Source organism: Anastrepha ludens, chromosome 3 (genome assembly GCF_028408465.1).
Source record: "Anastrepha ludens isolate Willacy chromosome 3, idAnaLude1.1, whole genome shotgun sequence".
In the NCBI taxonomy this organism is placed as follows: Eukaryota; Metazoa; Arthropoda; class Insecta; order Diptera; family Tephritidae; genus Anastrepha; species Anastrepha ludens.
The window spans coordinates 7,346,072-7,418,160 of record NC_071499.1 but is presented as its reverse complement, the minus strand read 5'-3'; positions in this window follow the sequence as shown (position 1 = coordinate 7,418,160).

The window sequence follows — 72,089 nt, the reverse complement described above, 5'->3', positions numbered from 1 at the left end:
TTTTGCTATTTTAAAATCATTATTTTTAGTATCAATAAATTCATCTTTATCCATTTCAAAAATATTTAAAATTTATTTTAATTAAATAACAATGATATCAGATAAAGTTTTAAAAGAATATATTAAAACACAAAAAGACTTAAAAAATAAACTTCAACAATTTAATTTAAACAAAGTAATAAAACAAGAAAAAATTAATGAAGATCTTCAAGCAATTATTCAACCATTAAATCAATCAGTTATTAATGTTCACAATTTAAATGATAGCTTTAAAAATTTAATAGTAGATTTAAATCAATCAAATCAATCATATAAAAAAACAATAGATAGACATTCACAAAGTGAACATGTTTCAACGGAGTCGAAACCGTTTGACAATAATATGAATTTACAAACTAATGAATTTAACGAAAAGCAACTATCACCAATTAGAAAAACAAACAAACAAAAATTAGTTGAAAGTACACCAACAACTAGCACAGGTTCACGAAGCGAACAGTTGACTCCATCAACATCAAAAGACGCTCTTTTGCGTAGTGCAAATGAAACGTTATCTACACCAGTACAATTTATTTCCGAAAAAATTGGAAATATGGCAATGAAATATTTAAATTTAAATAATTCTGATATGAAATTATGTGACAATATTTTTGGTCTAAGATCTGAAGATGGAAAAGATTTATGGATTGGTAATACTGAAGTAAAAATTAGTAATAATGATATTATTTTAAATAATAAAACTTATAATGGAACAAAAGGGTTATGGGAATTAATAACTTTAAAAGAACCATCAACAGCTGTAACAAATAATGATTTACAAACTTATGAAGAAATTATATTATCAACATATGCTTACATGCAAAATAATGACAAAAGTTCTAAACGTATTAAATCTAGCGTTGGAAATAAATATATGAATTTTATTAGACCAATATTGATTAAAAATAAAATTATAAAAGAAAAAGTAGGATCTGGTTTAAATTCAAAAAATAATCTTTCAAAATCATTAAAAAATTTTAAAATTAAAACTAGTTTACCTACTGAATATGTTCGTTTTGCGAATCGTTCACAATGTGAACGTGTTTATTGGAATGATATTAATGAATTAAAAGATAGATTAAATTTGTTGATAGGCGAGTATAATGCAGGAAATGATAGTCCAGAAATACATAATGAAATTATGAATATTATTGAGGAACTAAGAGAAGAAAATATGTTGACTCTCTCCGAAGGAAACGTATTAACTGTTTAATTAAATTACATATAAATTTAAATAAATTAAAAAATTTTTTTCTAATAAATGGGAATTGATAAGTTTGGACAAAAATCTTTTTCAGAAATAAATTCATCTAATGAATATTCTCTTAATAGAATAATATCATTAGAAAATGAAGTTGAAGAAATTCGTTCAAATAGTGATCAAATGAAAGATATTATTAGTAAATTAATGGAATTAAATCAACTACTTCAAAAAGAAGTTGAAAAACAAGAAAAAGATAATGTGGTAGCTTTTGGTGTTGTATATAAAGAAATAGAACAATTAGAAAATAATTTAAATCAAGATATTATTAACATAACTAAACAAGTAGATTTTATAGAAACAAATATTGAAAATTTTAAAAACAGTTTAGAAAAACAATTGGATAGTTATTCGGAAAAACAAATTTTAATTGATAATTATCTTAAAGATTTAGTTTTACAAAATAAAGACAATATTAATCAAAATAATATTACTAAACAAAATGATGAAACTAATAATAAGATTGATAAAAGTATTCAAGTAGATGAATATATAAAACAATTAAATATTGAAGAAAGTGAAACAGATATTCAAGAAAGTAAACTACAAATTGAAACAAATATAATTCAAAAATAATTTAAAAAATTCATACATATATAAATGATAAACAAAAATAATAAATCAAAATAAAAATTCAAATATTCAACATCGTTGAAATATGTTCACATCATATTTCATTTGAAATTAAAAAAAAAAACTTAATCTAATATAATTAATAATTTAATGTATAGTAAATAGGAGGGGTTCGTTTTAGTTACCTACATTTCCTATTTCATAATGTCCCCAGGGTAATTTGTAAGTCTTATTTAACTTATCGTTATCATTATTATTCAACTTTTTATTGAAATAAAACTTATCATCATAGGGTGACAATCCTATTTTATTCTCTTCTGTAGTATATAGTTTATTATCATATGATCTAATATTATGAACAGTTTCATTTTTATTTTTTAAATTAATTAAACAATTCTTATAATCTTCAATTGTTAACTTTTTAATATTATTTTTCTTTATTCCTTTACAAACTTTTTTATCACAAACATCGGTCTTAAATGCATACATTTTACTTCTAAGTCCACAAAATTCTCTAATTGGTATTCCATTATATTCATCTTTAAATTTTCCTGGTACTTTTTTATTAATATTAGATTTTAAATCTTCAATTGGAAAATTATCTATATAATCACTGGTATCATAATTATCTAGATCATCTTTCATTTCAGAATAAATATCAAAATCATCATCAATATGTTTACCTTCAAAATAAAGAATAAATGAATCAGTATCTGTTCCTAATAATTTCATTCTATTACCATATTTAGTTTTAAGTTGTACATACATTTTAAACATTAATAATTTTGATAAATCTAAAATATTTTGACCTCCAAAGATAGGTTTATTTAATTTAATATTTGTATTTTTACCAAACACTACACACATATTATGATCTATTATTTTTCTTGATTGATATGTATTTCTACTTATTAGTTTTCTCATAATTTTTTCAGTTTTAACTATTCTAACATTAAGTCTATTTCTAACATTTTCCATTTGCTTACCATATACACTATTATTCATAAGTTTGAAAAAATCTTTTTCAAAATCGTTTTTAGCTTCTTTTCTAAGTGTTGTATTTTTTTCAATATAATTTTTTAACCATGCTTCTTGTCTACATTTAATACCTCTATGAATTTTAGTTAAAATTACACCATTATTTAAATATTCTTTTAATAATCTTATATCAATTATATAATTTTTCTTTGGTAACAACGTACACATTAATTTTTTAATTTTATCATTTGGTTTACTACCAATCCCTTTATTAATTAAGTCTGTTTGATTTGGTGATAAATCTTCAAATTGTGGAACATAATGATGAGGTGCTGGAGCATAATCATTATAAAAGTTGTGTAATTCCGGAGGAATACTTATATCAACTTCTAATGTATATCCAATATTATTATCATCAAAATTATTATTTAAAATATTATTAACATTACAAAAGTATTTAATTTCATCTTCATTTAACCATTCATGATTACCAACACTTAATTTTTGTGACATAGCCCATCCATATAAGTTATTTGCATCTAAATATAAAATATAACTTGTTAATTTTTTAGAATCGTATATACCTTTAAGAGAAGCTTCCTCTTTACTTAATTTATAAACTTGTTCTACAATATCAGCATGTTCACTCTGTGAACCGTTGACATAGTCAACATGTTCCTTTCGGTAACCGTTGACAGAGTCAATATGTTCACTCTGTGAACCGTTTCCTTCGGAAATGTAATAATAACAATTATTAGCTTTAGCATAGTTATGCGCAATTTGTGATATTCCACCTCTAGTTCCACTTTCATAAAATTCATACATATCTTGATCTGTTAATAATTCTAATTTTTGTTTGGTTAATTTTAAAGCAGATGAATTACTTAAATGTGGTGAACTTATATAATGTATAGGATCTAAATTATAATTTTTAAAACATTCTTTTCTAAAATTATCAAATACATCACTTAAAAGTATAACATCTAATTTCAAATACCAGTTATGATAGTCTCTAAATGTTTTACAATTAAAATGTTTCCAAAATTTATTTGCAAATTTATAATCGTTAATATTAATATTTCCATTTAATGATGAATTAAAATTTTCAAGATTTGGAAATTCTGTTATACTTAATTTTTTATAATCATCAATAAATTCATATGGATATACACCTTTTCTAAGTAAATAACATTTATTTTTTAATGATAGATTTTTAAAAATATTATTAAAGTTTTCTAAATGATCAAAATTAATAGGTTTTATATTTTTAGTATTACAAACTGAACAAATACTACAAGCATATATTTTATTCTCAGTATTTTTACTAACTTTATAAGATACATAATCCATTTTTCTTATTTTCTTACATGTTACACAATATATATCATTAACATCTAATAAATTTTTAACAGCTTTATCTAATGAAGTATTTATAAATTCCATTGAATCTATAAATCTTAATTCTATTTTTTCGACAACTGTATATAATTCTAAATCTGTTGAATTACAATTACGACAAGTGTTTCTTGTCTTTAAATTATATTGATATTTACATTTTTCATTTTTACATTTTAAATATTTAGTTTCACCTACAATAACTGGTTTTTTAATTTGTTTAAATTTTTCAGTGCTCGTTGCTAGAACACTAGTTTCAGTTTCAGGATGAAATTCATCTAAATATTTTAGAAATAATTTTGAATCATAACCTTTTAAATTATGAATAATAATTGGTAAAAATTTTGGCATCTTTAACTTTAGATTACATTTATTACATAAAGCCATTCTATATTTACCAGTTGTATGGTCATGATCCCAACATTTTTTATTTTCTTCAGAAAATGGAATATCACAAATTTCACAATTGTTAGTATTATCAAACTTTAATATCGATTCTTTATCCTGAATTATATTATTCAATTTTCTTACTTCATAATAATCTTTAGCATATTTTATTAAATTATCTAAGAATGATTTCAATAGCACTTTTCTATTAGAAGTATTCTTTGAAATATATTGTTTGTTATAAGTGTTATAAATACCATAACTATTTGGAATGTGTTCATGAAGTAATATTGTATTTTTACATTTGTCAGATTTTTTTTTATTAATTTTTTCCAAAGTACATTCAAAATCAGCATATAAAGTATATGGATGAAATAATTCTGCACCATTAGATTTATATTTTAAAATATTTTCACCCTCTTTAGGTAACTTTATATTTTGTATTATATTATTATCATCTTTTAATAAATAACATGTTTTTATATGTTCTTCTAATTCATCAGATTTTTCAAAATGTTTAAAACATTTATTACAAATATGTAGATGTTCATGCTGATGATGAATTTTACCACTTAAAAATCCAGATAAATTTTTAAGTAGTACAAAGTGAGATTTGTATGTTTCTTCTGTAATATTTTCTTCTATATATATAATATTAACATGTTTTTTTGGCAAACCATTAACGAAATTACGAAAAGAGTTACTTTTATACATTAATTGAATTTGGTAATATTCATCATCATTTTTTTCTGAATCATAATGATAAAAATTCATGGTAATATTAAAATAATCTTCTAATTTTTTAACATTTTCTTCATTAATTATAAATGGAAATTCTAAATTTAGATTTTTAAATTTATCATCATTTTCTAAATCTTCAAGATATTTTTTATATTTTGTTGGTCTTTGAGGATCTTTAACAATTTCATCTTGATGAATAGAATATAAAATACAATATAAAATACATTTATTATCAGTATTTTTAATATTAACACAATTTCTATTAGTAAATGGAATATATGATCCAGCAAGAATTTGAGACTTATCTCTACTAATATGTGTTTTTACTATTCTAACAAAGCTAGCTGTAGATCCTTTTGTACATTTTTCTGAGAATTTATTATTTATTTCCTCTATCATTAAATAAAATTCTTTTGTATAGTTTAATCTATTAACATAATGTATTTCTGATCTATACCAATATTCATAACTTTCTTTAATTTTATTAGTTTTTTTATCAATAATCACAATATTTACCGCTGTTGCTAAAGACACTTTAAAATTACTATATTTTTTAAAACCTTTGAAAAAATATTTGAAACAATTTCTTTTTATTAATTCTAAATGTCTTTTAATATTAAATTCTTCATTATTTGTAAACTCTAAATCAGCAACCATATTGTTAAAACATGAACCATTTAATTGTTTTTCTTGAATATCAATAATATCAAAATCATAATCATCAAAATTTTGAAATATATTTTGAATAACATCATTATTATGCTTTTCTATTAAAACATTTATTATGTTTAATAAACTATTTTTATTTTTATTATACCAATATTTTGGCAATTGAAAAATATGTTTATTTGCTCTAATATATTTTTTTAGATTTTTTAAATTTTTGGATTTCAATTCTTTAATATTAAATGAATTCATTTTTATTTATTTGATATTTTTACTTAATTTTTCCTTATTTATATAGAAAATTTTTTTTTAAATAATTTGAATTATCGCCAATAAATAATATTTAAATATTAATTACTTCATAATAAATTGTTAATTATTTTCTTTATTATTAATATATTTAATATGAAATTGAGAATTACAATGACGTTTTTTATGTGATACTGTATACCACATTCCACATTCACACTTTAATCTTTCAAATCTTGATGGTAATGAGTTATAATATGCAATTTTTTGATTGTAACAGTTTTTACAATATCTCTTATTCGAAATAAAATTAGAAATAGTTTTTTCTTCTAAACATGAAAAACATATTTTTTTACCATCTATAATAGACAAACATATTTTTTCACCATTTATTATTTTATGATATAATCTTTGTTTTGGTACGTTAACTTTATGAACAGTTTCTTTCGGAAAAATAGTTTCTTCCTCTGTCACATTCAATTTAGCGAATTGATTGTTTAAGACTTCAACCATCTTAATTTTTATATTTATATCTCAAAAATTTTTTAAAATTAATTTACATTTCTAATATTTAATCTTATACTAATTTTTTCTTTTCTAAAATCAATGAAATTATTATCCTGATCAACTATATAAATAGTTATATTTCTAATAGTATTTGTATTTACTGGATAGTATATTAAATTTGTAGGTATTTCATTTATTTTTTCACCAGGTTTATCATTGATAAAAAATTCATGAATAATATTTGTTTGTTTATTATTTTCATAACTACCTCCTACAATATTACATTTTATTCTAATAGAATTAACATTCATAATATTTACTGGTAAATCAGATGATACTAATGTATTAGGTTGAATAATTTGTTCACTAAATCCTAGTAATGAAGCTATGGAATTTTTTTGTGTAAAATCAATAATATAATCACTTTTAATTTCAACTTTTAATGTTGTCATATTTGGTTTAATAGTAATACCCTTTATTTTCTCTTTTATAAAATTGTTTATATCATTTATTTCGTATGAACCAGTTGGGAATGTAATTATTTTGTTAACACTGTTAATTGTTTGTAAATTATCTTGTGAATCATTTCCTTCGAAAATATGTTCACTTTGTGAACCAATGACAGAGTCAACATAATGTAAAATATTATTTTTTAATTTTTCAGATATGTTCGGTATAGAATTATAAGTAGAAAAATTAAGCAAACACATTTCAAAATCATGTTTAACTTCATTTGACTCTGTTGAAATATGTTTATTATCTAAAATTATTGGTTCATCAAAATTACATGAAATTATTGAAGTATTTCCATCTAATGATATAGTCGGCATTATTTAATTAAGTAAAAATTTTAAACATAGATGACCACAAATTATTTCATTTATTTCTTGATCAATATTATTATTAAAAATTACAGTATTTTCATTAGTTTTGAAATATTTCTCTATTAATATTGGTAATTTATTTATAGCAAAGGAATCATAGTAAAAAATATGATTATTATATTTTTTATATGCTACCCAGTGTGTACCATTACCATTATTATTATCTAAATTTATTATTCCACATTCTATATCTTTTATCTTTTTTGGTAATCTATCTTTCATGAATACACCTCTAAAATTTGCTATATTAAATTTTCTAGCATATTTTTTTAAATCATAATTACTTAATGGTTTAATTGGAATTAATTCAAAATCAAATTTTTTTTAAGTAACATACCATTACCAGATTTTTTAAGTAACATACCATTACCAGATTTTATATTTTTTTCTTCTAATGCTTTATTATGACGTATTTTTTCTTCTAATAATTTATCGTTATTTTTTTTATCATTATATGCTCTATATAATGTTGTTCCTGCAGTAACTGCAGCTCCTATTGCTGGAATAAATGGTAATAGTGCTGGTAAAAATCCACCAATTTTTTCATTATTAAAACTTTGTAACTGGGACATAGATAATTTTAATATAAAAATTTTAAAAGTAGTTTTATTATTATCTAAATGTTTTTTTATAGAATTAATTTGTTTTCTAGTTAATGGTAAATATGTTTCATTCATTACACTTTCTTTAGTTCTTTGTAATTGAATTGGTTCTAATTTTATAGTAATATCTGTTTTATTTTTCATAGCATCATAAACTTGTTTTTGTTGATCTTCATTTAGAGATATTGGATATTTAATGTATCGTCCACATTTTGGAATAAAATAAATTTTATCTTTATTCTCATTTTTATTATATTCACTTTGTGAACCGTTAACATTTATCAATTCTTCAGTTGATGAATTGTGAGTTGTTAAACCCATACCCATTTTTCTTTTAAATTTCATAGCATTAGTAGTTAAATATGCATTTACTTTTTCTGATAAACTAGCATCTTTTGCTGAAACTCTTGACCATGCTTTATCTTCTAAAATTTTATCAGCTTCATGTCTTTTCTTTATATCGTTACTTTTAGAATATGCAATATCATGTTCTTTAGCTGCTTCATCTAATTTATTAATTGGATGTATATCTTTTTCAAGTTTTAATTCAAGATTAGTACCAGGTCCTAAATAATTATATCCTGGAGAATGTAATTCAAATGGAAGATTATTTATAAGATTATTTATAATACCACTACCATAATATCGCACCATTTATTATAATAGAAAATGTGATGTATTTATTTATTTATTTGGATAATTATTAATCATGAACTGAAGGTAAACTTGAAATATCATCATCAACTTTTTTATTAATATTAGACAATTCGTTTTTATTTTTCTTATTTATTTTAGTTACATTCTTTAAAAGTTCCTCTGTTAAACTATTTGATTTAGTCTGTCGAGAATTGTATTCATTTGTCGAGAATTGTCGAGAATTGTCTTCTTTTGTTGAGAATTGTCGAGAATTGTCTTCATTTTTAGTGTTTTTGCCAATAATTTCAATACCAAGTAATTTAAGTCCATTATTAAGAGAATCGCGTGAAATATGATTTTGTTCGCAAAATTTTACTTTAGTTAATTTTGAAGTACTAGCTTGTTCTAAATAATTAATAGCTAAATTTCTTTCTCTAATTTGTTTAAGTTCATTAGCATTTTTTGGAATATGAATATTTTTTGAATTTCTAAAACTTTTTGTTTTCCCTTGTAGTGATACAAGTGGTGAAACAGTTTTAGTAGAAGGGCTTGGATGATTGTATAAATTAGTTATATTCTTATACATTTTATTCATTTTAATTTATTTATGAAAAAATTTTTTAAAATAATTATATTTTTCTTAGTGTTTCAATATAAAAAAATATTAAAAATTTTTATTATAATAAATGTCGAATATACATACAATTGAAGAATTTAAAACAAATACTGATGTGCCTATCTTGAAATTAAGAGGATCTAGTATAAAACTATTAAATAAAGAAGAAATAGAAAAAGAGGTTAAACAAACACAAGAATTTATTAGGCAACATAAATCTCAGTTTAATAATAGAAGTGGTTTTGTTCAATGTTTAAATGATGCACTTAAAAATAATGATCATGTATGGCATGAATATGCTGTTTGTATTATGAAAAGTGTTAAAAATATTAAAGATTATAATATTGAATTACATTCAGAATCAAATAAAATATTAGTAAATGAATTATTAAATGAGAAAGCTATATTAGAATTTAGTTTAATGAGTTATGAAGAAATTATTGGCAAATTAAATGATGATATGTATGAGTTACAAGTAAATTATGATATTCTTGAATCAGAACATAATAACCTTATAAATAGCATTGAAAATAAAAACGCTGCATTAGCTGAAAAATATAAGAACAATTTTATTAAAAGACAAAAAGCTATTGAAGAATCTAAAACAATGAAGATTGGACTAGTAAATAAAAAAATTACAACACAAAAACTCAATGATTTATTGAAAAGTGTAAGTAAAATGAAATAAAAAAAAAAAAAATATTGTTAATAAATGAATACTTGTGTTAATATTATTCCATATCAAAATGATTGTATATCACAGTTATACATAATTGATGCTAATAATAAATATAATGGAGGATGTAGATGTGTCATAATGGATCCGTCTTTATTAAAATTAATTTCTATTGTAATTTTTATTGTAATTGCAATTCTTATATTTTATGCAATATATTTAGATATACAAAAAAAGGTAATTGAAAATGAATGTAAAAAGATTAACAAAAAAAAAAAATATTAAAAATATTTAGGATTTTTTCTATTGCATTAAATGAATAATTGTAAAAACAATTTTGATAAAAATAATCAATTATCAAAAATAGATTTTATTATTTCAAATGGAATAGATAAAATAATGCAAAATGAATACATTTCAATGGTACTAATTATTATTCTATTAATAATGTTTTTTTATAATTTGATAAGACAATTAAATACAAGACTACAATTATTTTAAACATTGGTTTCGACCTAGTCAAAACATATTAGTAAATTTTTAATAATATTTTTTAGTTAAATAAATGAAAGAAGAAAAAGGTATCGAATCTTATGACTTTTATGAACATTTGCCATCTAATTCTACACTATTAAATGAATATGGAAGACCAATAGAAATAAATATTAATAATCAAGACATTAAAACGTTACCATCAAAAAGTTTACTTAATATTAGAGGTCAAATTATTGCTAAAGATAAAGATGGTAAAATATTAGATAAACTTAATCCTGATAAAATAAATTTTGTGAATAATGGTATAATAAATCTGTTTAGTAAAATTACATATTTTATTAATTCAGTTGAAATTGATAAAATTGAAAATCCTGGAATAACAACAACAATTAAAGGCTTAGCATCATTTTCTAATGATTTATCATTAAATAATGCTGGTTGGCAAATTGTAAATAAAGGTAGTGTTTGTAATAAGAAAGGTTATTTTTCTGTTAGCATTCCATTATGTATATTAATTGGGTTTTTTGATGATTACAAAAATTTCATTTTTAGAATTAATCAAAAATTAGAATTAATAAGATCAAATGATGATACAAATTGTTTAATTATTGATAATAGTTTAAGTGATCATACTTTTTCTATTGATATTAATCAAATTATATGGAGAATGCCTCATGTTAAATTTTCAGTTGAAGTTGATCATGAAATTAATAAAAAAATTTCAAATAATACAAACTTTCAAATGTATTTTAGAAATTGGAGATACTATTGTACTACTGCAATTCCAGCTGTAAAGACTTATACCTGGAATATAACATCATCTAGTGCTAAACCTAGATATTTTCTTATTGCATTTCAAACATTAAGAAATCAGAATAATTATAAAGACAATAGTAAATTTGACCATTGTAATTTAGAAAATGTTGTAGTTAAATTAAATACAAATAGATATCCAAACTATGATATGCAACTATCTATTAATCAAAATAAATTTGATACATTATATAATATGTTTCTAGATTTTAAAAATTCATATTATGGTTCTAGTATAAATAATTTACCAATAGTTAATTATGATACATTTTTAAAAGAATATCCAATAATATGCATTGATACATCTAAACAGAATGAGATAATTAAAGAGGCTGCTATTGATATTAAAATTGAATTTAAATGGACAGAAGATTTTCCATCAAATACAGTCGTTCACTGTTTAATTATTAGTGATGATAGTTATTCATATAATCCACTAACAAATCAAGTGATGCATGTTTGACTTGTTTTTTTAAATTTTTATAAAATTAAAATTAACTAAAAATTAATTGAAATAAATATGTAATTAATTATATTAATAGATTAAAAAAATTTATCTAAAATTCTAAATTATGGATGGTCATTTAAAAGTTACTAAATTAGATAATAAAATTAAATTAACTATTCAAAATTTTGATACTCATAAACCAATAAAAAGATTAAATGAAATATTTCCGAATATTATTAGAGCAATTATTTGTGGACCAAGTAATTGCGGAAAAACAAATGTATTATTAAATATATTATCAAAGATTTATTATTCTGATATAATAATTTGTTCAAAAACTTGCTATCAAGAAAAATATAAATTTTTGGAAGATATGATAATTCAATTCAATAAATTGTGTGTTAAAAATGATTTGGAATCTAAAGATATAAAATGTTTATCAATTCAATCTCTACCAACACCTGAAAATATTAAACAATATTCTGTAATAATATTTGATGATATCTCTACAGAACAACAAGATAATATTTCCAATTATTTTGCTTATGGTAGACACAATAACATTTCTTGTTTTTATTTATGTCAAACATATTCAAAAATTCCTAAACAATTGATAAGAGATAATGCAAACTATATAATTATATTTAAACAAGACAAGACTAATCTGAAGCATATATTTAATGACCATTGTAATGATATTGATTATGATATTTTAAAAAATATGTGTATTCAATGTTGGAAAGAACAGTTTGGATTTTTAGTAATAGACAAAGAACAAGAAACAAATGATGGTAGATATAAAAAAATGTTTGAATTTTTCTTTACAATATAAAAAAATGTTTGAATTTTTGTTTGAATAAGATTTTTATTTTTTATTATATCCAGTTATTTTGGAAATCTTTATATTTTTCATTTTTTTCATCAAAAACTATATCTAATATTTTTCTATATTTATATAATCCATCAATGGTGGGCAGCAGATTTACTAATTATGACAACAGTTAATGTTAGAATTAATAGAGGATACAAATATATGCTTAATGTAATTGATACATTTTCTAAATTTGCTTATATAGAACCATTAAAAAAGAAAGATGGAAAAACAACTTCTGAAGCATTTTTAAATATTATTAAAAAAGCAGGTTGTGCACCAAAATTACTTCATACAGATTCTGGTAAAGAATTTTTAAATAAACATTTCCAAGAAGTTTTAGATAAATACAATATTAACATGTATCAAACATTTAGTGAAAAGAAATCATCAATTGTAGAAAGATTTAATAGAACCATTAATGAAAAACTAAAAATACGATTTGAAATTCAGAAAAATACTAATTGGATTGATGTAATTGATAAAATATTATATGAATATAATTACAAAGATGTACATAGAACTATTGGTATGAAACCATGTGAAGTAAATGAAAAAAATGAACAATTAATTTTTGATAATTGTTTTAAAATTAATAGAAACAATTTAGAAAAACCAGTTTTTAAAATTGGAGAAAAAGTAAGAATTCAATCACATAAAAAACAATTTGAAAACAAATATAAAAATAATTGGACTCGAGAAATATTTTATATTAGTAAAATTTATCCATCTAATCCAATAACATATTTAATAAGAGATTTAAATTATGAACCAATATTGGGTAAATTTTATAAATTTGAACTTCAAAGAGTTCAAATTTGAAGTTTCAATTTTTTTGCGTCCACCCTCTTCTAACGCTAAATACATACTGCACTTGTAACCATGTTTGACAAAGTCAAACGGTTTCGACAGAGTCGAAACATGTGTTGATGTATAAAAGCTTATCAAATATTATGCTTATCTTGCAGTTTGTGACTCGTATTCAACAGTATTTCATTTTTTTTTGGTTTGTGCTTATGCTTATTCTATTTATAGATTGTGAGCAATGTTGATAAGATCAGCATTGCTTGCTTTGCATACTACTCAGCTGTAATTACATTAGTTCAGAATATGATGTTTAGATGAGTTGGTTAAGCAGTTGGAATTATAACAATAATTTTGTTGCAAGTTCAAATCTGACTCAAAGACTCTTGTTTTGAGGAGTTCGTCGTTTTTTTTGAAAGGTACTTTAAAAAATAAATGTATCCTTTTTTGTTTTTTTTTTTTTTTGAATAGATTACTTTAAATATTTTGTAATAAATATTTAAAATTATCAATCAATAATAATCGACCCAACTCAAAATTTTTAACTTTTTTTTTTATTTTTGTTTGAATAGATTACTTTAAATATTTTGTAATCAATATTTAAAATTATCATCGACCCAACTCAAAATTTTTAACTTTTTTTTTATTTTTGTTTGAATAGATTACTTTAAATATTTTGTAATAAATATTTTAACATTTTTTCACTTAATAGACATCGACCCAACACAAAATTTTAACTGTACCAACCTAAATATTGATTACTAGTACATCAAAAATAGATATCTTTAATATCTTAAAAATATTAACTACGAGTAACTATAATTTAGGGGTGGACTAAATCGACCCAACTCAAAATTTTTAACTTTTTTTTTGAGATAATATAAGCTAAAAAAATGAGTTAAATGTTAAAAAATGTTAAAATTTTGAGTAACTGTAAGTTAAAAAAATGAGTTAAATGGTAAAAATGTTAAATTTTTGAGTTAAAATGATAAAAATATTAAAATTTTAATATTTTTGATATTGCGTTGTATTCCGGAATATACATACTACTCACATTTACCAATTCAACAATATTTTTCGAGTACTATTCTGCTTACATTTTTTTAATGTCCTTTTTTTGTTTTTATTTTTACAACTTTCATTTCCTTACTCTCGCTTTTTGCAGCATTCATTTGCACGCGGCGGCGAAAGTAAAAATAAAGAAATGTAAATAAAGGAATGCGAGTACACGTGGACGTATGAGTATATGCAGAGAGCAAACAAACAGTCCTGACTCTCCAGGGGTCAGGTGTGAAATGTTTAAGTGATTTATGGAGGCAAAAGTGACAATAGAAACGAAAAGAGGCCAACGTAGGAAAATTTTTGGTAACGCATCCTTTATACCAGGCTGCGGTTTCTTCGTTATTGTTTTTTTTTGGTTTTTTGTAAATTTGTTTTTTGTAAATTTGTTTTTATTATACAAAAGTTAGCTGTGTCTGAACCGCCTAAAAGTCCGTTAAATAAGCTGATTTACATACGCCAGCTACGCAAGTTGCCGTCAAAGCAGATATTTTGTGAGGTTGCGCAAATTATACGCTGCGATACAATATTTCATAGTTTTGTTGTTGTTCTTGCGACTTTTTTTGAATTCGTGTATTTAAAAAAAAATCAGGCCGACCCGACCCATGCCACATCTTTAAATTTCTTCGCACTTCTTCAGTTACGTGTATTCTGAGCATAACTTCAGCCAACTTATTTTCTGCTTTCATTTTCTACAATTTTTTGGTTGGTTGCTTCTTTTTTTTGCGCTTTTTTATTCACCCTATTCTTCTTTTGTGGTTTAACGATCCATTCAGGCGCGACATTCATCCTTTGTGTTTGACGGCCGGTTAATGTAAAGACGTTGGCTGTGTGTGTGAAGTTTCATTTTCCTTTTTTATGTTTCATTTTAAATTTTCTTTCCATTTTTTTTTTTTGTTTACTTAAGGGGGAACACCACTGTGAACGCGCGAAAATTAACTGATTCTCATGATTTTTTTTTTATAAGTAGGGATGAATATTTGAGGATCGGGCAAATTATAAATTATTTAACATGTATTCAACTATACTGACACAAATTTTTATTAAAAAATATTAAAAATTACAATTGTTATTAATATTAATGCAATGACGTCATAAAAAACTGATGCACCCTGGTGGTCACGATACAGCGGTGAAAAATCATCAGAAAGCAAAACACCGAAAAAATTCTTAATCTATACATCAATGGCTATCGTTGTACGTGGCGGTTTTTTTTATTTTTTTTTTTTTTGCGAAAATGGTGCAGGTTTGAAAAATGAGTTTCTGTTTTTACCCTTTTTTGTTTTCGAAAGGCTTGAAAAAATATTAATTTTTAGAATTTTAAAACGGTTATGTACGACTGTAGGCAATTCATATACAAAAATAAAAAAAGAAAAAAATTATTGTAAAATCGGTTCATAAGTCTTCAATCGAGGCCACCGTGTTCAGAAAAGTCATTTTGAGAAAAACGCGTATAAAATTTTCATTGGCGGCGCTCAGTGAGAGGGCTCAGTATTAAGTAGCGATAATTTTAATGATATACAAAGTATAACTTCGTCAATTTTCAAGATATTAAGTAACATTTTTTTTACATTTTTTTGAATATAAAAATTCGATTCTTTTGAAAAGTCACAGTGGTGATCCCCCTTAAGTGTTATAATGATTTCAGTTGATTTGCATGAAGAATTAAGATAATACGAAAGAAAAAAATTAGGAAGGTCTGGTAAGCTCCACCTATAAAATAACCAGATAATCAATAAAATGAGGCCGCCTCTAACCTGAGGATCAGACGTCTTTTGCAGCCGCTCGCTCCGAGACAGACGCTGTAAAGCTTCGGGGAACCTTTAAATCATATTTGACGAAGTAATTCTGCCCCAGACACCCTGTATATACTAACTATATGTAATGGCGCTTATAACCTTTGTTAACTATTTGGTCGAGCTTCTCCTTCTCCACCTCGTGTGCTTCTTAATGCTCTTCATTCACATTCAAAGGTTTGCCATTGCCTACTGAAGGGCGCCCGCTAATAGGGAAAACTTTTTTTTAGCCTTTTGGTGTTTCATCTTTTTGAACGGCTTTCAGTAAGAGATAATCGAATAAACCTATGATACGAAAAGGAGTGAGTACTAAGTACCCTCCAGTCGGAAATTCGGTGTAACAATGAGGAAGAGACCAAAATGAAATCAAGCACCTCTTCTCTGGCTGCAGTAAATAAACAAGCCCGTGTTTAAAATAAAATTAAAAAGTGATTTTATGTTGGAACTTCCTCGCAAGGTGTGGAGAGAGTTTGCGTCCATCACTAGAATAACCCCGGTTTTTCTGCATCTCGTTTCGGTCAGGGATTATCTTAGTATCGTCAGTCCTCGTCGTCGTGCGCCGTGTAGACCGACATCAGCCAAAGCTTTCGGGTAGGGTCCTTTAGACTCATAGTCACAATGCCTTCATTGCTGAAATATTTGCCAAATAAAGTTCCTCACTGATGAGCATGATTAAGTTGGATTAATAGATTGACGGATGCCGCCTTAGCGTGCTGAAGATTTATCTCAAGGATAATGAGATTCAGTAATCCTCAAGAGCACTCCAAGGACGGTGTTCAAGCTCTCTGATGCCAAAAGCCTCTCGTCCTCCGCCTTGTTGAGCAGTGTCGCAATGCTAATAATGGACCCCGGGGCTGAAAGAACGTCGCCAACACTGACAGTGTCCGACGTGAGGGATTCTATATCCATGTTCGCAACTGCATCCTCTGCTGTGCGCTTATCGTCTCCCACCACCTCCGCATGTGCAGGCGCATCTCCTCTGGCATCGTTTTGGTAGACCTTATGGACTACCTTCTTCTACCATAAGTTTCATGCACGGAAATTAGAGCCGACGCCCTTCAGAAGAGTGGTACGCGGCCTTGGCGGAAAAAAATATGGCAATCAAAAAACGATAAACTAAAAATATCTCGCTTTGTCACCAGTTGTAGACCTATTGCCACGTCTACAGGCCTCCTTAAAATTTTCCCAATTTTTTCTCGACGGCCCTATATTGCCGGTCTATAGTATATCCGCCCTCTACTTCCAGCAATCGTGGCTTCGAGCTCGGAGGCAGTAGCTCACTAAGCCATTCGGCTACGGAGGCCGCATTTACATACTCACATAAAATGTTGCCCCTACTTATTTTGGATAAATGAAGTGCCTAACTACTCCTCTTAATTTTCATGACCAAACATATTTTCCATTGTCTTTCCAAATATAATTAATGACATGTTTCACAAACTCATAATTCATTTGTGTGAACGCTACATACATACATACATACATACTTCATTACAAATGCCCATGTGAGTGAGAGTATTTGTAAAGACACGAATTGCTGTGCAGTGGCACTTTACTCAAAAGCAGTAATCAGCAAAATTCTATAGCCAATAACTTGAAAATCACAGTTGGTAAATCCACCGTAGAGTATCCATTTGTCATCAATTTTAATTCAAGCAATTGACCCAATTCGAAAAGCCTGTACTTTCGTGAGCATCATAAAGTGGCAAATGGCCGTAAATTGCAGTGGAAAACTAAGTTAATAAATATTTTACTTCTTCACTTATTTAAATATAAAGAAGGTAATTTTTGGATGCCAAAGCAACACAAACACTTTCATTAAATTCCCAGAGAGCGCAGTATAAACTCGTTACGCCCCCTTGTTACCGGCGCCAATTTTACTGTCAACTAACTGGAAATATTCAAATGCGATTTTCGTGTTTCGTGTTATTAGCGCAAGCAGAAGTGGCAGTTTAATTGGAAAACTTTGCCAATAATGCGCCCGACCAATGGGTGTGGCTAGCAGCAGACATTAAAGAAGTAGGCATTATTTGATATTTTTATTAGTTAATGAGTTCTTTATATATTCTTTTTTTTTTGTATTTTTTTTTTTTTGTAATTTTATTAAATTATCGTTTTTCTTTTTGTGTGGCTTCATATTATTTAGAGCTAAAACTGAAATCGTTGAGCAGAACGCATTATTTTATTACAATTTCTGCTGGCATTTCATCATCACCAGGTGAAAAATTACTTAATAGCTCCTTGGAGACCGCGCAGGCTATTATGGCCGTAATAATAAAATTTTATGCGTTGCCTTACCGACAATCACGAGATTAATGTGAAATTCTGCATCGAAATTTTTGATGTTGAGTTAGATTTTGCGCGTGGAAGGAAAACGAAAAGTAGTAGCGGCAACAAACTCTTTTCTTTCGCCCCAACCTCTTCAGCTATCCAGCCGGCTGTGCACACGAAACATCAAATGATAGAAGAAATGTTTTCTAATAGCGGTCGCACCTCGGTAGGCAATGGCAAGCCGCCAAGCGTACAGGGTTTGATTGAAAAGTAATGAGCCTTATTTTTTTAAGCAATTTTATTAAACCTTTTGGCTTATACAACTAATATTCTTCAAAATAGGACCCTTGAGCGTCAATACACCGCTGGTAGCGGTCCTTCCACTGCAGGAAACATTTTTTAAACTCATCTGCCGGAATCGCGTTCAATTCGGCTGTCACAGTTTGTCACTCCGAGGATATCGGCTGTCACAACGTCGATGGAGTCGATACGCCTCACCTTGAGCTTTCTTTTCAGGTGCGGGAACAAGAAGAAGTCCGGAGGGGGCAGGTCTGGACTGTAGGGGGTGGGGAAACACCAGAACCCCCATCTTGGCCAATGCAGAGGTGCAGAGGAAGGCGGTGTGCGCCAGCGCATTGTCGGGATGAAGGGTCGAATTGTTGACGAGGTCGGGCCGAACCCAGGCGACGCAGTTTTTCATCCGAAGGAGCACTTCTTTGTAAAATGCCGCGTTTGCAGTGCTTCCGAGTTCACGAACCCGGTTCACATCTTCGTCTGTTTGCGTTCCAGATCGCTGTTCGTTTTCGACGTGCTCCCGGCCTTCCTTGAACGACTTATGCCACCGTTTTACCTGGGCACTGGACAGAGATTGGTTCCCGTCAGCCTCCTTGAGTAGCCCAATGGTTTCGGTACTCGTTTTGTTTAGCTTTACGCAAAATTTGATCGAGTAACATTGCTCCAACGATCCCTGCATTTTCGCCACTGCAAAATCCTAACACATTTTTAAAACAGTTTTCACGCGCGGAGCCATGTTGACGGCACCGCTGTTGCCAGCGAACTGGGGCCGGTTTCTAGTGGAAGGTCCAACGATCATTTTCCCCCACCAGCCGATTCGGCCGATCGCTTGGCAGACGCTCCGTGCGGGAAAGCTCATTACTTTTCAATCAAACCCTGTATTTTATCTTTAAAAACGATGGACAAAAGAACTATCGCGGTGCAGAAATTGCACAAAGCTGTAGGTCGCTCTATTTGTAGGGCAATACTAAAATATGCTATTAGCCACAAATTGAAGGAAAAGCTGTACCATCCAGCTGTATACTCAAACTGAAGGATATATTGAGACTAACAAATAATAAAGGATATAGGAATCAATTTTATATACACATACATATTAGGAATGGCAAGCTCGGGATCCCAAGTACCGAAGTACCAAGTACCGAAACATTCGGCATTAGAAATAAGAGTCATGCGCATTTTTCAATTTAAAGGGGGAAACTCTGGAAGAAAATCCCACTTCAAATCAGTATCCCAAAAATCTCGGAATTGGATAAGAATCCCGATTTATAGTATTACATATTTTTTTCTTCTTATTCTTGTGAAAGAAAATTTGAAATACAATAAATTCCTATTTTCTATTTTTTTTATTTATTGAAGTATAAGTTGGAAGTATAATTAACATCCATAACATTACACCCTCTGAAGCGAGATGGTACCATTTTCAGGCACTTAAACCGCATTTCTCTGAACTTCGCATAGACCTCTCTATCCACATACTGGATATTCAGACTTGCACCAGGCCGATCTTTCCAAGTAGGCGGGATTTGAACGAGGAGAATATCTGTACTGATGATTGTACCTCCGTACGGCTCCAAGATGGAATCGATAGGCGGAACAGGGATTGTTTTCCGATAGTCAAGCCACGGTCAGGGCTCTGACGACGCTATGGTGCAGGTCCAAACTGGCGAACTCCAAGGAAGGGAGGTAAAGGGGAGATCAACTCTCTTGGGTATACAGATAACATTTCTCTGATCTGAGTTCTAGGACATAGGAACATAGAATGAAATGAAATTGCTGATGAGCTTGCCAAGAAGAGGACAACTGAATTGGTCTCAGAGGTCTCCCACCCGGTTATCGTTGTTGTTGTTCTCGTTGTAGCAGTAATGCAAGCCCTTTCCGTGCAGTGTATATCACCGGTCGTCTTCGTTTAACGCATCTAAAGGTGGGCCCAGGAAACATGCTGTTTCCGCAGGTTGGGTCTAGAGGGAGAGGGGTGTTAGATGAGTGGGTTTTGAGGCGCATGTGAAAAGGTGGTTAGTGTCGTGCGGGATGCCTTCACATGCAGGACATATGTTTAGTGTGTCAGGGTCAATTCTGGATAATAAGGAGTTTGACCTGCTACCATATCCAGAACGTAATTGGGCTAGTGTTACGCAGGTCTCACGGGGAAGCTGGAGCTCTTCATCTGCTGTAGGTGGTGGTTGGACTCCGATTACGGCATTTGGTAGTCGGGAGCTAAGATGGTGATGATCTCCCGATGAATGCCGTTTATTGTCTGTCTAAACACTGTCTGGTCCAGTAATTGTATGTTCATTTTGCCCTGGATCTCGTCGGCGTAATTGAGCAGGTGTCTCTTAACATGCCTGGGAGGCGGCTCTGGCTCAAACACCTGTCTCGTGAACCATTTATCACCCTTTTATCGTCATTCCCTTTTGTGAAAGGGGAATTGCACAACTTATTTCTCAAAAAAGTGCAGTACAAATGGGGATCCATTACTTCGTGTGCAATTTCGAAATCACTTTGGACCCAGTGCAATAGACGCAAGACGCAGAAAGTTCTGGAGACTCGTCGCAGTTCGATTTCCAAACTCGTAGCTTTGTTTACTGATCATTAGACGATCGACTTACATGCACGAAAATTAGGTTTACTATTTAATCCCCATTGCAGAAGCTGTGACGACCTTTCAGAATAGGACACAGTTCAGTACTTTCTGTGCAAATGACCAAGCTTTGCAGCTAGACAATTAAGGTCACTGGGTGCTGCTTCCTTTGACATCCTACGACGGTACGCCAATCGAGATCTCACCCGCCTTCTCCATTGCATCGACAGCTCTAGTTGGTTCTAGATATCTGCCTGTTGGAGGTCTCAAAAGGTAGTCAGTGGATGTCACCAAAGAAAAAATTCGACACATTTTACCGTTTTTCATTGATGAAAGTGAAAATACAATCCAGTTGGGTGAAATTTCGAGTGGTTTCATCTATTCCGTTCAGGCATTTTTGATGTTAAAGAAAATGTCGATAATACCACAGAAATAATCGAAGCTGACCGGCATGTTAGCAGTCGTAACATCGCCCAGTTGCTAAATATCGAATAACAGTTTGAAATCAATTGCGCAAACCTGAATTCAAAAAGAAGTTCGCAATTTGAGTACCACACCGATTAACAGCAAAAAGTCGGATGATTCGAATTTGCAACTTCGAAGCCTTGGCGAAACGGATGAGAATATTGTGCGACAATATTGTGCGGAAACGATTGTGGTCAAAGCGTGATGAAGTAGCTCAAATGGTGGTCAAACCAGGAGTAACGACCAGGAAGATTACATGACAGTCGGTTCTACGTTACCGGAACGACCCGGATTTATATCCGGCCCAGGACTGTCACTCCAGCATGCATGTATGGGGAATATTTATGCTGCTACAGCAACAACAAACAGGAAGATTCTATTGTGTATTTGGTGGGACTTGAAAGGAATCATTTGTTATGAGTTGCTTCCGTACGGCCAAACACTAAATTCAGATCTCTCACAACAACTAGACCATTCAAAGCTAGCCATTGACAAGAAAAGGCCTGAATTGGGGAACAGTAGAGGTGCTGTGTTAGGTTAGGTTGGTATGGTTGTCTAAGGAATAAGCACACTTGGACGAGGGAAAACGGATTCGTCCTTTGTGATACCATTATGAAGGAGGTGAGGTGAGAGAGGAAGACCGATGGGATGCGGGGAGAGGGCTGGGAGAGGTGGTGCTGGGATGGTTGGAAGGGTGGGTTAGAGTGTATGGATTACCAATGATGACTGTGCTGGGTTTGCGTCAACCGCTTTGTGCTACTGATGAAATTCATCAGATTTCTAATGTCAACGCCTGCTATACCAGCAGGCGCAGCAAAGAAGTATTCTATGTGAGAGCTATTATGAAGCTATCTTTAAAATCGTAACAAATTATACAAATATATCACAAAAATGGTTTTCCAATAACAGGTGTTGTTTTGAATAGCCCACTATTTCGGTAGATGTCACTTTTGAAGCTGTCATTTTTTGATATTTGACTAGTAGAAACTACACCATTAATAAAAATTGAACGATACATGCATTGTTAAAATTCACTATAAAAATGGTGAAAATTTGGCAGAGACGATTCGTAAAACTCGAACATTTTTGGGTCATCGTGAAGCACCTTGTCGGACCACAATACAGGAATTGGTGAAAAAATTCGAGCTGTTGGGACAAGTTAGTGATGTGAAGAACAAAACCCGTACAACTCGCTCAAGAAAAGCCGAAAATATTGCTGTTGTAGCCGAAAGTGTTGAAGAAAACCCAGGTGTGTCCATTCCTCGTCGCTCTTTGGAATTAGTCATTGCACAAACGTCAGTACACCGTATTTTGCATAAAGATTTGGGTCTTAAGGCTTATAAAGTCCAGTTAAAGTGAATAACTCTAGCCGGCCGATCATCAACAACGTTATGTCTTTGCTGGTTGGATCGTTGAAATGCACGAAAATGATCCGGAATTCCATCGAAAAATCATCTGGAGTGATGAGGCCCATTTTCACCTCGGTGGCTTCGTCAACAAGCAAAATTGTCGTATCTGGGGCTCAGAAAATACAAAAGAGTTATTGTTGAAAGGCCTCTCTATCCTCAACGTGTGACGGTTTCGTGCGGTTTATGGGCCGGCGGAGTCATTGGACCTTCTTTTTCGAAAATGAAGCTGGAGCAACAATTACGGTGAATGGGTTGCGCTATCGAGAGATGATTATGGCCGATTTTTTATGTCTGGAATTTGATGCTATTAATCTGGATAACGTTTATTTTCAACAAGACACCGCTACGTGCCACACAAGCAACGAAACCATTGATCAAAATAAGACCTCTTATTTATATCAAACTAGCTTTAACCCGCGGCCCCGATTGCGTAGGAGTAATTTTGACGGATTTACGATATGTATATAAAATATTTACAAACAATAATTTCATAGAAAATATTTTTTTATTAATAACCATAATATTACAATACCCGGCATCCATTGCTATGCCTCGTTGAATAAAATCAGAACAACCAATCAGAAAAATATGAAGCAAAATTATTTTTATTAATTTTCTATCTCAACCGTTTTTGAACTTTGCATTTGGGTCATAGTTGAACAGCTTATACGGATTCTGAAGTCTAGAGTGTGCTATAAATAGTGGGAAATAGGAAAGACTAAAATTTTTTAGATTAAATTAAAGCAAATATTCGAGGGTTGTTGAAAGGGAGTTCCATTATAAAAAGATGCCCATAACCTTCATTGGGTGAAAATATGAATGTATAAAAATTTGTATGCAATTTGGTGTTGTCGTTTCGTAGTGATGCGCGGACAACGTGCAGACATTCGCCTTTATAGTATATATTATTGAAATATCTTAAGTGAGGTTTGGAATTTTACGCAAAAAAAATTGATTTCTTTTTCCCAAACTAATATTTAAATCATAAATTGTTAGCCTTAAACTGATAATAAAAATCAAATGGAGTTGGTATTATACTCGTACTTTCCTCGTGTGCTGAATAATATCCATCCTCCTCTGGCTGTACCTCTTCACTTTGCGCGCAATTCATTAAACTCGAACTCTTTTGGAATTTATTTATTTATTCAATTAGCCACACAAATCCGTCTCTTTTAATTGATGACGAAAACTAAAAGTGCACCACTCCAATAAAATGCGACCATAAACTATGAGTTTGCTTACACACACAACTGCATATATGTATGTGTGTGAGTGCGTGGGAGGTCTGTAAGACAAGAAAGCGATGATTTTGTGAAAATGCTATAATTGAAAAATCCGCTTGTAATCCGACGTTTAATGCCATTTACCCATCACTTGTCTTATGTCCTTTTATATATATACAGGAATAATACGTCTTGTGCAAACACGCAATACATTCATACACACACACACACATGTACATTTGTATGTGCACATGTTTCTTCATTGGTTTGCTTGTGCTCCTAATCCTTACATGCCCATAAACATGAGATTATGTCCGTTCGACATAAGATTGCAGCATAAGCGTTGTAATTTTTTCTGCAGCAGACCGCACCAGCAGCAGCAATTTTATTTGTTTCAAATGTTTTGTTTGCGCAAACATGCATAACTACTCACACATGCACCCCCTACAATACATGCAAGCACGCTCAATGCTAAAACTCCCGCCCCGTCCCTTGACATGTGTGGATGGGTATGAAAAAAACCACAAGAAACTAAAGTAGAGCAGTGGTAAGAAACAAGCTGCTTGCCGATAGCATCTATGCCTTCACCACCCCTTGCCTGCCCTAGCATCAAAACTTTATCGTGTTTTTTGATTTTTTTTGTTTTGTGTTTTGGACTTCTTCGCTTTTTCTTTGCATCAGCAAAGTTTGCCACTGTCCGAGTTGCGAGTATTTGCAGTCTCCCCATATCTTCCACCATCCCTTCGCCGCCTCTTAAGTCTTTTTTAATATTTTCCATTGCTTGTTTGTTTCTCTGCATTTTTTATCTAAAGTGCACAGAATTTCACTTTTGTGGTTGCATTTGTGCGGCCAGTCGCCATCGTTTTTCTGATTGCACATTTTGATGTTTCTTATCGTGCAATCACATTCATTGCTCATGTTGCTGTTCTTGCTTGTTGTTGTTGTTGTAGATTGTACACTTTGTTTTTATTTGCACTCTTCAAGTCCTTCTGCAGTAGCACACATACACACACACGCATACAACTACAGCAGTTGGCCTTTCGCATTGTTTCGGTATGTTTTCATGTGTCTTTTTTGTGGCTTATTTTTTGAAGCATTTTGAGCATTTCAAAGCAACTTTATTTGGCATTTAGCTATTGGCTTTTTATTATCACGAAACAGGGATTATATACTACAAATAAATGCTCGAACATTTTTTTAATCTGGGCTAGTACATCTTCTATGCATATACAGACTTCAAATTTAAGAAGTCACGGTGGCCTAGAATCAAACATTTTTTGGTTATTATAAAAATATTAGGTGTGCAACTAAGTTCTCGCTGTGTTTTTGATGAAAATACAAATTTATTCTGAAAAAGTGGAAGAGAATCATTGAAAGTATTGCCCATCGCTGGCTACTATTTTTCCCCCATCTTTCGGGTAGATCTCGTATACCGTCGCGGTAAAACTGTTCATCTTTTGAGGCTATCCACGGATCAAGCCATTTTTTGATGTCTTCATATGAATGGAACTGCTGGTCAGCTAGACCATGTGCCATCGATCGGAACAGGTGATAAGCGGACGACGCAATATCTGAAAAATATGGCGGGTGGGGTACGATTTCCCATTTCAGTGTTTCCAAGTAGTTTTTAGCGGGTTTGGCAACGTGAGGTCGATCGTTGTCATGCTGTAGATGTCGCAGCGTGAATATTCGGCATGACCGGGCAGTCCCCATAACTTTCCTTTCTTTGGATTGCTGTTGTGAATCCATTTTTCATCACCCATCACGATGCGATGAAGAAAACCCTTCCTTTTTTGCAGCTAAATCAGTTGTTCACAGGCGAAAAAAAGACGTTCAGCATCCATTGGTTTTAACTCAAAAGGAACCCAAGTCCCTTGTTTCTGAATCATTCCCAAAGCATGCAACCGCTGGTCGTCAACATTAAAATCCCCGCCTTTGAAGTGACGGAACCAATCTCGCCACGTTATTTCACTTAAAGTAGCATCTCAATAAACTTTTTGTAGCTCTCGATGCGCTTCAGCCGCCGTTTCTCGTTTTTTTCGAATGAAAGAGGAAAATCAACACTTCGCGCAAATAAGATTATTCGGCACTAAATCAGACATTTTCACAAAACCAAAAGCTTATGATACCAAAACAAAGTCACTAGTGTGACGAGGCAGTTAGTCTACTGTATGTCTAGGCTTGGTTTATGGCGTTTAGGTAATGTTAAAATCGACTAGCACACACTGCTAGCGGCATCTATTGACAAACAGCGGGAACTTAGTTGAACTAGAAAAATCGTTGGAATACAACCAAATCACTTGCATGCTATATGAAATAACAAGAAAAATGTCGGGAGCTCGTCAAAAAACAACTCGCGCAATCAAAGCGAAAGATGAAAGTCTATTAACAATTGAAGATGAGCAATTGCAAAGACGGAGAGAACACTTTGGTGAAATTCTTAATCAACAAAATGTCTTAAGTGGCCCCCTGCTGGGATCTTTAAACCATAATTCCTCCTCGCCGGTGAAAATATCTTCTTCCCCACCATCCAAACAGGAGATACTCGCTGCAATAAAAGCCCTCAAAAACAATAAAGCTGCCGGCTATGACCGTCTACCAGCTGAAACTTTTACGGCTAACCCAGAACAGTCTGGATCTCATCTTCAGCCTATTTTCAATGCAATCTGCGACGTAAGCGAGCTCCCCGATAACTGGTTACAAGGTATATTAGTCGCCCTGCCGAAGAAAGGTGACCTATCGTTCTGCAAAGATTACAGACGATTTATGCTGTTGTTAGTAGCGTCTAAGGTCTTGTCCAGCGAGCTGTTAAATCGCATTAAAACCACTATAGACAGCTCTGTGGGAAAACAGCAAGCAGGTTTCAGAGGCAAGCGTTCCTGTGTATATCAAATTAAGACCCTATGTCTCATTGTGGAGCAAGTACAAGAGTGGAAGGATCCCGGCGAACATCTCGTACGCGCGCTCTACAACAACTTTAAATGCAGGATTTTGCGCAATGGTAATCTGCCGGAAAGCATTCCCACCAGTGCTGGCGGACAGCAAGACTGCCTGTTGTCTCCTTTATAAGTTTTAATTGTTATTGAGATATACTAAAAAGCTGCATTGAGGGGAAAAGAAGAAAAAGAAGAGGTTACTGGAACTTCTATGAAGATCTCGAAACCTTGCCTACGCTGATGATATATGCCTTCTCTCCATGAAACACACTGACATGCAGAACAAAATTGACGATCTGTCCTCAACCTCATTGAATGCAGGGCTAAAAATAAATCACGAGAAAACGGAAGCTATGGAAATTTGATCCACTAGCAGCCGCCCGTTCCTCTTAAATGGTGATCAAATTGAGAACGTTGACACCTTTACCTACTTGGGTAGTATCATTGCTGCTGAAGACAGTGCGAAACTAGACGTTATCGCCAGAATAAATAAAGCGAACGGCGCCTGTACACAGCTTCGAGCTATCTGGTCTTCGAGCATCCTCAGCATACATACAAAATTACGGATCTTTAAGACAAATGTTCTAAATAAGTACTCCTGTACGGATCGCAATCCTGGCTCACAAATAATTGGACCGAAAACAAAATTCAAAGCTGTGTGAACAGATGTTTATGCAGGATAATTAAGATATGGTGGCCTAACACCATAAGTAACGACGATCTATACGAGAGGTGCAAAATCCAGCCGGTAGCTAACATGATACAACTGAGAAAGTGGAGGGGGATTGTACATACGCTTCGCAAGGACGCAAATGAAATATATCGTCAAGTACAGTATTAGAATCCACATGGTGCTCGCAAGATCGGCCGTCCAAAAATATCTTGGAGGAGAACTGTCCAGAAGGAAGTTGAAACGTCAGGAAAAACTTGGAACGAAATCAACTTGGAACGAAAAATAGAATCAGATGGAGGTGTTTTACTCAGGCCCTATGATCCAGTGGGAGAAAGACGAACCGTTGATGATGAGGATAATAACCGAAATAACAGATCAAGTCAAAATGGGTGCATTTGGATTTTGAATTACAACTGACGAATTCAAGATAATTAGTTACGCAGGCAACACAGTTCTGATTGCTGAGAATGCATATGATCTACAGCGACTTGTCTTCAGATTTAAGTAAGTTGCCGAAATTTACAGCATGGAAATATCTGCTGAAGAAACCAAATGCTTGGTTACATTCAAAGAATCCATAAGAAGCAAACTGGCAGTCAGCAAAAAGTATTGCTACTATTGCTCTATCGGGGGTTCTTGGATTTGCCTGTCTTGGATCAAGAATCATCAGCTATAGAGATCTAGGAATAGAAGTAAAGCAAGCGGCAAACAAAGCAACATCGCTATCAGGCTGCCTGAGAACTACTGTATGGAAACATAAGCACAAAAAGACATAGCAACGGTTTAAATGAAAGCACTGCGCGAAATAGCTGAATATTATTGACTCCCCATCGCTACTCGAGAAAATCAATTTCAATATTCCTCAGCGAAGTTTACGGAATCATGATTTTTTCTGGTTAGGGATGGCAAGAACTAATTATGCTTCCAATGCTCCGATTTCTAGAACTCTGGGTGATCTTAATTCGCTTTCAAATCATACTGGCCTAGATTTCTGTTCCACAAAGAATCACTTCAAATTGGTTCTAAATGAATTGTTGAACTAAATTCTTAGTATTAATCTAATCTTCTTCTGTAAATTATAAAAAATGTATTCTTTTTCTTTCACTTATTACAATTGAAACTAGTTAATTATAAGTTTAATTTTACTTTGACTAATTTATTCAGCATTAATCTGTTTTCATAGTCTGTAAGAAATACTGTATTTTTTAGACTATTAATTAATTAAATAAATAAATAAATAAAAAATTGAGAATAATTTTATATTATTGGATGATAATCGACCGATTAGACCACGTACAGTCCAAAATGAAGTGAATATTGCAGCTGTAAATGAGCTATTTGCCGAAGACCTGGAAAAATCTATTCGGCGCCGATCTTAACAACTTGTTCTATTGCCCTATCTTATAGCACTACTTTGGCGATTTCACGCAAAAGATCTCAATTTGAAGGCATATAAAATACAACTAGTCTAAGATTTAGAACCAGCCGATCTTCCAAAGGGTCATAATTTCAGTCGTTGGGCTCTTGAAAAACTCGCCTAAGATCCGCATTTGGAACAGCGATGAGGTAAATTTTTGTCTTAACGGCTACGTCAATAAGCAAAATTGCCTCATTTAAGCTGAAGAGCAACACGAAGCCATTCAAGAATAGCCATTACATCAATTAAAAACAGCTGTTTGGTACGGCCTATGGGCTGGAGTAGTCACCGGCCCATATTTCTTCAAAGACGAGGCTGCCGCCAATGTTACAGTATATGGCGGAACTCTACCGCGCTTTGATAAACGACTTTTTGATACCGGAAAGTGATCTCCACAACATTAGGTTCCAAGCAGACGACGCTACTTGCCATACAGCGCATGACACAATGGATTTACTGCGTCGGCTTTTCGGTGAGCAATCCTGCTCTCGTCTCGGACCAGTCGGACCAGATTGGCCACCAAAAGCGTGTGGTATCTCATCTATGGACTTTTATTTGCCCCCTAGCATGTAAAGCCTAAACGCTTTGTGGATAAACCAGCTTCGATTGAGTAAGCGAACATTACTAAAATTATTCATGAGATACGAAGCGAAGTCCTCCAGCGAGTCATTCAAAAGTGGGGTTTACGGATGGTCGAATAGCGACGCAGTTACAGCCAACATGTGAATGGGATTATCTTTAAAAAATAAATGTCATGAATGAAGCGGAATACGACAAGGAGACTCGGTGAGCCCAATACTCTTCAATACAATAATGGACCAAATAATAAAAGAAGTCAAGTCATTAGATGGGTATCGTCTTAATAACATGAGCGTACCAATTTTATGTTATGCAGATGATGCCATATTAATTGCGGACTCTGAGCACATTTTGCAAAGATTACTACATAAGTTTGTAGTTACAGCCAAACAGTTTAATATGGAGGTCTCCAGAGAAAAAACAAAAAGTTTAGTAGCTGCCAAGAATGCGATCAGATGCAAACTTGAAATAGAAAGGACGATGATAGAGCAAGTTATGAAATTTAAATACCTGGGGATAGAAATATCCAGTAACCGCCTCATTATTAAGTCAGAGAGAGAGATGTATGCAGGGCGCAAGTATTGAAGGTTGCATTAGGGATGTTGTACCTATGGTGGAACAAATATATGACCACTGAAAGCAATACGCGTATATACAAGACTGTAATAAGACCAATCCTGGCCTATGGAGCCGATGCACGAGCTGAAAACGCAAAAACAAAACAGCTACTGCGTATAGCTGAAATGCAAGTTCTACGATCCATCGTAGGAAAAACACGTCTTGACTGCATTAGAAACGAGGTCATTCGTGACGAAACTGGCGTTAATGACGTAGTGAAGTTTATAAGAACAAGAAGACGAGCTTGGAATGATCACGTTTCTAGAGCTAGTGACGACAGAATTATCCGAATAGCGAGGGACTATAAGCCATATGGAAAGCGCGGACCTGGAAGACCACCAAAGAGATGGCGCGAAAGCTGGATTTCGACATCAGCGGAAGGACAATAACATTTTACATTTTGAATTTTAATAATACTTTGTAATTTATAACTTTGTAATTGTGTGAGGAAAAACAGGAGAAACCCTATAATAAAAGAATAAGAAGAAGAAGGAGAAGAAAATAATAAAGATCGCCCAATCACTTTCAATTTTCGTAGTTTTATTTCAATTTGACATCCAGTACCTCTAACCCTTTATATGGAAAATAATTTTCTCAATGCATACTAAGGAAATTAACCCCTAGTTTGCATCTACGTTCATTTCTACTGCCACATTTCTATCCAACTGTAATAAATAGCGTCGCTTATTTTTAAAATGGAAGTAAAAAAGCTGGTAATACAAGATTTTGGCACCTATCTGAAAAAAAACTGAAAATCTTCAATGATATTTCTAAGTGATTTTTTGTTTGTTTATAATTTCATACCTTTCAATTTCATACCTTGTTTCCTTTCGTTTAATAGTCTAATGTCCATATCAATGAGGGCACTATTTTGGGAAGTAAAAAATGCAGATTCTCTTCAACTGCGCTGCAGCTTCGTATGCATATTTTTCATGTCTGATAAAAAAGTGATATTTGTTGCACTGTGTAATATGACTTCAACGCTTTCTGCAAACTTTATAACTCTTTTGTGTGCATGCAAGTGATTTTTTTTTCTAAATAAATTTCAGACAAACAAATGATTGCTTGAGTTAGAATGAAATGTTGCTGTTGAATGTTGCCAAATACAACAAAATATTCGACCACATTTCAGTGTAATAAGCCCAGAATTTATTTATTTTGACTTTTAACAGAGAGCAAAGAAAAGAAAGCGAGCACTAAAAAGATTCACAAATAATCCAGAATAAGATGAGTATTCATTAAACAAAATTTCACATACTCAGCATGTCCTTATCACTTTAATGTCTGCCAATATTGGATTTGTTGTTGTTTCCCTTTGCTGAGGATATAGCGATTTTTTGGCTTGAGAAAAAAAGCAACGAAAATACGAAATAACCAATGATTTCATATTATTTCTATTTGTTCCAATCCAATATGGTGGTGGTGTGTGGTATATAAGATTTCCGCATGCAACAAAATACATGCAACACAATTTTAGTTCTATCTAAGTATGTACATTTTTTTCTTCAGAATTCTACTATCTCTCGTCGCAGTGCGCCTCCTTTTTCTGCGCGCATCCATCGTACCAATTTTTGTTGCAAACCGACTTTGATCATTCTTGCCCCGATAGATGAGCCGCGGTGCTCGCTGGCGGAATGAAAAGATGTATGAATGCGATTGGAAGGGTAACCTAGATAGTGTGCGAGGGTGAAACCGGCACATATTCGCTTAAAGGATAAGAAGCACAAAATCGATTTATTTATAGTCAGTAATGAAGCTGGTAAAAGTAGGAAATTGTTTAGATTGCCTTACGGCTGAATGATTGCGGTGGGGCTATACTCGTATACTCAACTCAAATGTGATCAACACACACACACACACACCCATATACATACACTCAGCTAAGTGTGTTCTGATGTGTATATGTGTGTGTGCATATAGGGCGCTTTCTCTTGTAAAACGACTGCCTAAAGGATTTATTTGCGGCTGGCGCCATCGATGGCACAAACTTGCATCTTTTACTTTTATTACTGTCGATCCGAACCGACGACCATACCATATCAATGCCCACATACACATAACAGTATATTTAAATGTTGCTGTTGTTTTTTTTTTATTTTCTTGTTGGTATTTCAATAATAAATATGTTATGTAGTGTGTGTGTGTGTGTGTGAATCCTATATCTGTTTCGATAACGGCCAAACGGCAAATGCCTTGGCTTAACTTTATGCTGCCTGATTTCTTGAGCAATTTTACTTTATGAGTAATTTTTGTATCCTTCAAGGCGTAATGAAGTAATCGACAGCAGCAACAGCAGCGACAAGGAGAAGAAGAAGAAGGAGATAAAGAAAATGCACAGCCAACATCCAACACGCGCATATATTTTTATGTATTATAGAGATTACGTAATACCTCATAGGAAATCGGATTGTATACAGAGTAGCGTGAAATTAGTCCATTTCGGCAAGGAACCAGTCTCTGGCTGCCCTGAAGATGTGCTTTAAAAAGTACACTCTATGAGACTGTTAGATTAGATTAGATTAGATTAGATTAGATTAGATTAGATTAGATTAGATTAGATTAGATTAGATTAGATTAGATTAGATTAGATTAGATTAGCTGTATGGAAGCTGGACTAGTCCAAGTACTCACTCAGGTCTACAACCGAATAGATTACAGTAGAAAGAATAGAGCGGCAGAATAGATAAAATATGGGTGGTAATCCGGAAAGTTGGTCTGAGGTCACTCTACCGTAAATATTTTGGATTCATTGATGAATCTTAAGAGGTCCGGAAGAAGAATAGTATGAACTTTATCCATACTCAGTACATGACACTCCAACAGCCTATGCTTGGTTCTAGAAAACGCCGTATATTTAAAGAGAAAATGCTCTGCAGTGTACTCATTTTCAAGACAGCACAGTCATATAGGGGGCGCCAGTGATTACCATGTTAGCTCTATGCTGACAACAGGCGTTTTGCGCTGTGATTACACCCTTCAGTACTTTCAGGTTCTTCCTACTAAATTTTAGGAGAAAAGTCGCCAATTTCCTGTTTGGTTCTTTCACAAAGCACTTGGCTACTCTGCAGGAGTACAACTCAAAACAACGTCTTCTATGGGTAAACCACATGAACCACAGTTGAATCGATACAGATTTGACGCTTAGAAAGGGTCCTGGGCCTAGTGGTATGCTTGCGGAGCCTTCATTAGCCACTTTATCAGCTAACTCGTTCCCTGTAATACCACAGTAGCCAGGTATCCAAATAAGTTAAAGTTTGTAGTGTTTTGCAACACTGTTCAGTTTTTTCTTACATTCGCCGTCTAATTTCGAAGAGCAGCGTGGGTTAGCGAGGGCTTTTAGTACCCCAGTGCGACAGAAGCAGGACACTTAAAGTGCTGGGGATCCCACAATTTCCAAACTCATAACGGTAGTCACCGGTCTCTGAGTGATAGGAACTCATGAGGAAAAGCGTGGACTTCTAAAACAGCGGAACACTTTCTTAGCAGATATCTGGGTCTGGCGGCTAGGCGCTTGATGTTCCCTAGTTTGGGCATAGTTTGAGACAGTTCTACTTGTAGTGTACTTGTGGCACTCTCGGCATCTGACCTACCTACCTACCTTCGAGCAACAAGTGGGCTTATATATGTAGACATCTTCACGATATCACGTTCACTGTGAACAACACGCGTAGAACTCGAAAAAATGGCTTTTCACTAGATTACTAAAGGAGAACTGGATCAATGCTCATTTTGACTCTATGTTCGAACCCCTATATAACAATTTTTGCAGTAGTTTCAGAGGTAAATAAGGCCAGAGTCTACTTAGCAATTTAGATTTCTCAAAAACCGCATCTTCGAGGCCGCGGACTCTTTAGGTCCTTTAGAATTTCATAGGAAGGTTTGATTGGATTCGTCAAAAACACGTGATGGTATAAGGATAAGTAGGAATTGAAACGAATAAACTATTTCGGAGTATTAAAGTAGATTTCTGTAGCCACCGAGCGAACGGCTTCGAAGAACAGCTTGTCGAATCTAACCTAACATTTATGTATTCATACATGAATAACCCCTTAAAAACCTTAAACTAGTAAAGGCCTTTAAAAAACTTTTTCTTTTTTTTTTTTTTTTGTTAGAAAGCATCGTGAAAGCCGAATATATTGATTACGGAGCCATTCCCTGTCGCATTCGTAGCTAATTTTGGATTTAATAATGGAATCGTAAACTCGCACTCGTATGAAAATGTCCGACAATTTTGCTATTTTGTTAAAGTCTTTGTTTTTTTTTCTTATTTTACTTTATCTTTTTTTTAGTAATATTTTTTAAATACTGAAATTATTAATTAAAATACTGAAAATTTTGAAAGCAAAGTGAAGATTATTTTTCGAGTAATCTGCTTATGCATAGATTTTTTTCTAAAATTTTGTTTTCTTGTTCACTCCTCTCGGGAGCAGAGGGCCTCGACAAGACTTTTCCATCTCAAAGTGCTCTTTGGTCGACCGAGACCTCCGCTTCTTCGCGGGTTCTCGTTCAGTGCCATTCTCGTGTTTTCTAAAATGCAAGCGCCTTCAAAACTAATATAAAAAGCTTCTTTTAAAAGACGCGCCTAGATTAAACTCTTTCAGATTTTACTAATTTTGTTGAAAATACGGCTCTTAATAATTTTATGTGAAAAATGACATCACTCAAATCTCACTAATGAGCACTTGTTCAGGTAAAATCCGCCAAACAATCAAATTTTGAATGCCTATGTAATTGTTGAGAACGACGAGATATCGATGCTGAAGATTATTTAGCAACACTTTACGCAACATCAGCAGGGTTCTCAACAGAACGCCGACTTTTTTGTCAGCCAGTCATTTTTCTATCCTAGGCAGAACCAGTTACTTCGCCCAATTTTTCATACACCCTTGAATTGCCGACTCATTCGATTGATAACTTCCACCGAAAAAATTACGAATTTTGCGTTATGCTGTTCTTAAAGATCGACCATTTCCATAATAAGCTTACTATACATATCTAATTTGAATGCGTTATTCTATTGTGTAAAATTGTGCATCTGTCTTCTTGACAGATGCCATAAAAAAAGGTACCATTTAGGGGTTATTCACTACCGGCATCTAGGCGTTAATTTTGAAATACATATTTACCAGTTACTTTATTTAATCGTTACTCGCTAATGTAAGGCGAATTGAAGGCACCTATTGTAAGTATCTTTTCTATGACATTTAATTGACATTTAGTTCTCAACAAACCTCTACTATTACCGCTGAATTTATTATACCGATAAACATATTTTAGTTTAACGGTAAGTTATTGTGCCTTTAGGGGTTAGGAGTATTCAGAGGCCCGAAAAAATTATGATTTTCTATCATTTTTTTTTTTTTTGCTAGTCAATTGCTTTATTTTACAAAAATAAAAACATAGCATTAATACAACTTCGACTTGCCTTTAGCAAAGTTTCAAAACAAAAATTAATAATTATAAGAGTTATCGTGGAGCCGGTCTCTCCAGAAGTTCCTTGCGGTGATCATCTCAAGTCCTTAGAGATTCATCTAAAATCAATCGGACAAGAGAAATTAGTTTTTTAATAGATAATTTCGTGCCGGATCGAAGCTTTTCTTTTTTTCAAAATTAATTATATGGCGGCCACATGAAATATTTTTCAGGTTTTCGAGAAAAAACCAACATTTAATTGTATAAAAAAATTGAAATTTTGAAAGGAAAATCCTTCCATCAGGCTCGAGTTTTTAATGTTTTTCAAAAGCAGCATAAATTTTAATATATTTCAGTCGTCATAGCAGCTTCCAAAATATCGATTTGCTGTTGCCTACATAGCAAGCCACTTTCTTACGTGCAGCATCCAGCTCCGGAGCGCCCGAGCGCCCTTTGTTAACTGTTGAATAACTCAAAAAGTATTTATCGGATTTAATTCAAATTTTCACACAATATTTTTAAGATATTATGCTGTGATAAAATTAACAAAAAATAAATTTTTTGAAAATTCTGACTACCCCTAACCCCCTAAAAAGTTTATAGTCGGGTTTAAAATGTAGGCAAATTAATTATGGTAATATAAAAAAGTAACAGCTACTTTTGCTGATCAGCATTACCCGTCTTGAAACTGGCTGAAACAAAATTATTTCTAAAGTTAGTTTTATTTTTAAGTCGACTCGATCAGTGAAGCTTACTTGGTTGGTTTTATGAGTAAATGGCCATAAATGCGAAAATTTAGCACCAAGGAGGTATTCAGATTACCTTTGAGCAAAGTTTCGTACTTGAAACGTCAAAAGTACCACAAGACTACTAGGTTGTTCAATAAGTTTTCCGGTTCGATAAGAAAAACACAAATTTATGGTTTGAAATACACTTTTTTATTCAGTATAGTCCCTCTGAACATCAAACACGTTCGAACGAGATTCCAATTTATGAACTCCATCCCCGAAGTGGGAATTTGGAAGGGCTGCAAAATAAGCCTCCACAGCTCTTATGACCACATCATTTGAAAAATAATGGAAAACGCTTTCGACGCATGCTTTTTTTTAGGTATGGAAACAGATGGAAGTCACTAGGAGACAAATCTGGTGAATGCGGTGGATGCTCCAACAATTCGAAATTTAATTCATGGATTTTAGCCATTGTCAAAATGTTCTTGTGACACCGTACATGATCCTGGTGAAAAAGATTTTTTTCTTTTGCACACTGTATTTTTTCAGGAATTTTTTCCTTTCAGCTGCTCTAAAAGGCTAATATTCAGAATTTATTGTTTTACCAGTTTGCAAATAATGTACAAACAAATTTTCTTTTGCATCCCAAAAACTGATGCTAACGCACAAACTCGATGCGAAACCGAAGAACCAGTTTCACACCACTATTTAGCCTCTTGTCTAGGATTTATTATCATGGGGATAGACCCAAGTGTCGTCCATAAAGCTGAATTGACGAACGAAATCGACTTAATACTTTCGAAAACGCTCTAAACATTTCTGAGGAAGTCGCATTCGAATATTTTTTTGATCCATTGATAGCGAATACTTCACCCATTGTGTACACAGCTTCCTAAAATCCTTCACTTCAGTCAAAATATTGCTCACACTGCCCAATGAGCTGCCTAGGGCTTCTACTAAATCTCTTTCAGTCACTCGACGAGCTTGCAATACGATATCCTGTATGCTTTCTACAATGTCTGGACGTCTTTGATGTGGATCGTTTTCAAGACTCGTTCAAATTCAGGAACCCTTCTTGCAATTAGTGCAATAGTAATTTATGGGGAAAAGTCCTTATATACTTTCAAAATTCGTTCATTCACTTTCTTTACTTATACACTTTCATTCCGTTCAACATTTCCTTTGCTTTAAATTTTCCAAAAATAAAAATTCAATCACTTCACAATACCTGATTTTTTCGGTTATAGAAAATTCTGCGGCACGCCGGTACTAAATAGCTTGAAAACAAAGAATGAATTGGCAAATTGAAATGAAAGATTGAAACGGAAGCAGCGACACGCTCTCTCTTAGTAAGTATTCGCCTTTCTTGGTCCACTCCACATCAGTTTTTCACCAGTTTGCAGACAGTCACGAAATGTGTGGCATAGAACTTTTACTATATTTTCATGGGACTGTCTTAATTTTAAACGCAGGTCATTTGTAAGTAACGATAAGCTTGCCAACTCAAGCCGGATGCCATGTGATACACATACGTGCACATATTTAGTAAATATATATAGGCAAACTGCTGGCAACGTACTTGAAGGATATGCGTGCAAATTTATCTATCAACTAACCAAAACTGCTGGCTGGCAATTTATTTTTAAGCGTTTTATTTTCGGGTCTCTTGTTGTTGTTTTATGGCTTATCGAAAAGTCATTAGGCACGCATTTCGTAGTGTCAACAGGATTCAAATACACACATACACACGCACGCACCGTTCGCTTGCTTGAGTGGAATTTAATAACCCAAATTGAAAATTCAATTTAACATTCCCATACTGGGTGAGTCATCAAATATTCATATGCGAATGACAATAACACGCTTTTATTTTATGAATTATGAATTTGTGTGCGTGTCTGCGTGTGGGCGAGTGTACGTGTTGCGTAATTATTCACACACAGATTTCCGTGAATGTATGTTGATGTTTATTTGTGTGTGAATGAGACTTAATGATTTCAGAATATCAATCCTACTGTTTCGATACACTCATAAGCGATTATTGCCCAGGTCTATGCACATATGCACATACATACATATATGCATACATACATATATACACTTCCTTATTGTATATGTAATGACCAAATGTACCATTATTGCTTTTCGGTTCGGAGCTTCATAAAAATGCCATCAACGTGAAATTCGCCCAATAGACTATGGGCATACACAGAGCAAATCTATGACACACACATAAAAAAAAAAAAAAAAAAAAATTAAAAAAAACACACGTGTGTATGTATGTAACCGGCTAGCACTCACTACTTACTGACTTTTTCAGCTCAACTATTCATTAAGTTCCCAAATTTTGAATTTGACAATAAACTAAAAAGCTTATTACAGCATATTTAGGATCAAATGTGTACATTAGGGTGGTCCGTACTTTTCGAAAGTATTAAATTTTGCTTACACCTTTGTGAAGATAGATGGTCGCCGTAGCTGAATAGGTTGGTGCGTGACTAACATTCGGAAATACGTAGGCCCGAATCTCTGTGCATGAAACAGCCAAGTGATAGAAAAAATGTTTTCTAATAGCGGCCGCTCTTCGGCAGGCAATAGCGAACCTCCGAATGTATTTCTGCCATGAAGAAGTTCCTCATAAAAAACATCTGCCATTCGGAGTCGGCGTAAAACTGTAGGTTCCAACCGTGTATTCCATTTGTGGAACAACATCAAGATACATGCCACACCTAACAGAAGTTTCCCCGCCAATTATTTATTTATTTTTTTACTATTTATTATATTTCAGCAAAGCGTTATCTCATGCACTTTTTCTACCTTTCCATTAACTCTTGTTGCAATTCTTGTGTTTTATTCGACTTTTCTCTTGTCGTAAATTAGTTTCAGAACAGATGGTCATCCAGTAGCAGATGGTCATAAAAACGCAAACAAACTGATTTTGGCGGCTTCATATTAATTTGAGCTTTCACAATTTAACACACGCCACTCCGTTTTCATTACTTTGTTTAGTTTAAATATCGCAAATCGCAGCACTACCAAGCCATTTACTGAATTTTCACAAACATGTAATTTCTCCTTCTTTTATTTGTTTTGCATTGCGAACGGAGCTGACGTCAGACTTGTGAAAATTGCCAAAAAGTAGGAACTATTTTTTAATGGCGCCACCTTAGATACCCAATTCGCCTTGATGTCTATGGTTATGGTTATGGTTATGACAGATGACAGATTTCCCAGGTTTGCTCTTTAACTGTGGTGAGAAAGAAAATTGGGAGGAGAGCCTTGGCTGCCTCTGCACAATCATTTCACATTTATTCACACACTCGTCCAATCAGGCATTGTTCGGACGGCAACGGGTGGTTGATTTTTTTCATATATCACCAACACAATCTCAGTTTTTTTTGTAAACACATCCCTAGTGGCGCCAGCCTATCAACAGATTCCGTCGAATTCGCTCAGAGCCGTTCTGTTAAAGAGCACACACCTAAAAATATTTTCACCATAGGATATGACAATATAAGATTGATTAGAGTAGCTGATTTGTATGATTATGGTTCAGTCACCTCTAGTTGAACCTTAAGTTGCTTTATCAAAAAGACGCAGATGTGTTCATTAAGCGGTTAGGCACAGTCAGAATTTTCCAAAAATTTGATTCTTTTTTTGCATTTTCTTAAAGTGTAATATAATGTGTCAAATAAAAAAAAAATAATGTGTCAAAATTTGAAGTGAATTCGACAAATACTTTTCGAGTTATTCAACAATTAACAAAGGGCGCTCGGGCGCTCCGGAGTAGCAAAGTAACAAAACTTTGAATGCGTTTTTCTCAAAACTATGTTTCTTGAACTGGTGATCACTGTAACTTAAATACCGCTCGGTAGATTTCTATAAAATTTATACTGCTTTTGAAAAACATAAAAAACTCGGACCTGCTCGAAGGATTTTTTGTTCAAAAATTTCGATTTTTTTAAACAATTAACTGTCGGTTTTTTCTTGAAAATCTGAAAAACATTTCCATATTGTTAATTTTAAAAATAAAGCTTCGATCAGGCACAAGATTAACAAAACTAATTTCTCTTGTCCGATTGATTTTAGATGAATCTCCACGGACTTGTGATGACCACCGCAAGGGACTTCTGGCTACACACAAAAGCGATAACTTTTAGAATTATTAATTTTTTTTTTTAATTTTGCTTAAATCAAGTCGAAACAGAAGTACTAGTGCTATGTTTTGATTTTCGTAAAATAAAGCAACTGACTAGCAAAACAAAATTATTTTTTTTATTAACGCATCTTAAAGTATAAAAAGAATATCGTTTAAAAATTACGACTAGTACAACTAAATAAGGATACTAACGAGCAATTTTTATTGAACATATATATTAAAAAAGGAAAAACTGAGATGCCTCAATATTCATAAATTCATTGTGAATGTATAAATATACCTATAAGGTACAGCTGCTACTCGGTGCCCATCTGGTCTAAAACTGTTTTACGTTTGAGTCGCCGACGATGAGTATTTGGCTGCAGCAAAGCCAATGAATGCTTCAGAGTTGACATGTGTACTTAAACGTTGTCTGTGAGCCATGGAATACTTTTTCGCCACGTCAGTGACGAGTAGCATATCAAGATCACGATGGAGGTCGAGATTTCTCACATAGTATGGAGCATTGACGATGTTGCGCAACACTTTATTTTGGAATCGTTGGATAATAGTCATGCAAGATTTGCTTGAGCATCCCCATAGTTGAATGCCATACGTCCAGACCGGTTTAAGAATTTGATTATATAGCAGTAGTTTGTTGTTCGTTGACAGAATAGAGTGTCTGCCAATAAGATAAAGAAGGCCATTTGTTTTTCATGCCAGCTCTTCACGCTTTTTCTTGACATGTGCCCTCCAACGCAGTTTAGCATCAAGGGTTATACCAAGATATTTTGCCTCGTTGACGTACGGTAAATTTACGCTTTTTATGTAGACTGGCTTGTAAATTGTTTCTTCAGGCCGAATAAAATGTGGACTGATTTTGGATTATTTAATTTGATACGCAATTTTTTTGCCCTTGTTGCAATAGAACTCACCGCTGATTGCAATTCCGGCGTTGTAGTCTCGATTACTTCTCCAACTGCTAGGATAGCCGTGTCATCTGCAAAGGTTGCGGTAACGTGTGGCTCGTGAACCGGTAAGTCATGCGTATATAAGAGTTATAGGAGAAGGCCTAGGATGCTTCCTTGAGGTACCCCAGCACTTGCTTTTTGTAATGAAGAATAAGCATTGTCAAGTCTGACCCGAAAGTAGCTGCTATCAAGATAGGAAGAAAAGAGTTCGCAATAATTCCTGGGCAAAATCAATTTTAGTTTGTGGAGTAAGCCCGTATGCCAAACTTTGTCAAACGCCTGCGAAACGTCAAGGAACACCGCTGCGCAAACTTTATTTTCCTCTATCGCACACTCTATGGTTCTAACAATCCTGTGAACTTGGTCAATTGTGGAGTGATTTTTTCGAAGGCCAAATTATTGAAAATCATTACTTTTTCTTATCGAATCTTACCCTTTCCCGAAAGCATCAGAATCATTAAAATCGCAAAAACAAGTTTTCCAAGTTTTTAAGTACAGGTCGCCCTAATATAATTTGACATACTTTCACAGCAAAGCATTCCATAGAAATTTCAGTATGAATAGAATTCAATTGAATTATTGTGATTAGCCGTATTGCATTGAATGGTAGATATTAAATTACTCATACTCATGCAAACGTCTACAAACATGTTGAAATTACATTGCTAATACTCATGAATGCATTTTTGTACATACGTATGTGTGTGTGTATGTATATGTACATATATTTTTATGTGTCTATGTATGTAGGCCACTCAGACATTAATGTGTTAATTAAACCATCATTTCGGCAATTCTGAAAACTTGATAATGCATCAGTATATAGTTAGAAGGGCGCCTACATACGGACACACATTTCCATCGTAATACATACACACATACATACGTACGTACACACATACATACGCACGTACACACATTTGGTGTTGATAAATTTAAGTTTATGAGTGGAAGTCGTTATTTAATTCACTGCTTAATTACATTTTGATTATGGCAATTTGCATGCATTTGTTTACAAAAATCTCGCATCTAGGAGTTGATTTTTCTTTAATTTCATCAAAGTGAGATTTAAATGGCAAGCAATTTTAATGCATAAAATAGGCCAAAAAAAACAATTAATTTTGAGCAACTAGATTGAATCAAATGTATGGGCTTTGAGGTAACTCCCATTAATGTTGCATGAGTTCTTTCATAAATACGAGGAGTGTTCAAAAAATAAGGTGAATTTTAATTTTTCTCAAAAAATATTTATTTATTGTATTGTGTTTTATGTCTTATTGTATTTAATGTCCTTCAAAGCACTCCCCCTCAGATATAATACACTTGTGCCAGCGTTTTTCCAATCCTCGAAGCAGTTCCGATATGCACTTTTTGGTATGTCTTTGAGTTCTCTCATCAATTCGGTTTTTATCTCCTCAATCGTCCCAAAACTCGGTCCTTTCAGAGGTATTTTCAATCTTGTGTACAGGAAAAAGTCGCAGAGGGCCAAATCTGGTGAATATCGTAGCTGAGACATGATAACGGTGCTGTTTTTGGCCGAATAATCTCTAACGAACAAAGACGAGTGAGCAGGTGCTTTATCATGATGCAAAAGCCATGCATTTTTTCCACAATCCCAGGCGTTTTTTCCGTAGTGCTTCAGGAAAACGGCGCATAGCTAAAAGGTAATACTCCTTATTTACCGCATGACCTTGCGGTAAGAACTGCTGATGTACTACGCCGTTGTAATCGAAGAAAACAGTGAACTAAACCTTGACATTTGATCGAACTTGGCGTGCTTTTTTTGGTCTTGGTTCTTCCATTGGGACGATTGGGCTTTGGTTCCGATGTTATAACCATATGGCCATGATTTGTAACCAGTTAAGACCCTTTTAAGCAAATCAGCAAATCAGCGAATCTGGATCATCGTTGACGTCATTCAACAATTCCTGAGCGATGCTCATGCGACGTTGTTTTTGGTAAGAATTCAGCAATTTTGGAACAAACTTCGCGGCCACACGTTGCATGCCCAAAATTTCCGAAAAGATTGCATGTTATGAGCCAACCGATATGCCAATGTACCGACATCCTCAGCAACTTCTCTAATTGTGATACGACGATTCTCCTTAACAATTTTCTTCACTTTCTCAACATTTTCCACGATTTTTTATGTGCTGGGGCGTCCAGAGCGCGCGTTGATCGTCGTAATTCACATCTTCTCGGCCTTCTGTGAAAAGCTTGTGCCACTTGTAAACATTTTTTTGACTCAGAGTACTTCACCATTTTCCACTGTCAACATTTCAAGTGGGGTATTCTTGTCTAGAAATTAAAAAAAGATCGATTTTTTTTTTGCATATTTTCAAAGTTTAGACCTTCAAGAATATTCCCTTCAACGGATTTTTCATAATTCGAACTATTTTCGGAGATACAGTGGACTTGATTACGTGGCGTCTAAGCTGGTCGAGTGGAGCGAATCGCACAATGAACGGCAGATGTTACCAGTCGACTAGAGGACTCGTTCTTTCCAGAAAATCTTTTGTATCCCACACAACCTTTATTTATACCTGGAAATATATCGCAAATTAATCCAGAGTGAGTAGTAACTATTATGATCGAAGTTATTCTATTGCAGTTGTTGCTCAAACTTCAAACGCAATTTTCTCAAAACTACTTTTTTTGAGATGGCCGTCATGACATCTCAAGTCCTATTTGACCGATCACTTTGAAGTTCGATAAGAATTTTTTATTCTACATCTGTCTATCGCGCCTGCCTCGGATTTTGAAAAATTTAACTTTGAAGTATTTGTAAAAAAATTTAAAATATAAAAAAAGAGGGTAAACAATTTTTTTTTTTCAAGTTGACGCCAATTTGTGATTTTTTTTTATTTGATTTGGTAATCCGATAGCGACATTCTAACTAATGAAGAAGAGTGTACCAACATAAAAAATATAATAATCGAAAGTCGAATGTGCATAGCCCGCGAAATTTGAACATTCACCTTACTTTTTTAATACACCTCGTATACTCATATACTAATATGTATGTACATACAGTAATATATTTTTACCCCCCCACGACAGGCACAAATTGTGAAATAAGATACAGACTAAATTTTCGAAAGGTAATTTTAGTACCAAAATCAAAACAAAATGTCAAAGTAATTACGACGCGCAGTGGAAGCCCGAATGAAATTTGGATAAGCAATTAATGTCTACTTCCAATTAAATTTCAATTAGACTATAGATAAAGCCGATTGACTTTTCGGTAGTTGTAATAATTTATTTGTATGCCCTTACGGAGCTTAAAGTGACTGAGGGTCAGTTACTGAGAAAAGAAGTGGGCTGTCTCTAAAACGGAAATATGAGTTCACCAAGTTATTTTGTATAGATTGGCATGTGAAACCCAAATCTCATAATACAAAATTTTCGTCTCGTCAAAATAATTCGGAGAAAAATTCTCAGTGCGGAAAATTTCATCATCATCATCATCATAGTCCCTCGAGCTCCGTAGCGGAGCATAGGGCCAAAGCAAAATTTATCCACTCCGCGCTGTTCCCTGCTTTTGCTTTTACTTGCTGCGCTTTTTGTTCACAGATTTTATTTCACTTTGGATGCAACGGCGCCTTGAGCCTCTAGCCTCTAACCTCTCGGTACCGCCGACCTTGGAGATTCCAGTCTGGCTTCTTGCCTGCTGATCTCCACGTCTCCTTGGCTTAGTGTATGGCCGAGCCAATTCCATTTGCGCTTTCTGTTTTCTTGCGAAAGTTTTTTTGTTGGCATCGACGATGTAAGTCGCACAGTGTTTGAACAGCCACTGGTCCGAGGCTAGCAAATGCATTTCTTGCTTTCTGCAGCCTTGTAAAAACTTCCGTTTTGCATCCCCCATCTGCCGTAAAGTGGATTCCAAGATATTGAAAGCCGCTCACTTTGTCAATGCTGTTCTCTCCAATGCTAAAGGACGCCCCATTCACATTTATCGCCAAATATTTGCTATAGGGATAAGTTTCCACCCTCATATAAGAGGTGTCGCTGCTGATACTATTCTTGTGTTCGCTTTAGTAATATACTGGTGATTTGAAGGTGCATATGTGAGGTCTCGATCGCAATATTTGACACTCATTTGAAGCGTACGTTTTTTATCTGACGTCAATGGCGTCAAATATCTACGTTCGTCCCGAAAAAATAGCATTTGCGGGAAGTTCATTATTACCTTTTAAAGAAAAGTGCAGCTGAAACGGGTCATATATTGATTAACTTGATCAACAACTTGTAACGAGTGGTTTCGACACTTCCAAAGTGGCAATTTCGACGTGAGTGATGAAGATCGCGAAGGGCACCGAAAAAATGTGAAGATACTCAATTGCAACAATTATTGGATGAATACGCATGTCGAACCCTTGATGATATGTCTTAAGAGTTGGATGTTAACAGATCAACCGTCGGTAAACGTTTTCACGCGATGGTAATGGTCCAGGTAACTGGGTAATTGGGTGCCACATCAATTGAAGGAAAGGGATATCGAGATACGTTTGGTGACGTGTGAGATGCTTCTGGATTGGCAGAAAAGAAAAGGTTTTCTGCATCCCATCGTCACTGGCAATGAAAAATTGATCTATTATGATAATCCTAAGCGTCGAAGGCGTTAGAGCCTGCCAAGTGAACCATGTCCATTGACAGCGAAAAAAAAATCTTGCTTCAAAGGTTATGTTGTGCATCTGGTGGGATCAGAAGAGTGTTGTCTATTATGAATTCCTTAAACCGTCTAGAACCATCACTGGTGATCGTTACCGACTGCATCCAATGCGTTTGAATCGAGCTCTCAAAGAAAAGCGGCCGGAATGGGACGGTAGACGGTAGACATGAAATGACTGATTTTGCTGCATGACCACGCCAGACCACACGTTGCTTAATCGGTCCAGAAATATTTAGAGGGACTCAATTGTGAAATCTTAGCCCACCCGCCATATTCCTCAGACATTGCACATTCGGATTACCTTCTATTCCGATCAATGCAGTCAGCCCTTATTGGAGAGCGGCTGGCAAACTGGCTCAATGAATTAATGAAGTAAAAAAAAATCGAATTTTCGTCATAGGAATCCAACGGCACATTCCGTCATAGAAATCCAACGCATAATATTCTGTATTATTTAATTGTTTAAATAATTGGTTACTTTGGCTAAGAAAGGAGGGAAACTTATTCCCATACCCAATAGTTTTCTTTCTTTACCTTCAAGATGTTCCACTGAAATAGGGACCCACAACAATCGCCTTCTTTCCTTATTATAATTAAAAGTGGTTCGAATTTCATCAATGACGACCAGGAAAGTAAGCAGTGATAAGATGCAGCTCTGCCTCAATCCCGCTTCAATTGGTATGGGCTCTGAACAAAAAGCCTCGTATTGCGCCTTGATTAAGTCGATGAAGGGCACATCACATTAGCGACAAAATTTAGCCAGTATAAATTTTCAAAAATGGTTAAAAATATAATTTTCACGAGTTATTTTATATTTATTTCATCTCTTAATTCCAAAATTGATTTGAACCCCTCTAAACTCTCTCCTTATCGATTCCTCTGGAGATTATTTTTAATAATTCTTTATCTACGGCCCCTTTCTTACATGATTGGAAGTTCACAATCATCACAACTTTTCTTAAAAGCGGAAGAAACAATGATGTTCGCAGTTATAGGCCGATTTCCGAGCTATCGAGCACTTCTAAATATTTTGAATGCACTGTAAGGGACAAAATTTATTTTGCGGATAAATTTTTAATTAATCCAAACCAACTTGATTTGGAACTTGCCATTCTACAGCTACGAAACTTGCTGCTTTTAGAGAATTTTGCATTTCATCGTTTTCTAAAGGACTCCAAGTTGATTGCGTTTACACTGACTTCTCTTGTCGCATTTGACAAAGTGTCGCTTGAGCTTTAACTCTACCTTTCGGCAAAGGCTTAAGTCATATGTGACGGACAGACGGTGTGGGGTAGAAATTTATGGAGTTGCTACTTCAGGTGTCCCCCAGGAGAGTATCTTAGCGCCACTTCTTTTAGTATTTTTTATCAATGACATAAGCAAAAGCTTTACCTTTTCGAATTTCTTGCTCTTCGCGGAAGATTTTAAATGTATTCACATCTATGAAAGACTCATTGGACGCTGAGAAGCTTCAACTCGACTTGAACAATATTCATCGTTGGTGCAAAAGATCGCATCTGTCCTTAAATATTAAAATATGTTTTCATTTAACATTTTCGAGACGTCAGTACATTTTCAGCACATCCTACACCATTTCTAATATGTACTACAAAGTGTAATAGAGTATGAGTAGTATATAGGATCTGAGATACAAAATTTCCCTTCAGTAGTCACGTTAATTTTATTCTTTCAAAACCGTATTTGGTTCTAGGCTTCATCTGTTGCAACATATCTGAATTTTCTGATCCGTATACCTATAAACTGCTGTTTACGGCTTCTTGTTCGGCTCACTTAGTATTTTCTGCTATCATTGGGGGACCTCACGACCTACTTTCGATAAATAGAACTGAGCGCGTTCAAAATTTTTTTCTTAAACAGGCATTAGGTTCCCTAGGATTTGAGTCGCCTGTTCCTAATAAATCTACAATCGCTTGGAAAGAGAAGGACAGTCCTTTCGCTTTCTTCTATTTTCAATGTAGTTAATGGCATCCTCGTATGTCCAGTTCTACTTGAGCGGATAAGCTTTAATGCACCACAAGTGTAAGTCTTCGCAATTTTTACTCTTTTCATGGGGAAAACTTTAAGACTAAATTTGCGAGTAATGCACTCATTGCTGGTGCTCTTATAGACTACAATTCAATATCTCATACCAGTCTGCTTGATTTTGCTTTATCTAGATCCAATTTTGTAAAAAATTTAAATTTAGTTACTTAATATTGTTTTCATACTGATTACTAATATTATAGTTGCCGAATTTTGGTTTCTTTTCTTTACATTTGTTTCTAGTCTGTAAGGCGAGTTGTAATGTACAGGGTTGGCCATATTAAACTGACCCATTGAGTAACCCTATAACTTTTTACTGTAATTTCAGATCAGCTAATGACATACCGCATTGGAAGCGTCAGTCGAAGGAGATTTATACCATGAAACAGTACACCCCAATAGAACGCGCTGAAATTGTTCAGCTGTACATTCAAAATTCCTTCTCGATTGTAAAAACGCAACGTGCGTGGAGAAAAAAAAATAAAGTGAAAAGTGCGCCGTCAAAGAACGCAATCAAGCAAATGCACAAAAGATTTTTGTCTTCCGGCACTGTGGCTAATACCCGACGTCCAAATAAAAAGCGGCCAAGACGATCTAACGAAAATATCGCGGCCGTACGAGCCAGTATCGAGTCATCGCCGCGAACGTCAGGTAATCGTCGTTCTGCTCAGTTGGACATCCCTCGGACCACTCTACGACGTATCATTCGTTTGGATTTGGGGATATTCCCGTACAAAATACAACTAAATCAACAACTGTTGCCGGCCGATAAGCCTCGTCGCTTGGAATATGCCAATTTTGTCGTCCGAATGGCCCAAACTGATGAGGATTTTTGGCATTAAATCATTATGAGTGATGAGGCCCATTTCTCCTTGAACGGAACCGTAAATAAGCAAAATTGCCGTTTCTACGCCACTGAAAACCCTCAAATTATTGAAGAGGTACCTCTCCACGACCAAAAAGTTACAGTCTGGTGTGGCATTTGCGCTGATATGGTCATTGGGCCGTTCTTCTTTGAAAATGGTCAACACCAACCATTGACCGTCAATCAAGAGCGTTATCGGGCCATGATAACCGATTTTGTGATGTCGATTGTTCGTGAAAATGGTATGGAGCACTTCTGGTTTCAGCAAGATGGCGCACCACCACACACAGCACGAGCCACCGTCAACTTATTGAAGACTTTGTTCCCTGGCCGTTTGATATCAAAAAGCGGCGATTTTGACTGGCCGCCACGATCACCGGATTTGACGCCACCGGACTTTTTTCTTTGGGGCTATTTGAAATCTAAGGTTTACGTCAACAAGCCAAAGACACTAGGCGCACTTAAGGCCAATATCCGACGGGAAATAGCCGCCATATCGGCCGAGACGCTGGCCAAAACTATGGAAAACGCCGAAAAACGGGCACATTACGCTATACGAGCTAAGGGCGACCACTTGCGCGATATCATATTCAAAAAGTGATGTAAACGAATCTCCTTGAACTAAATTAAATGTTTTTCACAATGAAACACAAAAAAATGTTTCTTTTTCCATATTTTTTTAATAATCACATGGGTCAGTTTAATATGGCCAACCCTGTAGATGAATAAAATTAAAATAAATAAATAAATATAAGAACAGCTCCTACAAATTTGTATTCTCTGTTTATGCAACTGCAGCAGATGATGCAGAGCTAATAATTAAAAAAAACAACATCCTTAATAAATAACTGAAAAAGTGTCTGTAAGATATCTCTTAAATCCATGTAACGGCGGAACGAATCTCGCCTAAAATTAACCCCCCGGCGTATGAGCAACAAAAGTGGACAGCCAAAGGCGCAAATATATAACGAACAACAACACTGAACACAATCAAATGCTAAAGAATATACGAGTTCTTTTTCCCCACTGTTTAATATGCAGATTTATCCCTAGTATTTTAAAATACGGCAGTTCCTTTACGCAACATCACAGCGCCGTCATATACTCCAGCCAACAGCCGCGCATACATACATACCTACGCACATAGAAGTATTTCAGACGCCACAATTCAATTTATTTACGCTAACAAAAGTGAAAAATTAGGTGCGTGACAAGAAACTGATGTTCAAGAAAGAAACGGCGAAGAAGGACGCGCAATGTCCTGAAGAAAGGACATGTAGAGGGAGTTTTTGAATAATAATTTAAAATGAAATTTACGCGAAATGAATAAATTTATGAAAATATGCTTAATTTTTATGTATACGTCATAACACATAATGTCACAAGAAACGAGACATAATCTCATTGGACTCGCTCAGTAGATTTTCCGAATAGAGTTTAAAGAAAAGAAGGAATAGGATTCGGAAAATATTGATGAACATCACAAAGGATCTTTACAGACGCTTAGTGAACTCTAATCTAAACTAACTACCAAAAAATCTTTAATCACACCAGGACATAAGTCTGGAAGCAAGTCGGAGGTCCAAAACTATCTTCCTATCTGTAAAATCTCAGGTATACCTAAACTCTTTAAAAAACTGGTTCGTGATTTGATTCCAAAACTAAGACTTCATATCGCGGTCTCAATGTGGCTTTGTTAAGGCTACAAATTTTGTCTTAAAAGAATTTGAAACAGGCCAACAATGCAGTGTCCTATACAGCGACTTATCGAAAGCGTTCGGTAGAGTCAGCCATAGAATACAACTTAAAAAGCTGGGTTCAATTGGTCTACAAAATTATGAATCATCATCAGTCTTTTGCTCGATATGACCACCTTTTGCCTTAACTTTGGCCTTGAGATGATTCAGAAAAGAATCGCAAGCTGCCCGAATGTGACTTCCAGGTATTTTGGACCACTTGCGGAGTTCTCGCTATCCAAAATGGTCCAAAGAAAATAACCCATCGCATTCGCGTCTGGTGTATTTGAGACCCATTGTGTGGACGTTATGAAGTTCGGAGCGTTGTTTTTTAGCCATTCTTGTTTCACTCGAGCTTTGTGAGACGGTGTCGAGCAATGTTGAAACGTCCATGGTCTGCCATCGAAATGTTTGTCTGCCTACGTCTTCAAAGCAACCTCCAGAATACTTTCACATAATATTTCGCATTTGCCTTGACGCCATGCTCGATGAAAACGATTGGAGAACGTACATCTGCGGTTACAGCGGACCAAACCATTACCTGTGGGGGATGCTGCCTCCTGGTGACCAATCCATGACTCAAATTCTGGAATGAACGGTCGGTCAAATAAACCCAATCGTTTTGGGGGTTTAAGAATTGCTCAATTTAAAAAATTTTCTCGTCAGAAAACACAATGCTCGGAAATTGACTGCTTTCGGCCGAGCGAGGCAACTCCTCCGCTCTCTCATGTCTGACTTGTTGCTGCTTTGATGTTAGAGCATGCGCCTTTTGGATCTTGCAAGACTTGGCGTTGAGATCATTTTTCAGTTTGCGGCGGATGCTACTGTCAAATATTTTCAGTTCTTTCGCAATTTGATTGACACTTCGTGAGGGATTTCGCTCAAGTCACTTCCTCACTTTTTGAACCATTTCACGTGACGATGCAGTCCTGTGATGACCACCTCCATGACGTTTCGCGCTCGAGCTCACGAACAATCACTGGTTGTGATTTTGCAGCCAAATATAATGCAATCACACTACTACGTTTAAAATCCATTACTGATTTTCTTTTTTCGCATTTCCTTTCGGGAAAATACTTCCGCGGGCTTGTAAACAATACTCTGAACTGTCATTTAGCCACCTAACAGACAGCTGATGCCCCTGCATTAGCTGGGCGAGCGGTCTGAAGTTGGTTACGCCTCGAGTGCCGGACCCTGTACATTAGGTGCGGTCTAATTAGACGTTTCTGCTCACAATTATGATTTAAGTATAAATATTTAGGCCGCCGTAGCCGAATGGGTTGGTGCCTGATTCACAGGCACTCCACTCCACTCCACACACCGCACTCCAATGGGACACAAAGAAATTGATGATGATGATGGCCAACCCTGCTAGAGATACACTTTTTGAATCGTGACATTGATATCTCACTATAATACTATATTTACTTTTTAGTGTTAGTAATCTAATTGAATTGTACTTTAAATGATGAAGGAATGAATGAATGAATAAAGAAATAAATTCTCCACAAAATCTTACAAGTAGCCTCCAAAATTTGCTTCCCACTTGTCACTTAAGCCACTGCATTTCTATGCATTTACATAATTACATTTATTTTACATAAATTTATAAATAAATCTTCTCTCTTGAAATTTTAAACTTATTGCCTTCATTTATGTGGCCAACAAAGTGCTTGTCAGATTTTTCTTCATTTCTACTTTTCGCCTAATCCTCAACTCTTAACTAATCTGAAGCTTACTAACTCCATCTTAATTCAGCAGCAGACGCAGTCACACAAACATAAAAATTTGCATTTAGATACACTCCTCACTCGCCAGTTGGTTAACACTTTGACACTTGGTCATTTATCGCAACATGTCAAAAAGTTAATTCCACCGTCCAGCAAATGAGGAAATCCTTTGCAAGCGCTCGAGAACGTGGCCTTAAACATGCAAACATGCCTGTATGTGTGTGTGTATGTGTATTTATGCATACACGCACACTCTTATATCGAAGCATTTATGCAGCACGCATACCAACTACAATTTCGCCAAAGCCATGACAGTCAGTCAACACTCGACTTACAGCCACTCACCGCTCAACACCCACCAACCCTTAGACTTTACAGCACACACTTGTCCGCCGTCAGTCAAATCGTGCGCTCATTCACTTGCGTAGTTGGCAACGGAGTGCCTGCGGCAAAGTTGCGCGTTAGTTGACTGGTCAGTTATATTTTTTGTGCTCATCTTGCCGTTGTTATTGTTGCTGAAAGCACGTAGCAGCAGTTGGATTTGACTGATTCTGACTTTGATTGAAAAGTAAGCTGAGATGCAAAACAAAAAAAGAATGAAGCGAACAGCTAAAGGACAGTAGTGCAAATACGAAAAAGTAATAAGCGACTCACATTTCTACGTGTAGGAAATGCAGGCGGGCGACTAGACGGTGAACCGCATGTACGAAGTGTCGTTAACACACACGCATACATACACATCCGTACTCGTATAATACTTGTAGTTTGTCTGTGTGTACGTAGGCACTTTAAATCGACATGACCGCACATTTATGTTACTTAGTCTGCTGGTCAGTGGTGAGTTAATTCGCTATTCATGAAATGCTTAAGGCAGATGTGACATGACTGATAAACGATCGGCATTAGCGTAGCATATAAGCAGGCGCTTACAGCGTCAAGGACACCAACATAAGGATATGTGTGTAAGTGTTAATATGAAAGGAGGGATATGCGATATTCCATTCACCAATAAGTAGACATGTAAGCTCGGCAGTCCTAGGCCGAGATTAGCTACCAGTTTCTCCTGTGAGTTCTGATATTTAGTATTTTAATTGCAATTGTGAATCGAAGATCTATTCACCGATACCACGTTAAAAATATCGGAACCTTTTTAAGTAAGCAGGAGTAAGTCGATTTCAGATTATACACAAATTACTTGAAATCCTTCAGCTCTGACGAAGAAACAGAGAATTCATCTAAGAATTGTAAGAAGAATAATCAAAAAGTGTGCATATATACAATATAAGAACTCTGATTATATTTATCAGAAGTATTTGAATCCCCGAGCACTGGGCGCGTAGTGCCAAAAAAAATGACTTCCATTCGTTGCTACTTCGCCATGAGCCCCTTCGACGTCACTATTTCGTGATCCATGTGATTTTCAGTCTAATACAGCTCTGCCCTTACGCTGATTTGCGCAGCGTGTGCCCTATCCAGCGCCATTTTCTTTCCCGAATCTGAAGATTCTTCGGTCTTTGGTTATTTTCTCTTTGAGTGTCCTGCCTTTGCTAGAGCAAGGTTACGTATTTTAGGCTCCTATGTCATGAGAATGAGTAAAAATCGTTCACTCAAACTAGAAGATTTTCAGACTTGCAAAAGAATCTGGAAAATTCTCACAGGAGTAGCTAGCTATCTCTGTATCCACCTCTATTCTATTCTATCTCTTTCTCCCTACCACTTCTTTCCTTTCCTCCTTGACTATCTACCCATTTACTTTCCAGAGCTTTGAATACAATGGACTTTTTAGCCTGATTGTTTTAGGAGTTACCAATCTCTCGGTGCTTCTTGGCTCGCCTTTTTCAAATTTCATTTATTACATCTACAATATTTAGTAGATCCGCATTTGAGATCCAGTTTTCGGGCCACCTGTTACGGAGAATTCGGTGAAGACGGCGGTTCACAAACGTTTGAATTTTCATGACAGTCGGGGCTACGTTACCGGAACGACCAAAACTTATATACGGTTAATGCATGTTGGTCACCAACATTCCCGAGAAGGGGTGCGGAGGTTGCAAGCCGTAGCAACACCAATAACAACAGAAACTGTAACTTATTAGAAGAAGAGGCTGATGGTTGTGCCGTTCAGTATTTGAATGGTGTGCGACTGTGGTTGAATTTGAGCGTATAAGTTGGGATAGTCTTTTAATTACACCCTTTATTGGTTCTTTTAACCCAGCTTTCTTCCTGATACTAAGATCTGGAGAATTTGATGGACCCTCCATAAAGGAGATAAATTGTTGAGCAAACCAACTTAACGAGCGATGAGATGAGTAACAAATCGTCATATTTTGCCAGGTAAAACAAGATTTTCGCCCAGATGCACATTGAGAAATGACAGCAAATTATACGAAAGTCAGCTTATGTACTCTTCAAAATGCATGCGACTTGATAAGAAGTGGATATTGATCTTTCCAAGTGTAGTGCACAGCTCCCCACACCATCAGAGAACCTCCTGTATGCCAACGAAGTATGAGGAGATGCGCTAAACTGCAAAGCCAATCGCAATGCACTGGAAGCTGTGCAATGAACAGTGGCACTCAGAGTTGCCCATCCTACCGCACTGTCTCTGATCGTATAGTCTTTGTGCTCACCGAGGAGCTGCCCTTCGATATCATAGCACGAAACTAATGGATATGTGAGACTCCTAGAGAAACACGTAATCACTAGCATCGCGGAACGGAGATGCCCAGCCATGCTGCGGTGGCAAAATTGATGGACACTGAACCGAGTGGCATATGGAGATGCCTATACAGCATGGATAAGGTAAGCAATCCCAAGTGCATATGCTGTGAAGCGCCGAGCAATGACGCTGAACAAACGTTTTTTAGTTGTGGCAGTTGGCTCACGGAAAGAGTTGCTCTAAGGAAGTAGATTGGCGACATCGCGCCGAGGAACATAATCAGAAAAGTGCTCCCTCGAGTCGAGCTGGAACGCGGTAAAGAAATATACCGAGGACGTACTATGAAAAAAAGAAAGAGCTCGACACAGTGCAAGAAAGCGAAGCCACACAGATAGAGACACTAGAAGACGAGCCTGAATGAAAGCTAACTACAAATATGGTGGACCCAGACGTGGGTGAATTGGCTCTTTATGGATGCCGTTCTGGGTCCTTCCAAAGTTATGCAGAAAGTAGTCGCGGGAAGGATGTCTCCCCAGAAGGAGGAGAGAGATTGCTTTAGAGGCCATACCACTGAACGCAGGAGACGACAATCGCTGAAAATGCGAGGGCATTGTGAACCCTACCTCACCCGTAACAAACAGAAGTGAAACTTTCAATTCAGACAAAGAAAGACTGAGGGGCCCGAGAGAGAATGAGAGAGAGAGAGAGAGAGAGAGCGAATATATATGTAAATAAATTCACAACATTTGCAGAGAATAATAATAGACAAAATTTACAAAACACGGAGAAGGGTCGACCGGTGTAGGTAAACGCCGGACACAAACCGTGGCAACAACGCGCACTACTCCGAGCGTTTATCACCCGCCCAATCGCAGCGATTTCAGGACCGCAGCAACAGTACAAATTACCACAAGGCAATACCAATAAATCCGACGCCCGAATGGATAGTATTTTATAGTACGCACAAGCACTAGCCAGGAAACGGAAATAAGCACCAAAAACTAGGCACCAAAAAAAAACGCCAAAAAATTGTGACCAAAAAACGCCCCAAACAGTAGGTATAAAGGAAATATAACGCCTAAAAGTAGGCACCAAAACTATATTTCGTACAAGTTTGCACCAACAAACAAGCGCCAAAAAGTAGGTAGTATTATTTCTCCCTAGAAATTAGCAGCCGCAAGGAAAAACTCAGGAAAAACAGCCTAGAATGTATCTAAGGAATAGCTCTCTCTCTCCTTTTCCTCTACGTTATATCTTTTTTCTCTCTCGCGGAACGAAAATGCCCAAAACGTTGCATGGCCTTGAAATTTTACTCTCCATTCTCGCGCGTCCATCGACGCCTAAGAAGTTTCACTTCAAACAAAAAAAATATTAGAGATCCACCGCCAAAAATTCTTTTTGAAAAATATCTTGGATCTAAGCGCAAATCTTTGCAATGCCTACTAATTGCATCCCTCCCATTTAAGTTTAATGTCTCTTCTTCGGAAGAAATTGGTAAAATTTGGAAAACTTATAAATTTTGGAAAAATTGTTTTATTTATTCTAAACTACCAGATTACAAAACGATCCATATTATAAGTAGCGGAGGATTCCCGTCTCATTTTGTAATCAGCTCTAGGTGGTTTCATTTTAGAAAACTTAATATTACCCGAGCGCTTTGAAACTAGACTTAACGTAGCCTGAGAAGCATTGAGGACATCTCCCGCCTTGATACTTCTTGAGTTCTTTACACTGTTTCCTGTCAAGGAAATAACTTTTCGCATTGCACGGGTGTTTTAAACTTGTTTTCAGCCACGCTGATTATTTGTAGCTCAGTAATTGTCTTATTTTTTGTTTTTAATTTCGGAGGCTACAATCATTTCTTATTCTCTTTAGACCGCCTCTTTCCCGAAATGACTTAATTTTTCGAAAGCAAAAGCTAACATTTTACCTTTTTCTATTTCTGTATGTGATGACGGCCTACCATTCGGAATTCAGAGAGAGAACGTCGGTTCGAGTTTAGGTGAAGAATCTAAATTAGGGCAAAGTTTTTTCTAATAGCGGTCGCCCCTTGGGAGGCAATGGCAAACCTCCGAGTGTATTCCAGCCATTAAAAAGCTCCTCATAAGAAATATCTGCTGGCTTGAAACTGTAGGTCCCTCCATTTGTGGAACAACATCAAGACGCACTCCGCAAATAGGAGGAGGAGCTCGACCAAACACCCAAAGAGGGTGGACGCGCCAATTATATATATACATATATATTAGGGTGGTCCAAAAATGCATGGGAAAAAATTTATATTAAAATTTTTATGCTGCCGCCCCCCATAATGGTAAAGAATGAAAAATAAAAAGACCTGTATTTTTTTGTTTTTTTAATCAGACCATATTTAATGGTGCCGCCGGGGCTTTGAAATATCCCATGTATTTTGCATGGGAAAAAAATACTTTTTCGTAGATTTCATGTAAAAACCTGGAAAATGAATATATTTTAACCGGATACCTCAGTTTCTCTTCATAATTGGTCAGGGAATAACAACCAATCTCACAAAAAAATATCATAAAAGTAATATAAAATATTGTTTTTCGATTTTTTCTTAGATTTTCGTTTTATGGGGGCTTTTTGGTGTTCTATAAAAAATAGTTAATACAAAAAAAATTAATTATTTCATAATTGGTTGTTATTCCCTGACCAATTATGAAGAGAAACTGAGTTATCCGGTTAAAATATATTCATTTTCCAGGTTTTTATATTACATGAAATCTACGAAAAAGTATTTTTTTCCCATGCAAAATACATGGGATATTTCAAAGCCCCGGCGGCACCATTAAATATGGTCTGATTAAAAAAAAAAAAAATACGAGTCTTTTTATTTTTCATTCTTTACTATTTTGGGGGGCGGCAGCATACAAATTTTTTTTGGACCACCCTAATATATATATATTGTTATGTACCACGTGGAAATTTGATATAGAATAGCTAAACATGCAACGGGGTTTATATTATAATCGTATTAACATTCCATCCAAAGCATTTACTTAAGAAACTTAAGAAGTTTCAGTTTCTAGCGCAGCGTCAAACGCGCATCACAAATCACAGGTCAGGTTCGGTTCAAACACAAATTTAGGTTGCCCACTTCACCTTGTTATTAGCACGCCATAAATAAGAATAGCTGCGTATATTTTTTTATATTAACGTCCAAAAAACCTTCCTTTAACAACTACATTGAATTTAATAAGCATAGAATGAGGTGACCCCTGGCACGTCGCCCTTTCCACTACCCCGAATGTACTCTGCATTTTTAACAGAATCTGAATCACTGAATCTTTAGCTGCATCAAGTAAATCAATTAATTAAATGCAATCACCATACTAATCGCACGTCAACATTTATACGCATCATACATTTATAATCACTTATACGTACATACATACATACACACTTATTAAGTCTATACAGCTACTTACAGCTACGCCAAGAGAGCTTGTCCGGCTCAAAAGCAGCAGAAGCACTCGCTGCCAGGCAAACGGAACAAGTCTGGACTGGCTATTCACAGAATGTACGCCAACATGGAATTTATGTCTGCTTAAGGATTACGTTATTATTTATACACAAGTAACTAAGCTTGTGCCGCTGCACGGACATTAACACGCATTCAAGTGCACACACACACACATGCACATTTGTATTCTCGTAGATATTTAAACACATTTGTAATTTGGCTGGTGGTAATGGAGTAGAGCTCAACTAGGCGCATAGTTAGCCAGCTAGTCGCTCATATACGCACGCATACTCCACACATGCACACACACACACACACATGCATACATGCATGTAATTACACTAAGCTATGGTTAAGCAAGTGGCTACGTAGGATCAACATCATCACTGCCATCGGTCGTGCACTGTGCCATGTGGTAGTTTAAGACATAACGCCATGAGGTCATTACGTAATTAATGTTAATGTGGCAATGTGGAACGAATTAATTTCACGCCTGATTAACTTGTCAGTGTTGCTGCGTTTAAATATGTATTTGTGTCGATAAATTGCGAGTTGGTACCCTGAGGCAAATCGAACTAGTTGAAAACTAGGGCAGAATTAGCACAAAAGAGAACAAAGTGATTGTCAGTGGTTGGCAGTGATATTCTACGGAGTATCAGCTATACCACTTTGTAGTGCGTTCCATACTGGTGCTGATTGGGGCAGTTCTTTATATTGAATTATCACGACAAAATGAAAAAGACAAAGTTATAATTGCTGACGTTGGCCTACCCAATGAGGCAGAACATTCGAGTAGAAAATGGGAGACGCCAGGTACATTCTCTGAAATGCTCTCCTGCCTACTTTTGCTCCATCGGCTTTAAAAATATCTTCGTTATTCTCAACCTAAACGCAATATGGCAACCCTAAGTATATATGCTTAGCAATATCCCAAAATTTTGCGAGTTTTTATGTCTCGCCTTTTCAAGTGCAATATGAAAAGAAGCACATGAGAGCCCATCCCCTTGCCGAAGCTCGTTCAGTGTGCGAAACTCTCGCGACAAATCGTTTTGAATTATTACGACGTTCTCTATATTGTGCACAGTCCCACGCGTCAAGCGTAATCGCTTATCGGGAATACCGAGCTCGGTCATCGCTAAAAAGAGCTGGTTCCATATTGCCTGTCGAAACCTCCTTTGATACGCCGTCATGTCGTACTCACAAAACTTTTGAAAAATCTGCCGTAGTAGGAAAATTTGGTCAGTCGTTGATCTTTTCTCTTGAAAACCGGCCTGGTAGCTACCAATTGTGCGTTTAGCATGCGGTTTCAGTCACACATTTAAAATAAAATATTTAAAAATATTTTGTAGTTGTGTTCAAAAAAGTTATGAACCGGTAATTTTCACAGAGTCGCCTTTTTTTATGTAGTAGGCAAATTATTCCAATTCTTCACATCTTTGGCGTTCGCCACAGACTTTGGAGAGTTTTATTGCTTATGTGTTTAAAGAGATCTCTGCTCGGATCTCGTTCAAACCGAAAGATCTGTGGTTTGTTTGAGCTTGCCATGAACTCCTGAAAGCTAAGCTCTTCCATCTTTTCTATAGATATTTTCTGAGGGTATTCGGATTCAAATCTCGTGATATTTGGACTCAAATCTCGTAATGTTCCTATTAAGAATTTTATCGAAATATGTTGCCCAACTTTCGATAATTTTATTTTTTTCCGTTATGAGTGCACCTCCTTCATCTTTACAACAATACGCTTTTGGGTTAAACCCGTGTCTATAATGGCGTATTATGGCAGTTGAAGTTTGCTTATAGTTGCTAAAATTTTTCCTGGCAATTTTTTTTTTCCTTTGCAGCCTCTTTTCTTTGCGTCATAGATTTTCACGTATTTCTGTATATTGTTGTTGTAGCAGCATAACAGTCCTTGTGACATTCTTTGGCCGGATATAAATCCATGTCATTGCGGTTACGTAGAACCGACTGTCGCGGAAACGCTTCTGTTGATTGTCCCACTTTACGGGTTATCTTTGCTTTACGCACTTTTTTTGTAGCCCTTTTGAATTCTTCGTCGAACCAGGAAATTTTTCTTTTACTGTCTGCTTTGCCTAACACTTTTGTAGCTGCCACTTTTATGCTTTGGAATTTACGCCCCCAAACTTCAAATGCGTCTTAAGAAAGACTCACTTGGCTTAGAGTTTCATTAAGATGTTTCTGAAATGTTTTTTCTACAATCCAAGTAAATAAGTCTGTTCTAGATCCGGGTCGTCGACAGGGAATTTCGGTTTTATCCGAGGCTTAGTTTCAGATTCCATGATGAAGTTAATTGTGTTTTGTGTGGGACGAAGTTGTCAGCTTTGTGCCGAAAAAACCGCTCTAGGAGTACCAGATCACCCTACATTATTTGTTCCCGCTCATTTCACTTGCGGTTGTGCGCCCAGTCAATTGGATACTGCGCCTTGAAAGAATGCCTTCACGGGAGGCCAAAAGTGCGATTGGAATGATAGGTAAGAGGCTCCATTTCAAGATCTGCCATAAAATGCAAATCATCCCCTTTGAGGCGCCAAGAGTTATCCTATGGTTGAAGGCACTAAAATATTGCTTCAAGCTTTCAAACATCGAATTAGCTGCTAGTATTGTCTCAGTAAAAGGCTTATACCCCAGAAAGTTTTAAGTGGTGGACATGGCATTAGGCTCCGTTTAAAGGTTTAGTTGAATATTTTAATGTGTACATCGAAAAATGTCTTCCTGTTTTTAAAAATTGTATTCATAATGGACATAAGAATGAGAAAATAATATTTTTTCCCCGAATAAACGTCTGCCCATTTGTTTAAGGCAATCAGTCTATATTTCATACCGTAATTTCAGCACCACCTGTCCCACTCTGCACTAGTTCGCGCACAGTCACGAAAGGTACAATACAAAACCAGCCCATTGGAATTAGACTACGCGCTTCTTTTACGGCATGCCAACTGTTTAAGGCGTTTGTTAGTTCGCATAAGTAGGCAAGTAAGGATGTATGCGAAGCACAGTTGACTTGCTTCATACCAGAACTACATAACTGTTTATGTGCGTTTGTAAATGGCATTGCAACTTTCACTGCTTTCAGCTGAGTTCATAAACACCATTCTGCCTAGAGCTGGTACTGGTATTTCCAATCCTACATTTGAATTGTTCCCCTATTTCTTTGCTCATCTTAATGAGAGAACTAGCAATCCTTCCCGCTACTATCTTATGCTCACTTCTGGCATTGAGCCATATGCCTCTATACTAGTATTAACTTTCCATCCTCAATTCCTGCGTCGTTATGAATGTTGTTATTTTTTATGGCCACATTATTTAGTGTTGTAATTAATGAGTTAATCTCAATAAAGCAAAATCATTCCTTGCCAATTCAGCTTAAGAAGTGGGTGCGGCCGACTCTATTCTTCTAACTGTTGTATTTGTAAAGGCGTGTTTGACCTTTTCAATTTGATTTTATATCGTTGTTTTTTTGCATTCCCTCATTCATTAGTTGTCGCTTGCATTGATATAAGTCGTTAGTGTTTTCTTATTCGATTTCTTTGGGTTTCGTTTCTCCCACATATTTGCTTCTTCGACTCGGTTGGCGAGGCGCCGTCGTATTTGTGTTTATGCAATTACTATCGCAAATACGTAGATAAAAGTTTTATGTCCACCATGAAGATGCCCTCAGACATATGTGTCAGTATGTGTTGACAAAAAATGCTTTGCCGCATAGTCATAGTTGATATAAACAGAGCTGCAAGGACGATGGAAGACACTTTAATTTAAAGTTTACTTTCGGTCTCTCCTTAAGAGCGCTCGAACTTAGAAATTAACTAGAACAGACAATAAAAAAGATTATGAAGCCAAAAGTTAATTTTTTCTTTCAATGACATTAAGTGTAGAATGTAATTCAGCACAAAAGATACTGGAATGTAGGTGGCGCATCCTCGCGAACCTCTTTTGGACGAAATTTACATAGATGATACTAATTTTCATGAGGAATGTTAACTATTTTGGTCTTCAAGGTGGCAACTGTTCGTAGTTTATCTACATGAATCAAATATTTCAGTAGCTCCCCATTCAGTCTGTGTCAGAAAAAGGAACCACGATTATTCATGATATGATATATAAAGGGTGGTTAAATTTCAAGCGCCGATGGAGCATGTGAACCACACCTAAACGTCAACGACACCGTTGGACTTCTTTCTTCGGGGTTATTGGAAAGAAAAGGTGTACGTTGATAAGTCAGCAACAATTCAAGAGCTAAAGGATGAGATAATTCGGCACATTAATGGCATGGAACCTCAATTATGCCTCAGCGTCATCGAAAATTTGGACCATAGGATGGAGGTGTGCCGCCGAGGCCGGGGCGATTATTTGGCCAATATTTTGTTTTATACGTAATTGAGCCATACCTATATTATTAAAATAAAGTGATATGACAACAATTAAAAAAAAAATTATTTTATTCAAAAGCAAAAAAAATTAATTTAAAATTTTTTTACATGAAAACATGTACAAAACTACGAGTCGCAATTACTCAACAAGCCGTGTAGTTTCCATCGCTGTCGAGTATAGCGTAACATCTTCTCGGCATGCTTTGAACCAGCTTTTCTGCGTAGCTCGTCGACAAACAGGACTAGATATTGCGAACTTGACGCACGAGTTGCTTTAAATCATGGCATGGCCTTCCGGCAAGATGCGTGTTCATAGTTCCCAGCCAGCAAAGAGGTTGGCGTCTGGGAACTGGGAAGTCCAGTCCAATACTGTGACAACATTTTCTTGTTTTGTTGTTTCTCGATGTGTTTTCCTGAGAGCAGTTGTTTTGATGCTGAGGGACGGTAGAATATGTTCGCCTCCTTCAGTCGACGTTCGATGGTGTTGATACTCACATCCATTCCGTTTTTAGTAAGAACTGATTGTACTTGGCGTAGTCACATAGAAGGATCCCACGTAAAAAGTTGGACGATCACTTTATCCTGCTTTTTTGTCGTCACTCGCTTCAAGCCACGCTCGGAAAAGCCATCAACATTTTTGTACTATACACTTTATACCGCTGATTCCATATCACAACAATTTTGTTTGATTTTTAATCACTTTTGCAGCCGTGGCATATGATAATTTCGGCCCTTTCGAATGCGTGCATAAAAATACCGCCTCGAAACGCTTCGCGTACTTTTCACTCATTTTTGTTTGGTTGCGTTTACGGGAAAGTTTCGAACGACACTAATATGCGTTAGCACTGCCGTCGCAGCCCTTGAGTAGGACTATTATGCAGCAAAAAGCATAACGAAGTTACAAGAAAAACCGGTTATTTTCTTCCGACACGGACTCTAAATTAGTCAAACAATGTTCACGCGTTCTCAGTGGCCAATGAATTTTAACGCCACGGAAAATGGCGTTGCTCTTGAGGTCTTTGCGGTCAATAAATTCAAAAATTCCTTTTTGATATGGAAAATGGGCACATCTATACTTTTACACTACATTTAAATTATATGCAAAGAGCAATTTTTGAGTACAGCAACAAACGACTTCCGCATAATCTGGCACTCAAAGTATTGTGAAAAAACATATTATGGGCAGAATCACTTAAGAAAATACGAATGAGGAAACGATCCCCAGAAAGGGCAAAAAGAATATACAAGGTAAAGTCCAAAATAAACAAGACTGAGCTAAAATGGAAACGACAGGAGCTTTGTTCTGATAACTTCGAGTTTATTTATTCAAAATAGTCCCCTCTGACCTCGATGTACTGTTTTGCGTGATCTAAAAGCTTTTCCAAAGAGCGTTTCAGGTCATTGACGGGAATGTCCTTCAGGATGTCGGTACAACCTTTTGTTGGATGGTCTCTACGGACGCAAAACGTTTTCCTTTCATGGCCAAATGCAATCTTCCGAATAAGTAGAAGTAACAGCGACCCATATTAGGTGAATACGGTGAGTGATTGCTGATTAAAATGCGATTTCTGGTCAAAAAATCTGTCACAAGAGTGGATCGATGAGATGGTGCATTATCATTATTCTTCGCGGTATTCAGGTCTAATACAACGAATGTGATCCAACAAACGCTTCAAAACGCCAAGATAGAAAATTGCATTGACGGTTTGGCCCGTTGGGTCGAACTCTTTGTGGACAATTCGCTTTGAATTGCAAAACCGAATGAACATCGACTTGATTTTTGACTTCTCCAAACGCGATTTTTTGGGTGGTGGCTCGTCTGGGGCCTTCTATTTGGCACTTTGACGCTTAGTTTCAGGTTCTTGTTAGAAAAAACACGTTTCATCACCATTTACAATGTTTTAAAGAAAGTTCTTGTCTGTTCTCGCCTCTTTAATGAGGTCTTTCGATTGTTGAATTCTGAGCAATTTTTGGTCTCAGTTAACTTGTGCAGATTAGAACGTGCACATACCTTACGTTAGCCCAAAGGATCAGTTAAAATGCAATAAGTCGATGTTTTGGAGATATTCAACTCCGATTCCTTGAATTTCAACGATGACTTCGGTTCATTTTTGATAAGCTTACGAACAATTTCGATGGAGTTTTCGGTGATTACTGATTTTGGCTGGCCCGTCTGTCCATTGTCATTTATGTCCTCACAACCATCTCTGAAACGTGCAAACCACTCATGAACTCTGGCACGAGATAGACAATCATCGCCATAAACTATTTTCATCAATTCAAATGTTTCGCCAAACGATTTCCCGATTTTAAAACAAAATTTGATATTAGCTGTTTGTTCGAAACTCATTTTTGTACCGATGACACAAACATACTGACACTGTAGACGCAATAACTTCGCATCCACTGAACCGAATGTCACCGAGTTTTCACTGGAAGTCAAGTAGGGATGTAATTTCCAACGCATTAACTCATTAAAAAGATGGCCAGTCTTGTTTATTTGGTCTTCATCTTGTATTAACATTAAGACTTCAACATAGAGAAAATTATTTCAAAGCTATTTCTTATGAACTTTAAATATAAATAAAGAACTCAAAGTGCAATATTCTCATAGAAATGAAGCCAATAAGTCACCTGCCTACATAAATGCATTCATGAATATATCTACTAATATATGTACTTATATATTATATAATGTATCAAAAATGTAATTAATTCATTTACCTTTTCCAGCATTTTAACAAAAAACCAATGCTGGCAATCAACTAAAACAAAAGCGTATGAAGAATGTATGCTGTCAAAATATTCACACGCACTAAATAATCCTTTTACGTTCCGAACACGAAGGATGTTTCATTTAGAATCGAGCGTACAATGTGTGAAATGGAAATTACACAGCAAATTATCCACATTCCATTGGCATGCGAGGGCTTCCGTTTCATTCAAGCAGCACCAAATACCTCAACAACAAAAGCGAGCGTGCTTTTATTACACTTTCATTATATTTATTCGCAATTTATAACAAATTTCCACATGCACACATACAAATGCACTCACATACCGCATACACTCATACACTCACACATTTTAGCTAATTAAATTGCTTACTCGCTTACAATTTCGGAAAATCGCATTATGCAGACAAATGCCGGCTCAGGTAATTTACCAATGAATATTGTAAAATAAATTAGTATTTATTGTTTTTGTAGCTTACATTTTTGAGCGCTGTAGCCTTTTGTTCTCTGCGTTATTGTGATGATAAATGCATTGTTTTTTTTAAGCTGACAGACTTAGTAAAAATTATTTTACTGTTAGCATATTTAAATAAAATTAATTTGTGTCTACATACGTACATACACTCATACATACCAACAAATTAATAAAGCTCCAAAAATTGAAGCTCCACTGCAAATTAGAAAACGATCAGGAAAAATACTCAACTTTCACATCCGCAACTGCTAACAAGAAATCAAAAAGCGTGCTTCATCACACAATATAAGAGTTCAACCGCACCCAACCCCACTAATTACAGAAATTACCACCAATCCCATTTCCTTTAACAGATTAAAAAGGACATCAACAATAGATCTCATGAGCTAAAAAGCATAAATTGAAGAATGGTTGCACCACTGGGTGCTTTCCATGCATGTCTCGTAGAGTATCTTAGTTTAAGTAAAAAATATTGTAAAATTTTATTAAACAGATCGCAATAAATAAATGGATAATAAAAAAAATACAAAATAAAAATAAAAAATGTCTTTAATATGAAATCCGACATATCCCGCCGTGGCTACGAGTTACATGGATCATTCGAGCAATCCAATTTTTGACTACTTGTTCCAATAAATTTGACCGCATACTGTTTATGGAGCTTGAATATCTGATTGCGCTGAATATCTGAATAGCTGGTTGCGCTGGACCGATGAAGACGCTCTATGAACTTTGCGAACATATCGTAATTTAAAGGGTGGTTACGTTTCAAGGGCCGGTGTTGATTTTAAATAAAATAGAATGTTTTTAAGAAACTATTGTAATTTCTCTTTATTATGATAATATTGGTATGGCTGAGATACGTATAGAACAAAATATCGGCCAAATGGCGGCACACCTCCATCCGATGGTCCAAATTTTCGATGACGCTGAGGCATAATTGAGGTTGTCTGCCCTTAATGTGCCGAATTATCTCATCCTTTAGCTCTTGAATTGTTGCTGGCTTATCAACAAACATACATACATTTTTTCAAATAACCCCAAAGAAAGAAGTCTAACGGTGTCAAATCACATGATCTTGGCGGCCAATTGACATCACCGCGACGTGAGATTATTCGGCCATCAAATTTTTCGCGCAAAAGAGCCATTGTTTCGTTAGCTGTGGGACAAGTGGCGCCGTTCTGTTGAAACCACATATCGCTCACATCCATATCTTCCAATTCGGGCCATAAAAGTACTATTCACAGTAACTGCCTGACCGGCCTCATTTTGGAAAAAATACGGCCCAATGATGCCGCCGGCCCATAAACCGCACCAAACAGTTACTCTTTGTGGGTGCATTGGTTTTTCGGCAATCACTCTTGGAATATCATTCGCTCAAATGCGGCAATTCTGCTTATTGACGAATCCACTGAGGTGAAAATTTGTCTCATAACTGAAGATGATTTTCTTTGAAAATTGGTCATTCACTGTTGCCATTTCCTGCCACCATTCGGACCATTGACGACGATTGAAATGGTCAAGAGGCTTTAGTTCTTGCGTCCATTGTACCTTGTAAGCGTGTAAATGCAGGTATTTATGCATAATGTTCATCAACGACGAGAGGTGCAGTTGTTGGGCACGACGACGAGTTGAGGTGGACGGCTCTTCAACCACACTATTGCGAACAGCAGCAATATTTTCTGCAGTACGAGCTGCACGAGTGTTTTCACATCTCCTCCAGACCCGGTTTGCTCCAACTTTTCCACAATTTTTCCGATTGTACGCACATTCGGACGATTAAAGTGAATAACTTTAACGCGTTGCTCGATTGTGTATCTTTCCACGTTTCAAATTGAATTAGTCTGAAATTGAAAAATGTCAAATGAAATGCAGAAAAAAGCTTGACGTTTAGGTGTGGTTCACATTCAAAATCGGCTCTTGAAATTTAACCACCCTTTAGTTTGCATTACCAGCAAAGTCTTACTGATTTCCAAAAAAAAAAATTCCAGTAAAAATATTTTTTTACCGATTAGTAGAAAAAAATTGCAGTAAAAGTATTAATATAATTTACTTGGCATTGGTAAAATATTTGCTGTTTGTTGATAGTCAAAATGTAATACACTCTCATTAGAGAAATTACATCATTTAAGTACTCAATAAAAAATGTTAGTCTTGTCTTATCTAATCATTTCCACGAGCTGTATAAGCTATATACGGGCATGAACATAGTAAAGCGTATGAAATTACAGCGGTTACGCTGGCTTGGACATGCCACCCCTATGAACGAAGACGCTCCAGCAAGGTGAAATGATGACCCACAAAGGATGGGGAAGACCACATCTTTGCTGAAAGGATGAAGGCTGCAGGACCTGTCAGCGCCGGGATTTCTAACTTGCACCAGCGAGCGCAGGGCAGACAGATACGATACGAAGATGGCGTCGGGCAATGACATCGATGGCCTGTGCATCAAAGTGACCTTCCTTGCTTTTTCACTGCGAGGAATCTCCAACTTTCCCCCACTAAGTCCACGGCGACCCTCTTTACCACCTGGACAAAGGAGGTCAAACTGCCCATCAATGTAATAGTCGATGACACACCAATTCCGAATGTAAACAATCCCAAAATTTTAAGTTTAACCTTCGACAGTTTGCTCTCCTTCTCTGCGCATACAACCGCTATTGCCATTAAAGTCCAAAATCGCAACAGGGTCCTCAAAACGCTTGCCGGTAGCACTTGGGGTAAAGACAAAGAATTGTTGCTATCGACATTTAAGGTAATTGGCCGGCCGGTTCTGAACTATGCTGCGTTTGTCTGGTCGCCAGGAACTAGTGACACGCAGTGGATAAAGCTTCAGACATGCCAAAACACTGCCATTCGGACCGCGACGAGTTGCCTCCTGATGTCCTCATGACGAGGCCCATATGATACCTGTGAAGGAGTATATCAAACTGCTCAGTGCTCTTGCAGAAACCTGCTTGAGTCAGAGCCACCTCCCAGGCACATCAGGAGAAACCTACTAAACTACGCCGACGAGCTCTAGGGCAAAACTAACAGACATCTACTGGACCAGACAGTGCTTAAACAAACATTACACGACATTCACCGGGAGACCGTTACCACCTTCTTAAGCTCCCGTACACTGAATGCCGTAATCGAAGTCCAAACACCACCTAATGCAGATGAAGAGCTCCAGCTTCCCCGGGAGGCCCGCGTAACACTGACACAATTACGTTCTGGATATTTATAGCAAGTTAAACTCCTACTTATCCAGAGTTGACCCCGACATACCACGACACTAACCACCTCTTCACCTACCCTTTAAAATCTACTCATCTGACACCCCTCTCGCTCTGGATCCAACCTGACGAAACATCATGTTTCCTGGGCCTACCTTTAGATGAGCCAGACGAAGACTACCGGTGATATACCCTACAACAACAGCGCAGGGCAGAAACCGCTGACAGGTTACTTTGGTGCCGACCAAAATCGATATACGGTTATAGTGGCGCCTAAGTAAATAGTTTAGAAACAGCAACAAAGCACTTTGGAAAGATAGCCCATGCCGCAACTCGTGTTCTGCCTCAAGCACCTCAAAAAATATGCTTTGATTTCGGTGATGAAAGTATTGGTAAAATTTTTACATTTAATTTTCAATTAGATATTTGTTTTATACGCTGTGTGTGGCCACTGACTCGGGAAATCATCTTCAGAAAAAATAGCATCATCTTCTTCACAAGCTCTTAGTCGTCTGTGACGATGGCAGCAAGACCTTTAGTCAGGTTCTTGAGGTTTTCCTTTTCGCTCCTCTCGGATATTCCGGCAGCTAAAAAAGCAAAAGGATTGGCTAGCATTACTTAGATCAGTGACGTCTGCCGCAATAGCTTTTAGAGAGATTTTGTGTAGTATTAAATTTTGTATTAAAAACCAGCTATACAAACGAGCAGTTCTAGTTTATTCATACGAGTACATTTATTTATTCATAAGTACACATTTATACAAATAAGTGAATATGTTTTTGAAAACAAAAATTTTGTTTGTTGCGCGAACGGAAAAAACTTTGAAGTTGGCCGCATGATGCCCCACATTTTTCACTTCAAATGCATGGACATCCCCTTCCACCATTAAATTTTCATTTGCATCTGCACTCCAACACTAATACTATAATAATATAAGTATACTAGCTGGGAGCGCCCCAATGTTGACACGTTTAGGCCAAACTTTTCAACATTTCACACAATTTCAAGCCATCTCCGAAGGAAAATTGTTTCCGATACTATTATGGCAGAGAAGGGATTCAACCGCCAAGTAGTGATTAAGTGGCTTTTCATCCTATAATCTCCAGGAATTGGAGGCTTTGGAGGAAGCCGTTCCCAACGAAAATTAAACTTGAAAGCTCCCAGAGTGGTATCCGTTTCCTCAAGAAAACTGGAAACTACACAGAATAAAATTAAACGTAAAAGCTCTCCTTTGTCCTCTTTTTCCTAAATAATACTGGAAACTACAGACTATGTGCAGCTCATTTTCATCCCTGCAGTTTTATTGTAAGCTGTACCTATCCAGAATTCAGATGTGGTTGCCAACAAGCAAATCCAAGCTGGGAATGCATACGGAATGCGTTCACGTATCGGATATTTCCTACTCTACTTTCTCACTCTGCTGCATTTAGGTCTTATGAGTTTGCATTTTTTCGGCCGGACGGCTGACGTAGTCCTATACTCCACTTTCTGTTTATTAATTATCTTGAATTAAAATTCACCCCTGCTTGGTTATAAAGCCATTCTCTCTGTTTAGCTCACTGGTAACCTCGTTTACAGAGAGATTTCGATGATCTGGAACCCAAATTAAGTCTACCGACAGCTGGCTGTAAAAAACTACCAAAATTTCGAAATTCTTTATCCCTTTGGATACGAAGCCGCTCGACGGGCGAGCGTCGCTGCGAACGAGTGGTATTGGAGTGCGCAGTAAAGAAAATAAATACTTTCAACGTTATAAAAATTAAGAATTTATTTAACACAAGAAAATTTTTCCATAAAATCAAAAACGGATTTTATTTCTACTTGATGAATGAATGCCGTCATCTTCCGTCTTATCAGACTCAAAGTAATATTCGTTA